The 72089-nt window shown below is 41.7% G+C and overlaps 1 protein-coding gene and 1 long non-coding RNA gene across 3 annotated transcripts; one reads left to right on the top strand and one right to left on the bottom strand.

The window, feature by feature from the left end:
• Positions 1-12826: 12826 nt before the first annotated feature.
• TPX2 (TPX2 microtubule nucleation factor) lies at positions 12827-68504 on the bottom strand. Of its 2 annotated transcripts, none has more exons than XM_029917131.1 (18): positions 68399-68504; positions 55917-56078; positions 53737-53859; positions 48691-48817; positions 41649-41777; positions 40659-40787; positions 39040-39161; positions 37753-37904; positions 35468-35636; positions 32352-32493; positions 31108-31324; positions 21226-21321; positions 20026-20202; positions 19484-19630; positions 16984-17095; positions 16121-16308; positions 14422-14551; positions 12827-13956 (listed from the first exon to the last, which is right to left on the bottom strand). In XM_029917131.1, the coding sequence occupies exons 1-17, from the start codon at positions 68442-68444 to the stop codon at positions 14441-14443; spliced, it is 2349 nt and encodes a 782-aa protein (XP_029772991.1). In that variant the 5' UTR covers positions 68445-68504; the 3' UTR covers positions 12827-13956; positions 14422-14440. The 2 variants fall into 2 exon arrangements, with proteins under 2 accessions (XP_029772991.1, XP_029772992.1); XM_029917132.1 differs by having other exon boundaries at positions 68394-68410.
• On the top strand, positions 27210-37901 carry LOC115273865. Its single transcript, XR_003900993.1, has 3 exons — positions 27210-27544; positions 35595-35733; positions 37821-37901. It is a non-coding gene; the product is annotated as an uncharacterized LOC115273865 (long non-coding RNA).
• Positions 68505-72089: the final 3585 nt, after the last annotated feature.

Raw genomic sequence — 72089 nt, 5'->3', positions numbered from 1 at the left:
GCTGCTGGAGTGTCTTTTCCAAGGATCCTCCTGGGGGCCACTCCCCGCCGAGGTGGGATGGGGAGACGTATGATCCAAAGAGCCTTCCATCATCCAGGGGCTGCCTGCCCAGAGCCTGTCTCTGAGGGGGACCTTGAAAACTGGCTTAGCTGAAGGTACTGGAAATAGCCCTGGAGTGGGCGTCTGGGTTCAGGTGCGCCCTGGGACGACCATCCTGTTCATGCCCCCTGTGCTCTCCCAGGTGGAGGAAGCCACCCCTGCCCGCAGAGGGAGGGAGGGGGGAGTGACTGGAGCAAGAAGCATGGCTCAGCAAGGGGGAAATCACGATCGAGGAGGCGGTGAACGACATGATGTGACCCTGTCTCCAAAATGGGAGGAGAGTTAAAGTCAGCAGAATCGCATACAGGATACGCCATCGCTGGGGCAAAGAGGGCGATCTCTAGACTAAGACACAGACTTCCACTGCATTCACGTAAGAATGCCTCTGAGGTGACAAGGAAGAAATGGGGGGATCGGGTGCCACATCCTTCCCTTTTCTTATCTGGACCGTGAAGTATGTGACTGGAATGCTATTCAAAATGAGTGATTTTTTTTTTAAGGAACAAATGTTGAGGTTGTTGGCAGACGCTAATCAAATCCAAAGTTGGAGCCCCTTCCCCTCCCTCGATGGCTTTTGCCCTTCCTGGCCCCCCTGTCCTCTGCGTCCCTCCGTGGAGGCCCCGGTGAAGGCCTGGGAAGCAGAAGTACTAACACCAGTACTCTTATGCAGATCCACTCATGTGATCCTCAGAACAGCCCAATGAGCTAGGTACTATAACAGACGGGGAAACTGAGGCACACTATCCAAAGCCATATAGCTCGTCAGGGACTGCATTCGGTTCTGAACGTAGGACCGCTCTCATTTCTTTTGAGGGCCTGCTGTTAGCTCTCTCCATGTTGTCTGGAAACCTCATCTTGGTAATAACTCTGTGGGGGCTGTCCATCCTATTTCCTAGAATAGAAGATGGGGATCAAGAGAGTAACTTGCCCAAAGTCACTCTGCAAGGAGTTGAGCCAGAAATGTCTTCCCTCAAAGCCCGGAGTCCTCTTTCTTCCCTAAAATTTCCTGGTCTGTGTCTTGCCCGCCTCTCCCTGCCAGGTATCCCCTTTGTGGTCTGACTGTCCTGAAGGTTGAAATGCTTCCTTTTAATGTTTTTTAATGTTTATTTATTTTTTTTAGAGAGAGAATGAAAGAGGTGCAGAGAGAGAGGGAGGGAGACACAGAATCCAAAGCAGCTCCCAGATCTGAGCTGTCAGCACAGAGCCCAATGTGGGGCTCGAACTCATGAACTGTGCGATCATGACCTAAGCTGAAGTTGGACGCTTAACCAACTGGGCCACCCAGGCGCCCCTGAAATGCTTCCTATCCACGTCTCTTATTGGGAGCCCCTGCACCCTGCTTGGCTGTTGCACAGCATGTTCTGGCTCAGCGTGAAATGTTGGACCCTGCTGCTCTGGCCTCCTTCAGCTCCAGGCTGATCCCACCACTGACGGTCTCCGGGAGCCTCCTGAGGGCAGGGGCTTTGTGGTGGTCACGTGTGTCCCCAGCACAAAGTGTATTTGCCAGCCGGTGTTTGGTGAGTAAGGGACTGACGAGCAGGGCTCTGGACTGGGTTTGTGGGATTACTGTGGTCTGCTGGGCCTTGCTGACATTCCCGTGTTATTAACTATGGTTGTCGGTACCGATCATTTACTGAGTTAGTGCACATTAAGGGCCGGGCCTGGCTCTGCCAAGGGCGTTATGCAGCTCACTGGATCCTCACAAAGGACTACAAGGGCCAAGGATTGGGTCATTTTAAAGGTGTGGAAGCTCGGGGAGCCTGGGTTGCTCAGTAGGTTAAGCATCTGACTCTTGGTTTCCGCTCAGGATCCTGAGCTCACGGTTCATGGTTTCGAGCCCCATGTCAGGCTCTGAGCTGACAGCACAGAGCCTGCCTGGGATTCTGTCTCCTCCTCTCTCTGCCCCTCCCCCCACTCATGCTGTCTCTGTCTCTCTCAAAATAAATAAATAATCTTAAAAAAAGAGTGCGGAAGCTGATGCCGAGAGAAGAGGCTCTTCCTAAAAGCCACAGCCATGCATAGCTGTACACTGGTAAGATTCGAATCCAGCACCACCTCCTGTTGAGACCAAAATCCAAGCTGGGACAACATAAAGGGGCTTTATTTGCTACATCTGTCACTGTTATGCTTCCCAAATTACTGGCCCTTCTTAAACTCTTACTAAGGGGTCCTACGAAGGGGTAAGCAGCTTCATGACAATAGATCCTACGGAGCAGTGGTTATGGAGCTCCGAGATTAGTCACTGAGGCTTGGGCAGCCGCGGTCACGTTTGAGCACCTTCCTCATAGGGAGAGGTGTAGAAAGCAATTAGAACAGTGCATGGGCGGGGGGGGGGGAGACATTCTAAGTGCCGTACAAATGCCAGCTCTTCTATCCCCATTCCACAGATGTGACAGGAGAACTGAGTCACAGGGCAAACTCACAGGGTTGGGTTTGAACCATCTCAGCCAAGGCTCAGCTAATAACCACTGGGCCCCATGCCTCTCCCAGGGTGGCTGGGAGCATTTAGGGGGCACCCGGTATGTAGAGTGCTTGGCACAGTACCGGCAGCACGATGGGCTTTTGGTAATGTTGTGGACGCCCCAGGGAGAGGGCTCAGCTGTCCCTGCAGGCTCCTCCACGGGCTCCTCCACGGTCCCTCCCGCTGGGATGAGAGGCTGGCCTGGTTCCGGGTCCACGGGATTGCCTGCCGCTCGCTCCTCAGCCCAGGGTTAAGCTCAGCTCGGCCAGCTGCTCCCTGGGAGTCCCCGGGCTTCTTCTCATTGCGCTCTTGGAGGCACAGGGGAGGGGCGCAGGGAAACCTCCCAGCCCAGCGGGGGGCTGCCAGAGACCCTGCCCACCCTTAAGAAGGGGCTTTCCCTGCCTGCACCAGCTGGGCAGCCACCCTCTCTGCCTCTACAGGGGCAGGGCAGGAAGTGGGGCAATGCCAGGACCAATTAAACCTGCCAGGGGAATTAAGGTCAGCAGGATGCAATTATGCCTGTTGGATTTAACAAGGCCAGAAGGAAGGTTTCTCCAGCCAGAGTTCACGGCTCCTTAGGCCTCTTGCCCTGGATGGCTCTGCATTCCAGAAGCCTGGGCTCCCAGGCTCACGCATCCCTGGGAGAATTACTTGGGAGTGGAGGGGTTAACTCCCCACCCCACCCCCCTGGGCACGGCTTCCCTGGCTCCTGGAAGGAAATTGACCCAGCCAAGAGGCTTTAAAAGGCCCTGCTCAGAGAAGACGTTTCCCAGCCTGACCCTCTCCCTGCCTGGCTGTGATGGAAAATCCAGGGAGTTGAGTAACCTTTCTGACTCCAAAGAGAGCGGCCAGTTCGCCTCCAACTTTCCTGTGGTCCTGACATGAAAGCCCCTGAGGGCTGTTCTCTCCTGCCCTCTCCCCCGTCGGGCCCCTAAGCCTGGGGCTGACATGAGTGCCCCTCGGGCCTCTGCGAGGGGTCTAGGTAAGGCTGCTGTCCTTACAGCTCCCTGTTCTTCCTTCTGAGGCTGGTAAGCAGAGTCTGTGGACACTCTGTGTGGGAGACTGAACAGAGATCCCTCTGGAAACTCAAACACACACTGATCCACCTCAAAGTCACAGCTTCATTGCTAAGGTTACCTACTGAAGGCTCTTCCCTGGGGCAAAGGCTAGAGTGGTCACTTTGGGGACACAGAGATGTCGAAGAATAGCTATAGAATCACCACGTAGTACGTTTTTGGTGAGAAATGATTACAAAAGTCATTCATAAAGTAGGATCCTTTTGTGTTGTTAAAAACGTTTATTAAGAAAATGGCAAAATGTCTGGAGGGATATTCATATATTTAATAGGTGTGGGAGTAGAGATGGTTTTTATTCTTGGGATTTTCCAATTTGTTTTTGAAGTGACCACTTGTGACTCTAAATAGATTAATAATTTGGCACGTATCAATATGGACACAGATTTCTACAGTTCAAGACAGAAAGTGGTAGGAGCTGTGTATGAGATAGAAAGACAACACGGAGGGGGCAGGGAAGACGTAGCTGAAGGCCCGGGCCCACAGGCTTTCAGTGCTCAGGCTAAAAGTTGGTTTTAAATGTTTTTTGTATTTAATTTATTTTTGATACAGAGAGAGACAGAGCATGAGAAGGGGAGGAGCAGAGAGGGGAGACACAGAACTGGAAGCAGGCTCCAGGCTCTGAGCTAGCTGTCAGCACAGAGCCCGACACGGGCCTCGAACCCACGAGCGTGAGATCTGACCTGAGCTGAAATCGGAGGCTCAACCGACTGAGCCACCCAGGCGCCCCTAAAAGTTGGTTTTAGATGAAGCCTCCTGAGCGGGGAGCCCCAGGACCATCTCTATAACCAGCATGCACAACCAGGTCTGAGAACCCCCAAGTCAGGGGGCATTGGCATAGCTGGCCAGTGTTTAGAAGCCTCTAGACCCTGTGGGCTGTGCTTCTCAGCGCTGATGCGAGTGGGAAGTGTCTGGAGACGCTCCTGAAGCCTGAGCCCCTCCTGAGTTCAGGTCGGTTAACTCCTAATATTGGGGAGGTGCAGCCAGAATGTCGGTGTCGTTTAAATCTCTCCAGAAGATTCTGATGTGCAGGCAGGGTTGAGAACACTGCTTTGAGGCTCTCCCAGGACAAGAACTTCACCTGGTTTCCTTGAAATGCCCTTACAAGTTGGGGTACAGGGGCCCCTGGGTGGCTCAGTTGGTTGAGCATCCCGACTGTTTACTTCGGCTCAGGGTCATGATCTCACGGTCATGAGATGGAGCCCTGTGTCGGGTTCCTCCATGCCAGACGTGGAGCCTGCTTGGGATTCTCTCTCTCCGTTTGTCTCTGCCCCTCCCATGCTTGCATGCGCACTCTCTCTCAAAATAAGTAAATAAGCTTCACACGTGGCAGGTGTTTCCTCCTGACTTGTATGCCCGGTGCACACTATCCCGGTAACTGAGGCTCTGGGGATCTAGACCCAGGTCCAGCTCAGGACAGGGATCACGTCAACTTTGTACCCCAAGGATCTAGTACAGAGTGGTGCCACTGATAGTAGCAATAGCCATGAACATTTATTGTATATTTGCCAAGTGCCATATTAACTTCTTTGATCTTCACAGCAACGTTAGGAAGTAGATACTACTGTCACTCCCATTTCCAAGAGGAAACTGAGGCACAGAGGAGTAATTTGCCCAAGGTATGAGAGACGGTGTTCCAGCGGCGCTGAAACGTAAACCCACGCCGTTCGGCTCCCGAGCCCGCATGATTCTTGACTACCCCTTCCCCCGAATGCCCACTGAAAACTGAGTTCGTGAGTGAGGGAAGAATACGTGGGCCATGCCATCAAGCCGGTAGCCCAGGGCCTGACGTTCGGCAGGTGCTCGGCGAGTGTTGAGGAGTAAATGCTCCCACTCTGGTGGGGCCCTGGGACAATGGGAAACCTTCACTTTCTCGCTCTCCCCCATCTCAGCCCAACTCTGCAGCGATAAACAGCAAAGCCCAAAATAGCCATGTAATGACGTCAGAGGAACAAGGTCATCTGAAAATTACCCAGGGCCACTGGACACCTCCCTATAGGATCAAGTAGCAGGAGGGTACCCCAGGCTGGTGCAGCTGTTCCAAGAACAGGAAACGTCCCAGGACCAGACTTGGAAGCACCACCTCAGGAAGGCAGGGCCAGTGGGGGTGGGGGACAATGCAGACACGGAAAAGAGTAGAAGCGAGACCCAGGTACGGAGTACAGACCTGGGAGTTGAAAGTAACCCAACTTTGCACAGGGAGCCACTCCCACCACACGATCCCAGGAAATGGCTCAAAAAGTGGGGAATGCATGTTCCGTCCCGTTGCACAGGATGGCTTCCCGGCCTACTATTATGCTATTTATAAAACTTGAGGTCCATTTGCTAAACTGGGTTCCCATAAGATCCAGGGGGTGCTTGGCAAGCCCTGAGCGACCGCTGTGGGAAGAGGGCTCTGCCTGGGAGGGTGAGGGGCTTCCAAACGAAGGATGGGGAGTGGGCGGGGGCAAAGCACCTCCCGGCAGCGGTCACTTGGCAGTTTGACCACCCTGGCCACCATTCCGTCCTGCCAAGGCTTGTGACTTAATTGACTGGCAGCTGCCACCTCCAGGACAGGAACCCAAGCATCCAGCACCATCTGAGAAGAGGCCTGCTGGGTGAGACCAAGGTGGGGGCACCCGGCTCCCTGCCTCTGGGGCGCTTAGCTGGAGGTTCCCGCTGCAAGTGCAAGAGCTGAGTGAGGGCTCCGGCCCGAGCTGCAACCTTCACAAGACACTTGCTCCCAGGTTCTAAGTTAAGTTGCTGGCCCTGGAGGGTGACAGAAACAATCTCTTCTTCACCCAGGGGGTCTGATCAAGTGTCACACAATTCCAAAAAGAGCCAGGAGCTCCTGAGAATGCCCATCCTCTACAGCCAGCTCCACTCAAGGGACGCAAGTGGGGCGGTGCAGAGGATACTGGAGGGCAGACAGACCTGGATCCAGACTCTGCCACCTACTAGCAGGGTGATCTTTGGGACAGTAACTTAAAACTTGGAGCCTCAGTTTCCTCATCTGTCAAAGGACTTGTTGGAAGGCCCTATGGACAAGCCTTTTGCTTTCCTTTATTCTGGTAATGAAGTCTTGGCTAAAGAGATAAATACCTACTCAACAAACGCAGCAGCTCTCCTGGGTCACATGAACAGATTTCACAAAGGTGACGCCCCAAGGAGCTCTGGGGGCGGGGGAGGGTGTTCTTGCCTTCCAAATGCCCTCTTGTTTGGCCTGGGCATGGAGGGTCATGGAAGAGAATGGCTGCTGGCTCCTCGGCCCGTAGGGACCTTTGAGTTGGGAAACCTGTTGTCAGGACCTACAGGTCTCTCTCCTGGCACAGGGGTCCTCACGCCTGGGAATGCCTCAGTCCCCCCCCAACCCCACCCACCCCGGGCCCCACTCCCAGAGCACCTGACTCAGGAGGTCTGCAGAAGCTAGAGGATTCACATGTCTAGTCCTGATGAGGCTGGTCTGCTGGTCCACAGACCACACCCTGAGGACCACTGTCCCCGGGAAAAGTCCCCCAGCCCAAGTTGCTGAGCTTCCGGCCTAATTCCCACCATTTTCACAAGGCCTCGGAGTACTAGAAGCATACTGTGGGTGAGGAAAATGCACAGACACTCAGATCCAGTTGTCCGTACAGCTAACGTTTCAAGGGGAGGGCGCTGCACAAAAGGGGAAGCTGTTTAGCAAAAGGCAGTGGGTCTGGGCAGCCCCTTGCCGCTCCCGTCTGACTGCTCTGTGCCGGGTTTTCTATTGCTGCAGTAGCAGATTACCGCGAGATAAAGGCTGAGCAAGTTAGAACCAGTGAGCCTACAGTGTGGACATCGACCTCCAGCCAGTAAGCGTGATTTCTACAGGCTCAGCTCAAACCCCTCTCCTTTCTTGCCTGCACAAACTTCCATGGAGGCTCTCTCTGAGAGATCTCCCTGCCCCTTACCTCACAGCTGCTAGCCCTGGCCTGTCAGGCCGTTAGCTCTGGGTAAACGGCAGGGGCTTCTAGCAACCCCTGGGGACACATATGCGCTGATAATTAATACTGAGCATATGACTCCAGCATGGTCACACGGAGTCACACTTGCCAACAGGGACGAATAAGTGCCCATGTGACAGTCACCATTGCTGCTCCGGGTGCCTTTGGGTCCTGTTAAAGCAGGGAGCAAACTGTCATCAGAAAAGCTGGGAGGAAAGCCTTTTCTAGAAACATCATTCTAACTTCTATGATGAGGAGATGGAGCCTAGAGAATTCAAATGACAGGCTCAAGGTCAGAAAGCCAGAAGCCACTTTCCCAAGTCCTAATCTAGGGCTTTTCCCACTAAATAGTCTTGTGTTCTTCCTGAACCCTGTGACAGTTATCCCCAAACAATCCAAGTTCCCTTGACCATGAACACTGTAAAAACCGAATTACGGTGGAGAGAGACAGAAGAGCAGCAAGGCAAGATCATCTGATTGACTGTGATGTCCTTAAAGTGCCTCTGACAATAGAAAAACCACTACTGGATATCCTCACATCTTGGAAAAGCCAAGGATGGGAGGGACTTCCTTGCGGTAGTCTGTAAGAATTCAGTGAACATTCTGTGCAGTCTTTAACCAGTTCCAAGGTCAAGAGAAACATCAGAAAATATGTGTGTGTGTCAGAGGACATTATTCAGGGATTAGTCCCCTGGAGTGATCTGGGCTAGATTTCCGCTTCCAGAACAACCCTTGGAAAGTCCTCAACAAGACAGCACTTAGGTCTCCAACATACTTCACTGAAGTTCAAATGGCAATTCAGGGGCAGGAGAGCTCACTAGAGGTGCCCTTTTGCAGTGATGGAGCAGGTGGCTACAGAAAAATATAAATATGAAAGTAGGCCTGGTTTGGTTAGGACAAACAGCCTGTTAATAATTCTGAAAATACTCAAGCTGAAAGAACCTTTACTGATCTTTCCAATTCAGTTTCCTCGTTTGACAGATGCGGAAACTGAAGTCCAGAGAAGGAGAGTGACTTGCTACAAGTCACCCAGCGTGCCAACGACAGAGAAGAGATTCCAGGCCCTGCTCCTACTCTTCCCCAAAAGGCAGGTCACAGCTCTGGGTGGAGTCAGGAAAGACAAAGGGTATTTTCCTTTCAAATCTGATCTTGCAGGCTTGGAGATAACAATCAACTTTGTAAGTCTGTCTGCAAATGCAGAGTTTTAAGACTTTAAAATAACATAAGGGGTTGTCTCCAGAAAGGCTTTGCCGAAGATCAGTAAACTTTTTCTCTGGGCAGGAGAGCCAATAACATTGATATCACCTCAGCCAATAAAGCTTTCAATTTTGCAAATGTGGATGGCAGAATAATGTCAGTAACTATGCTTTGGGGAGGGGTTTATGTTTCGTTTTAATATTTTAATTACACAGCTTGAAAACGGTTTGAAACAGCCATTTCAAGTTTAGAGACAGACACGATACATTGGAGGCACAAACAAACCTGTCCTATAAATAGTGTCTAGAAAAATCCTTTGCAAAACAAGCATTTTCAATGGGGAGAAACAAACTCAAAACAATATAACAGTAAGTGGCTGTTAAAATTGGCATTTACAAAGTATACAGTAATATGGAAATCTATTTGAGTTACTACTATGCTAAGTGAAAAACCAGTGCTCAAAGTGGGTGATAGATTTTTCTTCCTATTACCAGGTATTTTCTGGATGGAATATAATTAATAATAAACCCCACCCTAAAAACTGAAAAAGTAATTCTAAAACCCCTTCAAGATTTTTGCATAGAGCAAATTTAGTCCCTTTGTAGTCACAGAGTAGGTTATCTCTATGACATGGACTGGTGTGTGTGTGTGTGTGTGTGTGTGTGTGTGTGTGCGCACGCGCACCTGCGGGGGAGGATGCTGGTGTCAGGCTAGAGACCTTAACCCTTTTACCACCAAGCGAGCTTCAACAATGTTGCCCCAAACTGCTTCTCATACTGCACTTTAGGACCACAGGTTCCATCTTGTACCTTGACCCACTTGAAAACTAGATCTCCCACCGCTGCTCCTGAAAGAAAGCCTGGTAATGGCTTTGGTGCCAAAACAAGCCGAGCAACGGCACTTGGCTACGATTCTTAGCACATTCACACACCCTGGGATGTTCTGGGGGTACCAGTCCCACAACTACATGGGTCTCAGCACATCGGACAGGTCAGGTGTGTATTCCTCTCTGGCCAATAAAATTTTAAGGGAAAGGGAGAGGGTAATTGATGGCTTCAGGTCAAAGTTAGGCTGGTGAAATATTTCCTGACAAAAGCCAGCGTTTTCTAAGCCTTTTTCCCCACCCCTCCGACGATGGTTTCTCTGGGTGAAAAGTCAGCATCTGCCAAAACTCTTTCAGGAAGCTGATACCCTCAGCACAGAAGAGCCCTGCTTTGACCTGAGCCCCAGGTCTTACTCTCTTGCAAGAAAGAAAATAACTAATGCCATGAGACATGTCCAATGTCGGTAACCTTCTCTACAGCACTAGAAAACAGAGGGAGTATGCAAGAAGACAAAGGAACGAGGGAAAAGTATGTTTTGTCCCCAGGCTTCTCTTTTGTAGCAACCACACTGGCTTCAGCTGGATAACAAATTGTCCTGGAATTCTTGGCGTTGGTGCAAACATGTCAGCTCCCTGGTTACGCCTTCGTCACCACTCAAAGCCCCACACGCTTTAACCTTCCTGCTCTTTCCATAGGCCTGGGTCTGTCCCGTGTCCAGGAAACTTTATATGTTGTCTAAACTGAGCATGCCAGCAGGCTGCAAGGCGGATGGCAGCTCAGGACTCGGAACGTGGACTGACTCCTACCTGGATCCACACCACCGCGCTGTAGCTCAGCCTGCCTGTGCAGAAATAGGAGCCCAGCCACGTGGCTAACAGCTTTTTTAACTGCTACTCTCAGCAATGAGGAACTTCCCCAGCACACAAAACTCAGAAGGGAACTGAAAAGGAGGCAGTGTCAAGGTTTATCGAAGGGAACACACAGGTTTAAGCAGATACTCAAGCCAAAAAGCCCCCAGCTCAGCTAACCCGGAAGGAGGTAAAAGACCAGGCGTTGCTGACCTGTCCCGAGTCCTTGGGACCTCAGGTCGCTAGCCCAGGATATCATGCAGAGCATCTAGACCCCAGTACAGGTCAGCCTCCATGTCCCTAGATTCTCCTAAGAGGCTTCATGCTCCAGTCCAGAACACAAATGGGGAGAGCAAGGTACAGAGCGTAGAAAAGCAGGACTCGGTTTGTACAAAAATAAAAGGAGAGCGGAGACAGAAGTCTGTGTATGGTGCGGTCTCTGCAAAGGAGCGCGCCTGGCAGCACTATCTCCGAGGGAGCCGAGCAGCTGGGAGAGAAGGTGGAGAACTTTACCCTGCAGCTTTTGAATTCTGAACCGTGCAAATGTATAATGTTTCAAAGGACAAATTGTTTTTACAATTAAAAACAAATGCAGAATGCTATGATCTTCTTGTTATTAAAAAAAAAAAGAAAGAAAGAAAAATGCTCTAGAAATCCGTGTGGGTACATAAAAACATTCTGGAAGAATATGCAACTGTTACCAACGGGGTACTCTGGGGAAATGGGAGTAGGGAAATAAGGAGACTTGCATGGTTTATTTTACATGGTCTGTATTATTTTGTTTCCAAAAGACATACGACTTTGGCAATTTTTACTTAAAAAAAAAACAACATGTTTAAGAACTGCGATCTCACTTCCAAAAGGGGTGTCTAAACTCCCCCCGGTACTTGTGTTTCCCCCGTTATCTTGTGTTACAATGCCTTGTACACGGGTCTCACCGCCATCAAACTCTGGGGCCGCTGCAACTGCAGCCAGTCAAGCCCCACTTTCCAGGGACAAAACTCTATGGAAAAGAACCGGTAAGGAATAAAACAGCAGGCAAGATGGCAATCACACAAGGACAAAATGACCAACTGAAGAGTGAACAGTAATCTTACAAGTATGCTAATGAGCACAGGACTATAAGCAATGGGAAACCATGGCCAAGTCAAAACAACATTGACAGCAGAGTTCTTCCCAGAAATGGTGGGAATTCTAACAATCTGCCTGCGTGCATGAGCTAGGAGGTTTGCAAAATTGCCAAGCAAAGTGTGACAGCCAGATCTCTCAGTAAAACTCAGTAAATTCCTATCAGAGGACATGTTCTTTGTTTAGGAAAATCTCAGAATGACCTCTAAATGTCGAAAGGGAAGCTCCCTCTAGAATATGGGCTGAAGGGATAAAGAACCGGACTTTCTCTGTAAGAAAGAAGTGGAGATTGTGAGCTTTGGAGGAAACGCTAGGCTGCATTAGAAGTGAAGATCATGTGAGGCGGTCCAGAGAGAACTCAACACTCGGCAGACCGTGCTGAGAAGCAGCCAGCCACTGGGAAAACTGGGGAATTCTGGGAAGCAGGAGGCAATGGATGTCTGTGTCTCAACTTTAAGCTATTAGCTCTGAAGTACTATAATCCCACTCTGTTGCCTCTACGGATGCATTACTACCCCAAAATGGGTGTGTCTGGGCAAGACCATTCAGAATGGAGCATATGGGGTAGAAAGTTCCCCTAAGGTCCATAATTCTCAAAAACCCTCTTTCTGGATTTATTCTACCTGAAAAAAAACAAAAACAAAAAGTGGGCAGAATATATTAAAAAATTGATACCAGATAGAAATATATGAATGATAGTGAACTGTCAAAAAACTGCTGATACATGGGAGGGGAAAGCTACAGAGGACAGACAGACAGCGAGGGGACCAAGAGATGAATAGAAGGAGAAATACCCAAGTAACAGGTGACCAGAAAAAAGTGAAAGCCCTCCAGGAATCCACAAGAGATATGAGGACTGTGGTAGAGCTGGATTTCTCACAGGACAAAGGATGGAGAACTTGATCTCCGGGCCGATACCTGGGTGCCCTCCTCAACAGCCCTCTCTCATTCCACGTCCAATCTGTCAGCAAGTCTACAACTTCCAAGATACACTCAGAACCCAACCATTTCTCACCACCCCCACTGCCACCACCCTAGCCCAACCTCCTATTAGCGCTCGCCTTCTGGTTTCCAACCTCACATGCCCCCATCCCATCCCAGCCGACCTTCCTCACAGCAGAGAATCACTTACAATGTGATAGAAGACAGCTACTTGCTTCTGGCCTGTCTTCCTAGGAGGTAAGCTCCATGATGGCAAGTTCTATTTCTGTTCAATGCTGTATCCCCAGAGACTAAGCAGTCCCAAGGTATGTACAGTTAGCACCAAATAAATATTTATTAAATGAATTACATAAGTTGTTATAGACCTGAATACTAGACTTCCAGGAAATGAACAGAAGAAACTGTATTTTCCATCAGTCTGTGGACCTTCAGGAGGCTTAGGGATCTGCAAGTCATGTCTTGGCTTTGTCATCATTCATCCATAACCGACTCCACAATGGCCTGTTCATAACGCTCACTGAATGAATAAACAAAAGGAATATAAGATAGGTTCACTGTCTTTATGGTGCCTAGGACTGGCCTGGGGCAGAATATGCATGCTTTTATAGTCCTTAGCACAAGAGTAGATAACTAGTAGGGAGTAGAGTTCATAAATATCGTCAAGTCTAAAAGAAAATACACTACCTAACATGGACCTAGCGAACTCTGTGCCAGCTACAAAAAATAGAGATGACTAAGAAAATTTTAGGTATCTGGGTCTCTACTAGTTTGTGAACAAGAACAAGAAACTCGGCAGTCTAAGTGTTCTACTAGAGATACATCCAAGAAGCATTTGGGAGGCACAGAGAAGGAAGTGACCATCCTTACCTGAGGAGATCAGGTGGCCAGGGAAGGATTTATGAGGATTTTACTTGAGTCTTATCAGGAAGTTTACCAGATGAGAAAAGGCACATTTAGGGAAGAAGGCACAGGACCGTCTGAAGGCATAACACACAGGAGTGCCTTCCGCAGTGGTTCCTGGGAGGGAGTTAACAAAGTATAGAAGGACAGAAAAAAGTTCCAAAGCATTTTCCTAGAAGAACAGAGCCTGTGCTTTTAAAAGTTCCAAAGTTCCTGGACCCTCTTCCTCTCAAAGTACCCATTTCCCCAATAAGGTGCGACCTCCAAAGGGGCTTGACAGAATTAAAAACGTCAAGTAACAAAATCAGGGAGGGGAAGACAAACATATTTATTCTACTCCAGTTTATTGGAGGACCTCAAACGTGCACTGCACGGCATTCCCTGTTACTACCGGCACTGGCGAGGGCAGGACGCGCCGCGGCAGCAGCTCCGTCCCAAAGCGCGCCGCGGGCTGCTGCGAGGCTCCCCGTCAGTCCGCGCCGTCTTCTCTGCGGTTGTGTGAACGAGGCTTCTACCCTCGTGGTGACGGGCTCCGTAACACTAAATTCATTTCGTGCAGAGAAGAGGGAAGAATCTGATATACTCGTTGTTCCTCAGGTAAGTCATGACTTAAATCCTACCTTGGTATTTAACTATCTTTATTTTCTGATTAAAATAGAAAAAAAAGGGGGGGGGTGGTGGTGGGAAAGAAGCAATAGAAATTATATGGTGCTAATACAGAGACTTTAAAGTCTAATCAGAATTAAGACTCATATTAAAGGTCTACTGATGGTTGTTAGGAAGTAACTACAGGGAGTCAGTGAGACACACAGGAGTTGAGTCTCATTATTGGCTTCAATAATGTAGGAAAAAATTCTCAACAAAATTGGAGTCCACACTTGTCAGGTATGCTCTCTTGGGCGTGGGCAGGTAAAAGTCCAGAGAAATGGATTCCCTTCATGCCCCGTGACAAGGAAAGAAGGCTCCTGGCTTGATGAAAAGAGCAGCTCTGTGCCCAGGTGGTACCTGCAGCCCACAGCTGAGGCTAGCAGTGGAAGCGGGTGGAGAACTTGGGAGAAACGGGCACAGTCAGAGGCTGGTCACTTGACTTTACTTCCACACCCTGGTACTTGCGTATTGGATTTGCCTTGTGCACCTGCAGAGTAAGGAAAGATAAAGTTACCAGTGATAATAAGGATGTTAGAGAACTATGTTTAGAGTTGTTTTTATTTTTTCTTCTTGAGAAGATGTCTGTATAATCTTACAGATACAAGTCAAAGAGGGGGAGAAAAAAAAAGCAACATGGCCTAATGGAAAAGCACATGTGCTTTAGACCCCAAGTAAGTTTCTGCTCGAGTCCTGCTGGATTCCTCAGCTGGCGCCGCAGAACGCCAAGCCCACCTCCAGCTTGGCTGTCTATCACTTGGCTGTAACGGGGCTACACAACTACAGCACAGAAGAGACACACGTGAAGAATCTGCTAGGGTACAATCTTAAGCTTACTGAGTCTTAATATTGACCAAAACCATGGACAAAAACCAAACAAACCAATAACCAAGAAGGGTTGCGGGGAGAAGGTCCTCTATGACTCTGGATAGTCTAACAGCAATCCTGAATTAAGCCAGGTTAGTCGAGAGAACAGACTGAACTGTGCTTTAGGATGCGGACATCAGCCACACCGAGAATCGCTGGGACACCTCTATGACAGGCAAAAACACAAAGGCAGGACCAAGTGTTGAGAAAAAAATCAAAGAACTGGAAGAAAGACTGGTTTTGTGAGTATTTCTAGAGCAGGGACTGTGTTTTTCCATCCAATCAGCACATGGCAGCTTGGTTTTGCCAAGGAGCTAGTCCCGTTAATAATTTGTCCCTAGAGCCTTCCTGCAGCCACGGTCCTCTCTGCCAACAGCTGTATCAGCAGCTGGCCTGGCATTTTTAGGCAAAACCTCAACAACTTATATATTTCTATATTCTTCCTTTTATTAATCATTTGAAGCTCCATCTGAAACTGTCTTCTTCCTCGTTAATGCAGTGAAATACGGCTGGCTGCCTGCCCCTCCTAGCGAAAAAGTCCTGACTGTGAATTAAGTTTTCTTTCTGGATAACTTACTATCTAAATCATTATGTTAGTGTTAGCATGGAGGCTCACATGGACCAACACGTGCTCTAACCCTAAGGAATTTGAGTCCAGTATTAAGGGAAAAATGAAAATACAGTTGCCACATTATTCCCACATCTTTTCCTACCTATGTATTCTCGTCTAATTGTAAAACCACATTGGTTTTCTTAAGTCTAAAGGAAATAGTAAGTTAAATAAATAAAAGTCCTAGAAATGCATCATTGTGCACGTTATACCACATGCTATCCTCCTTATGAAGACCCTGGAGGGGTTCAGTATCAAGTATCAGTATCAAGAATAAATGCATTTTTTTAAGCAACTAGCACATTACAGCTCATGAACACTGTGAGTTTCGTAACCAACAAAGTCGGTTCCTAAAAAGGGCCAGAATTAGGGCTCAAACGCGATACGTGGATCACAACATGCACGTCCTTTGCACTGTTCACATCACAACTTAGTCACCATTCTTGGTTTGTGTGACTTCCTGCTTTCACTCTTCTTTTAGGTGGTCCTAGTAGGCCACCCTAGATTCTTTCTGGAACAAGGCAAGGTACAGATAAAACAGAGACAACTGTGGGTTAGTGAGTGCTCGTGCTGCCCAGTTACCAGTTCTTTCCGCAGCCTGGCCAGCTCCTCCCTCTGCTGCTCTTCCTCCTGGTGCCTGGCCTCCTCCAACTGCTGCACCTTCTGAGCTTCCACCTCAGCCATCCTCCTCTCCAGCTCCTGCCGCTCCTTGGCTCTCTTCTCGGTGGCCAGCTGAAACGGTTCCTGAACTAGAGAACCAGAAAGGCCCTCTGAGTACAGAAACAGAGAGAATATTGGTGCACAAGCAGAACCTGCATGAACTTAGCCTGCAAGGATGCAGCAAGTGGTACTGACATGCATGGCAACAGAAAGGCTAAGCTCTAGGGAAGCCCTGGTAGCAGAAAGGTGGAGTAAACCACCTATAAAAAGTCCTAGAATTTTAGCAGTTGGAAGAGCTCTTGGAAACCACTAGTTAGGAGAAAAGCAAGACCTATACAGATGAAATAGCTTGTTCAAAACTACACAGTGATTCTGGGACAGACAGAGGAGAATTGGATCTTCTGACACCCTACCCAGTGCAAAGGAATTAAAATGTTTTCTGTCTAAGGCTTGCTTCATGGTGAACTCCAGAAAGAAATTCTGGCCCTTCCTCCCTCATTGACTACTCTTTGGGGGAGTGAAGCCTGTAACTGCAGTTGAAAATGCCAGCTGCCTCTTCCCAGGCTCTTGTTCCATGAATCTGGCCCCAACACTTTCTGCGAACTCAATGCAGCTGCTGGGTTCCACAAAGACAAAAAACCTACTCTAAAAGGAGAACAACTAGATCCTCTAGAGGCAAATGCTTCTGGCTGACACAGCTGATACTGACGAAAGTGAATCCCAGCATCTTCCCTGGGAAGTCTGACAATTCTACCCTGATCCCCCAAGGATATATATAATACTACCAGCAAGGGATTTCTTCTCTTTCTTGGGGACAAAGGGCTCCTGGGAGATGACGGTGTTTGGACGAGCCTTGAAGCATGCTGCTTCTCTCTGCTGTTTCAGTTCTTCCTCCAGCTATGAGAAAGGAAGTCTATTAGATAAGCAACAACACAACTCTTCATGACTACGGCCTCAATGATTTAAGCATTAATGTTTCTAAACTGCTTCATCTAAATAAAGATTAGCAGTGACTTCATCTAAACCCCAGTTAAAATCCCCTTTATAGGGGTGCCTGGGTGGTTCAGTTGCTTGGGCATCTAACTTGTTGATTTTGGCTCAGGTCATGATCTCACAGTTCATGAGATCAAGCCCCGTGTCGGGTTCTGTGCTGGCAATGTGGAGCCTGTAAAAAAATAAACTTTAAAAACAAAAAATAACCCTTTACAATGAGTAGGTAAAACTAACAGCCTCTAAATCCAATGAGTATTAGAAAATATCTCTAAGGTACTTTTAAGGCCTATCTGAACATCACAAAAATAAACACGTGGATATTACATACCCTTGGATGTGATCACCTATATTCTCCCTTTCAACCTCCAAAAGAATCTAACTAGAATTTAATCAAGCCTCTAGATCTAACTACTCATTTATAGGAAATACAGAAGAGGGACACTTGTATGGCTCAGTCAGTTGAGTATCTGGCTCTTGATATCGACTCAGATCATGATCTCACAGTTCGTGGGATTGAGCCCCAAGTCAGGCTTTGCATTGACAGCAAGGAGCCTACTTGGGATTCTCTCCCTCTCTCTCTTTCCCTACCCCACCCCCCACAACATAAACAAACTAAAAAACAAAACAAAACAAAACAAAAAAAAACAAGATATAGGAACATATTAAATTCCATGGGAATGCAAGGACCAAAATCTGGATTGTGGAAAACTTAAAGGACAAACCACTTTATTCCACATGTAATATATAAGTAGAGGAGTGTATGGAGAAAAAGAGATTTAGAGATTCATCAAACAAATGCAACATGTAGACCTTATTTGGATACTGATTTGAACAATTCAACTGTCTAAAATAATTATGAGAGATCTCGGGTTATAAGAACACTATTTGTCACTACCAAGGGGTTACTGTTAATCTTTAAAAAAATATATTTATAAAGATACACACTGAAGTATACTTACTTGCTGTTTGTGAATGAAAATGAGGTGATACTAAAACTGGCTTCAAAGTAATTCTTTGTTGGTAGAAATACCCAGTGGAGAGGTAAGTAGGCAGAAACACAGAGGAAGTAAAATTCTCCATGTTTTGACCATTACAGAACCACATGACAGGTTCAGGGAAGATCATTATACTATTTTCTCTACTTTTGTGTATGTTTGAAAAACTTAAAAAAAAAAAGGTTTTATTATAGCAAATACCCCACACAGACATTTTGTGTCATGGTCCTTGAAAGAGAGATTCACTACTGCTTCCAAAACAACAGTCCTAAGTTTTCCTAGGGAACACCACCACCGAGGGACCTATGTGCAGTCATATAAGCAATCACATCTCTTGAGCTTCAAGAGGGGTGACTTCCTAAAAAGATTAGCCCAGAGCTCCTTTTGGACAGAGTCCAGGATATGTGATGATATAAAAACACTGACAAACTTAGGGATTCAGGGGAATTGTTTTCCAAACAGGGCAGAATTAGATCCCAATTAAAACAACCAACGATCTATTGTTTTTAATCACCTGTCATCTACAAAAAGCATACCATAGTAAGGACCTATTCTCACCAAACCGTTTCTTATCAAAGCACCAACAGAAAGGAGAGAACAGGTAATGAACAAGTCTAAGAGATGCAAGAGGTGAAATCTTAAACTCCTAATGCAAAAAAAGCCTGACGATTCTCACATTCCCCACATGATCACTCAGAGCAGAGATCAGCACACTTCAGCCTGCAGGCCAAATCTAGCTTGCAACTTCTTTTTGTACAGCCCTTGAGCTAACACTGGTTTTTATATTTTCAAAGGGTTGAAACAGATACAGATACACACACACACACACACACACACACACACACACACCCCATATGCAACCTACAAAATCTAAAATATTTACTATCTAAATTTGGGGGACCTAGGTGGCTCAGCTGGTTAATCGTCCAACTTCAGCTTAGGTCATGATCTCACAGTTCATGGGTTCAAGCCCCACTTCTGGCTCTGTGCTGACAGCTCAGAGCAAGGAGACTGCTTCAGATTCTGTGTCTCCCTCTTTTTCTGCTCCTCTGCCTCTGGTGCTCAGTCTGTCACTCTCAAATATAAATAAACATTACAAGAGTAGTAATAGTAGTAGTAGTAGTAATAATTTTTTACTATCTGGTCTTTTATAGAAAAAGACTACTGACCCCTGAGAGCCCCTGTAAAATAACCCAGGACGTTAGCTCCCAGATGAATTTCAATGCCATGGGTCTGCCTAGTCCAACCAACCAATAATGAAGCAATGAACATTTTGGCTGCTCTCCCTATCCCCCACCTGGTGCTTCCAAGTCTGGGCCTTCAGAGCACCTCTTCTGTCGGTCTCCAAGCAAAAAGGCTCAATCTGAGTTGTGTTCTTCACCTTCTTCTCTGGCAGGTTAACAGTGTCAAAATGAGGCAAAGGAAGTGCCTTGAACTTGGGCACCTAAAAGAAAAGAAAACATAAATAAGATTTAAAGTCCTAAGGTCTCTCTAGCTAGAAAGGAAGAGCTGCTCCAGAGTATTTGGATGAATCTGTAAAACAAGATAGGCCAGTTTTCAAAGCAGCATGGTATGAACAGCAGAAAGAGTAATGCGCTCAAAAGAAAATCTAGGCTATTCTCCCAATATTGCCAATAACTGGTAGCACAATCATGGGCCAGTCACTTAATCTCCTTGTGGCAGAAGGGTTATTAACACCTTGCCCCATTTATACTTCATAAGGTTCTTAGAGGGATCAAAGGAAGTCAGTGATTTTACAGTTAAAAGTACAACATAAAAGATTATCTCTGACAGATGAAAGAATAGTATTATGTTGGTTGCAGAAATAGAAACACCTACCTCCCCTTTCTGCAGTTCTTTTATTTTCTTCTCCTTCTGTAACTGACGTTCTTTGTCTCGAGAATCAAAAGAGAAAGGGCATATTTCCACAGTTCTTGCTTCTGGGATTTGGGGCTTAAAAGGCACCCCATAATGTGGCACAGGTTGAGCCCTTATCACGACCGGCTCCTCCTCTTCCTAAGGAAAAAACTAGTTTAGACACCAGCTCTCTCTCATCTCAGAATACAGACTCAGAAGACATTATAAGAGAGAAGGCATTAATTAAGGCAAGTCACTCAGCCTCCTAGGTTTCTGGGCTTCCTTTTCTATCAAAGAGGGATAATACCTAAGTTGCCTACCACTTTGCAGGGGTGAGACCAATGCGGAAACATTTGATGAAGGACTAACACAATTACACTTAAAGGATCTCACGTTTTTCAAAGGAAGGTTGTAAAAACGAAATGAGATCAAACAGTGCGAATAAAATGAAGAACAGAAGAGAGGTACTAACCAAGCATATACTTTGGCCTCTTCTTTGACTCAGCCTCCAGTCTCCACTAAAACATGTGACTGGGAGTTAATGGTTGCCAAACCCAGAATAGGACCAAGTAAGTTGTTTGGGTTCAAGCCGGTAACATAAGATTACTGTGTATTTTAGTTTCAAATGAACCTATAAAAAGGCTTATGCTTGAGATCTGCTATAAAATTACCCTAACTCTGGATATTTATAGATAAAATGGGAGATGTAACAAGAAACTAGCCTGATCAATGACAGTTTATGTATTCCAATTTCACAAACCATCACCACCCAGTAAGTAACCTTAGCAAGCCTTGGGTTGGTGGAGATCAGATAGGGCGGATGTAACTGCTTAGTGTGATTTTTAAAAGTCCCTCACTGAATGGTGACAATAGCTCAGGCAAAATAACATACAAGGCTTGGCGACTTTTGATCCAAGTTATGACAGGCTGATTTTCAATGCTATAGACATGGACAAGCCTCAAGTAAGTTGCAACCAGTTACTCCTAAGAGCCAGAAGATTCATACCCTTACCAACTGCTTTGCTCTAGAGGGGAGCAAAAAAGATGATCAGATGTTCATACCCACTGCTAAAGACAACTCCAGATAAAAGTGACTGCCTTTGAATTCTATTAAGTTTAAGAAAGAGGAACGCTTAGATGGATGATGCAGAAGGAAGAAAACCCCTCCACCCCGGGCGTCACCTCATCTTCTTTGGTGGGCATTCGGATCCTGTTCTTCAATGCAAAGGCTGGTGACTTGGGGACAGTGATCGGAAGCACTTTCTTTTCAGGAACACCCTGCAAGGAGTAAGCAATTCAGTTAGCCATCCCAGAACAATCTCTACTAGGCTGTGTGAGAAGATTAAATCCCTCTCTCACAGGGGGATTCACAGACCAGGAAATCAAAGGCTAGAGCGTCAGAAAGCTGCCGTCCATCCAACTGAGACAGAGGCATGGGGACACAGCAGCACTCCGAAGCTGGGTGGTCACACACACAAGGGCAGTAAATAACTGCATATGGCTGTGGTGCTATATTCAGTAAAAACAGAATTCACCAAAATCTTTTTTGCTTTTTATGAAAAACACTCACCACAACAAAAAACAAACTAATGCCAATATTTTACTGTTTCTCTCACTTTCTACACTCTGATCCCTCAAAAACAAAAATCAAAATAGACTTCCAAATGGATCTATGATCAGAATGAGACTGCTCATTTTCTTAGGCCTAGTCCTCATCCAACTCTACCATGAAAACTTATGTTCAAAAACATCAACCTCAGGGCACCTGGCTGGCTCAGTCAGTGGAGCATGCGACTTTTGATCCTGGGGCGGTGCCAGTCTAAGCACCATGATGGGTGCTGACATTACTTAAAAATAAAAGCTTTAAAAACCAAATCACAGGGGCGCCTGGGTGGCTCAGTTGGTTAAGCGTCCGGCTTCAGCTCAGGTCATGATCACAGATCATGGGTTGGAGCCCCGCGTCGGGCTCTGTGCTGACAGCTAGCTCAGAGCCTGGAGCCTGCTTCAGATTCTGTGTCTCCCTCTCTCTCTGACCCTCCCCTGCTCGTACTGTCTCTCTCTGTCTCTCAAAAATAAATAAAAAACATTTAAAAAACCCCAAAAACCAAAAACAACAAAATCATACTCAAAGGGCAAATGGGAAAAAGTATTGAGCACAAGAGCTAAACTTTCTTTTGCCAAATAAATAGACAAAGAACAAAAGTTCACAAAGATACACAAGAGACTCAATCTCAGTCCTGAAAAATCTAAATTAAAATAGGTTATTTTTACCTATAGACTGAGTCATATTTGAAAGACTGATTAATACCAGTGTTGGCATGTACGTAGAGAAGTGGACACTCACATTCAGTTGGGTAAGGGTCATAAATTGGTACAACCTTTGGGAATTAGCTAGTAAATTTTTTAAGATGGTCATACTATTTCACCCAATATTCCACCGCTAGTATTTGATCTCTAATTTTGTTTTTTGATATTATTCCAATATATTTTTTAAGAGAATAAAAAACTGCAAATAACTCAATTATTTATCAAGCAAAGATAGGTTAAATCCTTTTTTAAATTAGGGTGCCTGGGTGGCTTGGTTGGTTGAGCACCTGACTTTGGCTCAGGTCATGATCTCTCTGTTTGTCAGTCCTACCCCACATCAGGCTCTGTGCTGACAGCTTGGAGCCTGGAGCCTGTGTCTCCCTCTCTCTCAGCCCCTCCCCCACTCTGTCAATCTGTCTCTCAAAAACAAATATAAAAAATATTTTTAAAATTCTTTTTTAAATTGTGGTGTGGTCACACAAAATATTATACAGCCATGAAAAAGAACTAAATAAATCTTTATTACTGATAATATCACAGTGTTCATAATACTGAGATTATTTTTTGTTTTAAAAATATATATAAATAATTTAAGCATAAAACATAAAATCTGGAAAGAACAACTGTTAATTTACACATCTCTTTGAGAGTGGATTAAGAGAGGCAATGAATTTTCTATATTCCATAATCCTAATGCATTCAACTACTCTGAAGATTTTTCCCTTCAGGATTCCAAAACACTGCCAACATTTCAAATCCTTGCAGACTGAATTACATGTACCATACTGTGCACATCACTCAAAACATGTTTTAGAAAGTTGTTTCATAAGCATTTTCCAATTCTCATAGAATTTATACTCTATTGCAAATCTGGCAACTAATCCTAACTGTAAAATAGTATCTCTTGGTCTTTTTTTTTTAATGTTTATTTATTTTTGAGAGAGAGAGACAGAGCGTGAGCAGGGCAGAGGCAAAGACAGAGACAGAGGGAGACACAGAAACCAAAGCAGGCTCCAGGCTGAGCTGTTGGCACAGAGCCCGACATGGGCTTGAACCCATGAACTATGAGATCATGACCTGAGCTGAAGTCTGGCGCTTAACCGACTGAGCAACCCAGGAACCCCTCTTGGTCTTTTTAAAAAATGTTTATTATTTTTTAGAGAGCGGGAGAGAGTGCATGAGCAGCAAAGAGGCAAAGAGAGGGGGAAACAGGATTTCTCCATGCTGCAGAGAGCCTCATGTAGGTCTCAATCTCATGAACCATAAGATCATGACCCACGCCCCTCTCTTGGTCGTTTTTTTTTTTTTTAATGAAGTGTAGGACTAGATCAATTTAAAAAATAATCAAGGGGCACCTGGGTAGCTTAGTTGGTTAAGCGTCTGACTCTTGATTTCAGCTCAGGTTATAATCTCATGGTTGTGGAAGTGAGTTCCGTGTCAGGCTGTGCACTAAGCATGGAGTCTGCTTGGAATTCTCCTTCTCTCTCTCTCTCTGCACACCCCCCACTGCCGTTCACATGTGCCCATGATGCACGTACTCTCTCTCAAAATAAACTTTAACAAAAAGAAAAAGGAAAACAATGCTCTTTTAAAAAAGAAATCAAAACTGCAGCATTATTTACAACAGCCAAACCATGGAAGCAGCCCAAGTGTCCACTGATGATAAACGAATAAAAAAGATGTGATGCGGCACGCGCACGCACATACACACAAATATTATTACTCAGCCATAAAAAAGAATGAAATGTTGCCATTTGCAACAACGTGGATGGAGCTAGAGAGTATAACTCTAAGTGAAATCAATCAATCAGAGAAAGACAAATACCATCTGATTTCACTCATATGTGGAATTTAAAAAATAAAACAAACAAGCAAAGGAAAAGAGAGAGGGGCAAATCCAGAAAAAGACTTAACTATAGAGAACATACTGATGGCTGCCAGAGGGGAGGAAGGTGAGGAAATGGGGATTAACGAGTACACTTATCATGATGAAAAAATAAAATTAAAAAAAGTCAAAACCCTAAGCCATCCTCAATCACTTCTTGTTACATTCACATGTGTATGTTTCTCCCCCCCAGCCCCCCACCGCCCCGCCGCCCCGCCGCCCCGCCCTCTACTCTGCTTCCTCTCCACCGGCCACACCACCTACTGCCTGTGCCATCCACTCGCCCTGTAAGTCTTCCAGCTTCTCATTTCACTCCTCTAATCCATTTCTATATACAATCAGAAGTATTTGTCTAAGACACTGGATCACATAACCTCCTGAATTAAGGTTAATGGCTCCGATGCTACCTTTAACAAGCTCCCTGCCCTGAAGTGTAGGGCGCTTCACACCACAGCGCCCTGCCCGCCTCTCCAGCCCTCCTCTCCTCCCTCCCTAAAGATTGCCCTCCAACCACTAGAACAATAGGCCGTTGCCAAAATGTCAATGCTGGTTCTCTCAGCACCCGTGTGTTCTCTCCGGAACACCCCAGCTGCTGGGAAGCACCTAAGCTTTCTTTTCAAGCCTCCACTGAAGCACCCCCTCTTTTATAAAGGCTTTCCACAGATCTATTAGCAGAATCTAGGAACTGACCTCTCTCTTTCCTGTATAGGACTCTATGACCATACGTACAAAATTTCATAGCACTTGTGTGTTCCAATGTCCGTCTGCCAGCCTTTGAGAGTAGGGGCTGTTCCCTCATCAATCCCTAGTACCTAACAATGATCATGGCAGGTATAAGGCAGTCAGTAAAAGTTTGTTGAATAAATACAGTAAAAATGAAAACAGAATCTGTACCTTGGACTCCAAGACTCTTGGACTCTAATTTACAACCTGGGAAACGGACTTCTTAATCCCAACAATGCTGTAACTGCTCAAACCACGTTTGGAATGTCTTTCTTGGAAAGGTCTCCACAGCCAGTTTTTTGGCAATGCGAGGTATTCACCCAATCTTTTAAGCAAAACTTTCCAGCTCTATTAACTTGGACTATTTAGTTTTAGTGCCAAATTATTTAATAAGCTCCTAAAAGCAAATTAATCTTTAAAATATGAACATCTGCCATTGCTAAAGAGATCCAAAAGACTGTGAGCCACAAGCTTTAAGACAAGTGGCTTTTCCAAAACGCTTTGTACGGTATCAATCGCTGGAAAGAATGGATACACTGCCAAGGGGACCCCTGTGAAGAGAATGCTCGGTCTGCTGTGGAAGTTCTGTTTTCTAAAGAAAGCCGGGATCACTGGCACAGTGAAATCTCATTTGGTAGAATTGTAATCACAGTGACAAAAGTCTGTGAAATGGGTTTTCAAATAATATTTACCATAAAACAACAGCAAAAGCCTGTTGGTCTATACTGCCCTAGATAGGTGGCCACCAGCCTGTCCTACGTGAGCACACCCAGGGCATATGGGAGCAGGAAGAACGTGGAGCAAGGAGCCAAAGGGTGGTTCGAACCCAGCTCTGACTCCAATGTGCATAACCTGGGGCACATGAGATAGCCTTCTAGGCCTTGAGTTGGTTTTTTTTTTTCTTTTCATAAAATAAAGTATTAGAAATAAATACCTGAGAATTCATATAGTTCTAAAATAATCCCTCTTTTCCTCCTCCCACCATCCACCCAGCAGAGATATGTATTTTAAAAGAAGAGCAATGGAAATCTCTAACAAATAAACCTCCAAAAAGATATTTATGAGTGGGCTCAATCCTCATTAATTGGAGGAGAAGAAAAGGTGATTTGTGTATATCAACTCTGCAGCAACTACCCCCTCACCCCATCTCCACTGCAGTCAATGCCAACAGAGGGCCCATCAGAAACAAACAGATAATGGGCTTCTAAAAACAAGAGTCTTGTTTTGCTATTAAAAAAAATTTTTTTAACGTTTATTTATTTTGAGAGAGAGAGAGAGGGAGGGAGAGAGAGGAAGGGAGGGAGGGAGAGAGAGTGAACGAGTGAGCACATGCGCAAGCACAGGAGGAGCAGACAGGGAGAGAGAGAGAATCCCAAGCAGGCTCTGTTCTGTTAGCACAGAGCCTGATGTAGGGCTCAAACTCACAAAGCATTAATCATGACCTGAGCCAAAATCCAGAGTCAGAGGCTTAACCGACTGAACCACTCAGTTGCCCACTCAGGCGCCCCTTGTTTTACTATTTTGAGTTTTCCTAGCTATAAACTCCTTGAAGTCCTCACTGACATCCCCTTGCATGCTCCATAGAACCTCTAAGGAGTAATAATTGTTCGATGAACATACGTCAATTGAACTGTGAAAGCTTGGAGGATGTGTGCAGTGTTTTATCCCGTCTTTGAATTCCCAGTGTCTAACACAGCCTAGAACACAGGCTGGTGCATTTCAGCTAGTACTCTTACTCACTCAGTCATCCAACATCGGATGCTACCTGCAGGGGATACAAAAGTGAACAAGACAGATATACACAGTCCCTGTTCTCAGGGAGCTCACAATCTCGTGGAGGAAAGAGACAATGAAAAAGTAAAAAGATAGGTATTCCTGGATTTTCACAAGTGCTCTGAGGAAACCTGGCAGAATGTGGAGCTAAAGGGTAACAGGGGGAAGCTCCTAACAGGAAGCTCTGGGAAGGTCCTGTAAAGCGATGTGTGTTAGAAGTGGGCAATGTGAGTGGGCAGAAGGTGTGTTTAAGAAAAGCAGCCCAGGATTGGGGAGCAGGTGTTGGAGGGGAGCCCTTCTCCCTCTGGTAGGATATGCCCCCAAATGCCCTGCAACCAGAGCAGTTAGGAAATTACTATGAAGCAATAATATCTCAGGGAGTATGGGGGAAAGAAAAAGCCTGCTGGTCTCCCCAAGTCATCCCTAAAATATCGCTGCTAAAATTACTCCCTGGCCTCACCGACACCACATCCACCTCTGTGGTGTCCCGGCTCCCCACTAGAAGTCGGCACCAAGTTCACATTTCACACCCTTGAGCTCAAGGTTTTCATCACTCCAACTCTGCCCCAAGAGCCCTTGTTTCATGTCTGCCTCATGGCCCACTGCTGCCCAAGCCCATCTCTCATCAACCCCATTGTCTCCTTGCCACCTACCAACCACAAGTTTAAGAGCACAAGAAACACTGTAAGGACACACAAGAAGAGCTTCAGCACCAGAGGGGCAAGGATGAAGAACAACAGTGGCAAACAGACAAGATTTTGGGCTCTGGGAGGCAGGCTCTTCTGTTCTGCTATGAGAGTCCAGAACTAGAAGGTAAGGGACCTAATCTCAATTCTACCAGCAACTTTTTAAAATGGTCCTATGGGCAAGCCACATTCCCCTTTCAAAGCCTCCCTTTCTAAAAAATGAAGAGGGTAGGGGTGCCTGGGTGGCTCAGTCGGTTAAGCCTCTGACTTCGGCTCAGGTCAGATCTCACGTTCGTGGGTTCGAGCCCCACGTCAGGCTCTGTGCCGACAGCTAGCTCAGAACCTGGAGCCTGCTTCCGGTTCTGTGTCCTTCTCTCTCTGCCCCTTCCCCTCTCATGCTCTGTCTCTCTCTGTATCAAAAATAAATAAAACAAAAAAAAATAAAAAATAAAATAAATAAATAAATAAATAAAACATTAAAAAAAAATGAAGAGGGTAAAAGAATATACCTAATGTCTCCCATGCTTTGGTTCTCTAGAAACCAAGAGCTGAAGTGCAATCACTGGAAATTTTACAATGAAAAGCTGCAAATGGCCAGTGTTGAACTCAAAAACTAAAAACTAGTTTGCTAAAATAAATGATGGTAAGTTAGCATTCTGGGGTAGAATAATAAAAGTGTTCAAAAAGATGGTGGGTTCAAGTCCTGGCTCTGCCTACTAGACACCTCCTATTGTCTCTTCCTCATCTGGAAAATAGGAATAAAGATAAAACTTACCTCTTAAGAACTGTTGCAAGAAACAAATACAATAATCTACATAAAACACTCGGCATGAGGAAAGCATTCGAGAAAATGACAGTTATTACTATTAGCAACATAACTGCTTACTGCATGTCAGACACCAAGTTCTCCCTGGGGCTCTCTCTAATCTATGCTGCACATAACAAACCACAACTCCACGGGTGGGGCCCAGGAATCTGTTTATGTAATAAGATCCCCAGAGGATTCGGAGGACCAGCTGGATTTGGCAAACGCTTCCCTGGAGCATGCCACATCAATTCAGTTGCATCTTACTTACCTAGAGCTTTGCTGATATGTTTACCCAGAATTCTCAACAAGGCATCAACTAGTGCAAGGCTACTCTAAGATCTCGCTTAACTAAAACTTACTGAACTGTAGACACCCTTTCCCACATACCAGTTCACCCCAGCATGTCCAAAGTACAACAAACTACCAGCCCAATTTTTTAAATCAGCATTTAAAGCATTAAATTCAGGTAAGAGAGATTATTATGGAAGCGGATGTTAAGTGGGATGCAGACTATTTTTTTTAATAGTCACATATTTCTTAAGACCTTTCTATTTAAAAAGGTACCTTCTATTTTAATACAAGAGTACAGACCAAAAACCTAGAGACTATCCAGCTCTGCCACTGGCAAGTTTGTGATCTTGGGAAAGTTATTTAACTGTTATCTTTTCTAACTGTAAAATGGATTGATAATAGGACCTACATTGTTTACCTCATAAGGTTATTAGGAAAATTAAGTATTATATAAATTATGAGGATTAAGTTATTATACAAATTGAAGAGCTTAGAATAAAACTTGGCACATAATAAGCTTCATGTATTAGCTATTAATATTGTTATTCATGGCAAAAAGTACTGGTTTTCCATTTACACAGTGATATTTATGCTCCCTTTAAAATTACTTTAGGGCACCTGGGGAGCTCAGTTGGTTAAGCATCTGACTCTTGATTTCAGCTCAGGTCATGATCTCATGGTCTATGAGATTGAGCCCTGGTTGATCCCGCTGACAGCACAGAGCCTGCTTGGGATTTTCTCTCTCTCAGAAACGAATAAACATTGAAAAAAAAATTACTTTAAAAATGAGTCAATTTTAAGAATATATAAAGTCAATATTGGTAGATGAGATACAAAGATATAGTAAAAATCAAAAGAGTAGAAGTGAATTAAATAAAATCCAAAAATTTGTAGCAGTGGGAAACCAGGAGCTTAGAGAAAAAGATGTTACTAAAAGCAAGGTGCCAAATCCATGTTATAGAATCCTTGAAGAAGTAGCTTACCTTCTCTGGGCCTTGATTTTCTAATGTATAAAATAAAAACACTGAACCCTTCTGCTCCAGGATTTGAAGTTTGCATACAACCTACATTTCCCTTGTTACATTCAAAACATGTTCCTAAGTGGGTAACGACAAAGGACAAATGACAGCATAGGACTTGCGTGGGAAGGGGTTTCTTAGAAGCCTGTGTAACAGAATTTGGCCTAGAGTACTTGTGCATCAAAAGAAAGGGGAAAAGCATTGTGAATAGAAGAGGTCTCATATGCAGTAAGCTATAAGGGGTGGGAAGAGGATAAGAACTATTTCTAAGCATTATTATGCTTTCTTAAAGCCTGGAAAATATAACTTTGAATTGTTTCTGACTTAGTGCTAAGAAGAGTAAACAGGAACGCCTGGCTGGCTCAGTCAGTGGAACATGCGACTCTTGGTCCTGGGGTTGTGAGTTTGAGCCCTATGATGGGTATAGAGATTACTAAGAAATAAAATCTTAAAAAAAAAAATCTAAGTACACAAACCAAGGTAATAATATATTTTGGTGCAATTTCACTTGAAACCATGGTGACTCAAAAGGGCAAGCAAAAACAGAAAACAGAGTTCCTGGAACCTGGATATAAGTCAGGCCAAGGCAGGAAGAGGGTGTTTTCCTACCTGCACAGAAATAGACCTAAAAACCATCTCTGCACTTATGTAGATGAACCCTATTACTGATTCTTTGCAGCATCTCTTCCTAATTTTAATTTTTCCCTAAATGCTGACTATACGCCCACCATCACACCACAACCCACTTCTCTAATCTTGTTTCCAGTTGCTTCTCTTGATGTACTGTCCTTCTTTTCTCTAGCTTAACTGAGCCATGCACCTGCTTCCCAGGAGTTCCCCTGTGTCTTCTACTTTCAGACTTTTACGTTACTTCCACTGCCTGGAATGCATCTCTACCAAGTCCAAAACCTACCATACAATGGAGAGGCAATACAAGGAAGTCTTAAGATCATGAACTCTGGACGGAGCAGAGTGCCTGAGTTCTTATCCTTGCTCCACCATTCACTAGCTGAATAGCCTAGGAATGCCTCTCTCTGCCTCAACTGCCTCGTCTGAAACCAGTGATAATTACAGTCAATCACCTGAAGGCACTGTGGTTAAAATGAATGGATTAATACATGAAAGGGGCTTAGAGGAGTGTCTGGCACACAGTGAAAGTGTCAGCTATTATGACAGTGACAACACATGATGATGATGATGATGATGATGATGATGATGATGATGATGATGATGTGAAGGCTCAGGTCATATGCCCCCACCTCCACAAAGCATTCCCTGAATGTTCTGGCTGGAAGAAATCGTTATCTCCTTTGAGTTCCTATAGTACTGTTGTACTGTTAACTGTCACCTCTTAGAATACTTCTAATTTTATATTATTTACACATATGTTGTTTCCCTTACTTGACTTTAAGTTTCCTGAGAGCAAAATCCACCTGACTTGTCTCTTGTATCACCTACAGCTCCTAATACAATGCCCTGATCAAAGTATCTTCTCAAACATTCGTGAAGACGGGGATATTTGGTCACGAGCAGGATGTTCCTGCCAGCACGCAGGGCCTCAACCATTCTTACCACAACATCTTCCAAGATTTTAGTGGGGCAAGGTCTGGAATGAAATTCAAAGTGTTCATCCTCTGATTTCTTCTTTGACTCCCGCTCCTGGATTCTTTTCTCAATTTCCAAATCAAAGCCAATAGGCTGAGTGGGGGGCTTCACAGGTGGTTTCTTGGGCAAGATGGGCCCACCTTCGAGAATTCTGGGATCAAGTTCCCGTGCTTTGAATTTGTATCTGTAAGATAAGAGTTTAAATGACACCACCAAAAAAAATGTTTTTAATACAATAAAAATTACACAAACAACAAAACAGGTCTAAAACAGAAAAATAATTTTTATGATTTCCCAAGCACAGCACAATTTCGACTCTCTCCACAGCCATGATCTCTACCTCCAGAGCAAAGAATAAAGGAGCTGGTCCTAACATTCCGACCACTTTAAATATTGGGGTTTCTCTTGCCAGAGGAAGCTGCCCCTCCTCAAAAGAAGTAAAAAAAGAACAAAAGAAGGATTCAGGAGACAAACTCCAGTGCTAACTACACTATGTTCCAGGTTCCTCCACCAGTAATAGCTATAATGAGCCCTTGGGTAGCCATAAAGGGTGGGATCTACCTCATCTAAGTTCAACGGACACTCCTTAGTTGGCATCCTGAGTAAGTTCGCCTACCCCAATATCTGCATTCGTTTTTACCAAGTTATGTTCCAGGATATCTCCATATTCCCACTTCTCTCTCTTTTTTTTAAAAAGATTTTATTTTTAAGTAACCTCTATACCCAATGTGTAGCTCATTTTCACAACCCTGAGATCAAGAGTCACATGCTCTACCAACTAAGCCAGCAAGGTGCTATCCCTCTTCTAAATTTTTAATCATAGAGGCAGGGGACAGACCATTGAGCCTATAACTCAAATGCCATAAATTCCCATGGCAAGAAAAAAAACAACTATTCCCATTATAGAGCAGAAAAGAAAGCAGGCAAGGGTGCCTGGCTGACTCAATCAGTCAAAAGCATCTGACTCAGTTTTGGCTCAGGTCATGACTTCACAGTTCATGGATTCGAGCCCCACGTCAGGGTCTGCGCTGACAGCACGGAGCCTGCTTGGGATTCTCTCTCCCTCTCTGGCCCTCTCCTGCTTGTGCTCTCTCTCTCTCTCAAAATAAATAAATAAACCAAAATATATATATATATGAGCATGCATGTGTGTGAAAAGAAAGCAGTCACATTCTTGGAACTCTTCCTCAAATACTGCCTGTAGGACTTACTGTTGCAGTCTCTCAAGCTCCTCAGCCTCCTGATCCGCTGTGCTTTTGCAGGTCACCGGCCTTGTGCGCTGTTTGGTTTGCAGCACAGGAGTCTGCGGGTCTCTGGATATCTTGACCACGGCAGACTTGGAGGGTAACAGAGCTGTAAACCAAGATCACAGAGATTCAGCTAGCTCCCCAGACTGCCAGCAGATGACAAATCAGAGTGGCTGCCCTCCACACTCAGTTCAGCCCGTGTCAGTCAACCTGACACACATGCAGCCCCTTCTTTCCTGTCACTCTTTACTGAGGGGTGCGATGAAGGTAGTCTTTGGGGAAACTCTACTATCCTCTTTGGAACTTAAAATCCATTTGTGTCTGGTAGATTCCTTATCGCTGCACAGGCATGTACTGGCTCTCTATTGACAACACCAACTATTTTGCTTATTGCTGACACATAAGACTTTTGCTTATCCCAGCTTTAATAAGGCCTTTCTAAAGATCAAGTAATAATTCCCAATTTTGTGAATTTCCTAAAGGCATCTACATCAAAATCAAGACTGGTCATAGAAAGTCAAATAGAGAAAATAAAAAAACTATGTTAAAGCACCAATCTAAAGACCATCACAGACAATAATGATTTACCTGACCAGGGGCAACCTTGTCAATTTTCATAATTACATAGAGAGAATCCTCTAATTTAGATCTGGTCACATAACAGCAGGAGATACAAACCAAATGTATTAATTTTATAAATAAGCCAGCCTTCAAGTATATACATAACCATTATTTATAACTGTATAAAGGTTTAAATAAACATTGCAGGGAATACACCATCCACAAAAATGAACTCAAAATGGATTAAGGACCTAAACGTGAGACCTGAAATCATAAAAATCCTAGAAAAAAGCACAAACAGTCATTTCTCTGACATTGGTCATAGCAACATTTTTCTAAATATGTCTCCCAAAGCAAAGGAAATAAAAGCGAAAATAGATTATTGGACTACATCAAAGTAAAAAGCTTTTGTATGGCACAGAAACAACAAACCTAAGAGACAATCTATGAAGGGGAGAAGATACTTGCAAACAACATATCCAATTAAGGGTTAGTATCAAAATATATAAAGAACTTATACAGCTCAACACCAACCACCAAAAAACAAAACCACAAAACCCAGATAATCTAATTTAAAAATGGGCAGAAGACATGAACAGACATTTCTCCACTAGACATACAGATGGCCAAGGGACACATGAAAAGATGCTCACAGCACTCAACAGGAAAATGCAAATCAAAAAACTACAATGAGAGATCACCTTGCACCTGTCAGAATGGCTAAATCAAAAACACAAGAAACACAAGTGTTGACAAGGATGTGGAGAAAAGGGAACCCTTGGGCACTGCCGGTGGGAACACACACTGATGTAACCACTGTGGAAAACAGTAGAGAGGGTCCTCAAACAATCAAAAATATGATCCAGTAGTACCACTACTGGGTATTTTACCCAAAGAATATAAAAACACTAATTTGAAAAGATATATGCAGCCCTACGTTTAGTGTTGCATTATTTACAATAGACGAATTATGGAAGGAGCCCAAAGTGTCCACTAATAGATGAATGGGTATATACACACCGGAGTATTACTCAGCCATAAAAAAAGAATGAAATTTTGCCATTTGCAACAACATGGTTGGATCTAGAGAACATAATGCTAAGTGAAATAAATCAAAGACAAATACCATTTGATTTCATTCATATATGGAATTAAAAAAATAAAACAAAGGAAAAAAGAGACAACCCAAAAACTCGATTCTTAACTATAGAGAAAAAAAATGACGGTTACCCGAGGGGCAGTGGGGGGTGAAATAGGTGAAGGGGATTAAGAGTATACTTATCATGATGAGCACTAAGGAAAGTACAGGATTGCTGAACTATAGTAACACTATATGTTAGCCATACTGGAATTAAAAAATTTTTTCAATTGCAGAAAATATTTTTTTTTTCTATTTGCCAGGGCCAAGATTCTAAAAGCAGGGCATATCAAACTCTAAAAGTCATGAATTATTTAGAAAGTTATGTTTAACATTTATATTTCCATTAGGATAAAAAAAGACATTTCATTATTTTTCTAATCTAACCTTTTGACGAATGACCTCTGGAATATAATGACAATAGTAAGAAATGCTATACTTAAAGAAGCTTGCCTGGCCGCACTACACAATGCCAACGCAAGGGCATAAAACACGGAAATCTTCAAAGGCAAACCAACCAAATCCAGCTTTACCCAGGATGCAAGCCCTATGTTCTAGACAACTATTTTACACCACCTCCATTTCTCAAACTTCTCTACTTTCCTTCTTGCAGTAAGTATTTTCATAGAGACAAAAGCTAGGCGATTAGAATCCTCTCATGGGTTCATCCCAAACCTACAAATCTGCTGGCATTCGCACCCATTCCTCTCTTCCCCCAACCTGCCCTCAAAGAACACACACTCCACCTCGGCTACGTCCCCCTCCTCCACCTGCCGGTGCAGGGGTCCAGCACTGATTATCTCCTCTCTGCCCTGGGTCTTCAACTTCTGTCACCGCCAGGGACTTCTCCACATACAGAGGTGCTCTACCTAGCTCCCACATCTCTTGACACTTCTGTGTCTCTCTGCTTTCACTGCACTTACCATCATTTGTAGTGATCTGTTTGTTCCTCTCATGAATTAGAAGCTTGATGTTGAGCAGCACCAAGCCCATTTTGTTCACTGCTATACCCCCTACACTGCTACACCTAGTTTGTAGTGACAAAATTTGTTGAACAGTTGAACAAAAAGCACACAACACTGTATGAATGGAATGCTTCCATTTTCTATAGTTAAGTAGCTGTACCATGACGCCCTGACAAGTGGCAAAGGTTTAATTCCTGGCCAATGGTTGACCAGGAAGATCCAGGTGGCTGATGTATATAAGTAGACAGTTGGCCAGAGGGGGAAGTACAAAGATGCTCAACTATGCACCCGTCTGCATGTAGGCACATCATGTTATTTAGTTCAAAAGCTAGGATTTCAACCAAAGGCAAATTTGTGTAAGCAAATGGAATCCTAGGGGAGGCTCCAGCCACTTATAATATTGGTATGAAACTTACTATCATCCTTCTTGCTCCTCAAGTGATATCTGTTAGGGGTTCGTTTATGAAAGGCTTCAACCTGCTGTGCAAGGGGCACGTACGTAGAAGTTGTTTCATCAAATGTTCTTTTCTTCCCTTGGGACAGGTTGAACGGCTTAATAATGGTGCACCCCTTACTCACTCGAGCCTGGAAAGAAAGTTGTTCCCCAAATGAAGTGTTACAGAAGAGTTCAGATCTATCATAAGCCACATAACACAGAAGATCAAAAGAAAAAAGGCCTGTGGTAAAGCCATGATTATTATTTCTAAATTGGTCAGTCTTTGAGCAAAGATTAAAACTAATCTATTCTCACCTTTTTAAAAAGGGAGAAAAGGGGGTGGCACCTAAGTAGCTTAGCTGGTTAAGTGTCCAACTCTTGATTTCGACTCAGGTCATGATCTCATGGTTTGAGATTATGGGTTTGAGTCCCGTGTCAGGTTCTGCGCTGACAGCATGAGGCTGCTTGGGATTCTCTGTCTCCCTCGTTCTCTTCCCCTCTCCTGCTTACTTACCTGTGCATGCTCTCTCTCTCTCAAAAATAAACACTTAAAAAAAAAGGGGGAGAAAGAATCTAGGACTTAACAAATTATCTGTTCTGCAATAGTTAATAAGGTAATTTTTTTCCCAAGTACGTCAATCTTTTGAAGCCTGCAAGAAAAGTTTTCTGAGAATTAGAAGGAAAAAAAAGAGTTAAGCTGCAAAAGTATTCCCCTCATCCTTAATCCTATGAAGAAAAAACTGATTTGGGTTCTGGGTCTGGATCAGGTCAGGCAACTGCCTGAATCAGAACCTCTGCAGACATCCTCCCTGAAACTAAGTAATGAAGGAGCCTAGTCCTTGGATGATTAACTTTCATAAAATTAGTCTCTGACTGGAAACAAAACTCTTTAAGGACCTACATCTCAAAGGAAGAAGCCCAGCCCCAGGGTTTAAGACCGCAAAGGACTTCCAGTAACGAGGCTTACTACGAATGCAAGAAGAAATTCTTAGTATTTTTTAGGGATGCCGGTGGGGGGGTGGGGGGCAGTCAGTTAAGTGTCTGACTCTTGATCTTGTCTCAGGTCATGATCTCATGGTTCATCCCCCCATTGGGTTTTATACTGATGGTACACAGCCTGCTTGGGATTCTGTGTCTCTTGCTCTTTACCCTCCTCTGCTTGTGTACCCCGCCCTCCCAAATAAATAAAACTTAAAAAAATATTTTTTAGAATTTTAAAGTAGGATTCTTATCATTTTTGTTAGATTTGAGTGGTCTGCCCCAACCCCATTTCTTCCATAAACCCTGTCATATGTTGCACAAAACTTTGTGCAGGGCGCCTGGGTGGCTCAGTAGGTTAAGGGTCCGACTTCGGCTCAGGTCATGATCTCATAGTTCGTGGGTTTGAGCCCCGTGTCGGGCTCTGTGCTGACAGCTAGCTCAGAGCCTGGAGCCTGTCTTCAGATCCTGTGACTCCCTCTCTCTCTGACCCTCCCCTGCTCACGCTCTCTCTCAAAAATAAATAAAAAAACATAAAAGAAAAAACTTTGTAGACAGAAGATTTTGAAAAGAATTATGTAGTAGCACAAGCTGTAGCAAGCCGGTACCTACAATTTGCCACACATAGTCCTAAGTGCTTTATGTACATTCTTCTTTTTTCTTTAATCTTTTTTTAATGTTTATTTTTGAGAGAATCATAGAACGTGAGCAGGGGAGGGGCAGAAAGAGGGAGACACAGAAATTGAAACAAGTTCCTGGCTCTGAGCTGTCAGCACAGAGCCTGAAGCAGGACTCAAACTCATGACCCATGCAATCATGACCTGAGCTGAAGTCTGACACTTAACCCACTGAGCCACCCAGGCACCCCGTTTTCTTTTTTAAGTTTATTTCATTATTTTGAGAGACAGAGAGAGTGGGAGAGTGCATGTGTGCACAAGTGGGGTAAGGGCAGAGAGAGAGGGAAAGAATCTCAAGCGGGTTCCACGCTGTCACCGCAGAGCTTGGTGAGGGGCTTAGTCTCACAAAGGTGAGATCATGACCTGATCGAAGATCAAGAGTTGGATGCGTAACCGACTGAGCCACGTTCAGTTTTTACAGCTTCGTTAAGACACTTCCCAGAGAGACCAAATGACTTCTCCAAGATCACATAGCTAATGGGGCAAAGTGAGGATTTAGAGCTATCTTCACTCAAAAACATGCTTCTCTCAATTATAGTGACCACAAGTACTACAGCTGAAATCCTCCCTGAATTAGTAACAAGAATATCCAGTTAGCCCATCAACTTACAGGAGATGGAGGATGCTTTCGCAGTTCAGATGTAAAATTTACTTCCTTATATTCCTCTTGGTTCTTAGGATGCTGCTTGATTCGCTCGTCTGTGCGGAAGTGGAAGTCAACTGATTTGGTTACCTGGCTCACTGATTTCTTCACAGGTTGCCCTGAGTAAGAAGCAGAGTAAAACTTATTCATTGAGTACTATTGTTTTGAGGACCTTTGGTCAGATGCAAACTGCAAAGAGGTAGAACAGGAAAGAATCCCATCTCCTAGGTGTAGTCATAGCTCTGGAAACACACAGTGACTTGAATTTTTTTTTTTAATGTTTTTTTTTTTAATTTATTTTTGATACAGAGAGAGACAGAGCATGAGAGGGGGAGGGGCAGAGAGAGAAGGAGACACAGAACCGGAAGCAGGCTCCAGGCTCTGAGCTAGCTGTCAGCACAGAGCCTGACGCGGGGCTCGAACCCACGAACGTGAGATCTGACCTGAGCCGAAGCCGGAGGCTTAACCAACTGAGCCACCCAAGCGCCCCTTGAATATTTTTGATAGGAAAAGCTACGAATTGACTTTAAAAAAGCATATTTAACATCTAAGAGGGAAACCCTATAAACTCCAGGGATGCTTTTACAACCCGGTATTCAGGGCTTTATAGCGTTGACTCCACCAATAATAACTCTATGCCAGAGCAAAGCAGAACTTTGACCCCTTCCCTCCCTCAGTCCTACTTTTCCTCTGTAGCTACAACTGGATTTGCTCAGCTTTCTTTTCCTCTGTCTAGGATTAAAATGGGGACAACAATAGAAAACTGGCATGCCCATAGCTTTATCTTCTGTCTTAATCATAATCCCTTCTTTTTCTAATACAAAGAAAAAGAATTAGAAAGAAAAAAGAGAGAGGAATCAATTATCCTTGAAGAAATGAGGGAAGTTTTCATGGAAAAATGCCTCAAAGACAGGTGTGAGTTCTAGGTAGAGGCAGAGGGCAACAGTGCACTCTACCTTTTTTTTTTAAGTGACTTCTTTGCCCAAGTGGGGGCTTGAACTCATGATCCTGAGACCAAAAGTCGCAAGCTCTATCAACTCAGCCAGCCAGGCGCCCCAGTCTGGTGTATATAAAACGTTCTAGGGAAGAGTCATGGGGATATAAAGAGTATCCATGGCCAGCTTTCTAACAAACACATCTTTTTCTACTGGCTACTAACCAAGAAAGCCTTTCATCCTTTAGAGATTTTAAAAACCCTACCAAGATTACGAGAAGTGCCCCTCATAAATCAGACTCAACCAGAGCCAAGCTGACCTATTCCTGCAAGAGCAAGTTTCTTGAATTCTTCATTCTTTTTCCGCATTTCCACCACCTCTTGTTGCATTTTCATTCTCTTCTCCAACTCTTGCTCCTCAGTACTTTTTAGAATCTTCTGCCTAAAGGGCCAATCAGTAAAGGAGGTAAGAGAGGAGAGAAGAAAAGAGGCTCATGATTGAAAACAGCCTAAAGGGTATCACATAGACAAGACTTTTAACCTGTGATAAAATAACCATCAGAGCCAAAAAGGATTATCTGATAAATTGATATTGACTTAACTAGGTAACACTGTGGGGGGAAAAAAAAACAAGACGCACAAGTCATACCAAATATTTAAAAATTTTCAAAGACAGCTAAAATTGACTATAGAAGATAATACAAAAGACTCATAAATTTGACTATATAATGATTAGCTTTTAGGCCACACAAAAAAAGTAGGACTAAAATACCCGTAGATGGGGGAAATATTTGTAAGAAATATGACAAAAGACTAACACACATAAAATATACACTGTGAGGAGAGACTTAGGAGTGAAACCAACTAGAGTTCAAATCCCAACCACATTATTTCATTTTCTACCTATGTGCTCTTAGAAAAATATTTAATCCCTCTGAGCCTCAGTTTTCTCCACTGTAAAATGAGAAATATATTCATCCTCACAGAATATTTGGTGACTATTAAATTGGAAGTTTCCAAAGTACCTGACACATAGTACAAGTTCAATTTAGAGTAATCATTCTTAGCAATGAGACTATCACTAATACCACATATAGATAAGTAGAAAAGGAAATAGACAATTCACCCAAGAGAAAATCTGGAAAAGATGTTCACAATAACAGCAATAGGATCCTATCGGCAATCAAATAAAAATTAAAGTTGATGCCATCAACATTTAATCAATTAAATTTAAACAATTTTAAATGTAAAAAAACCAAATTCAATGTGGAGAGAGTTCACAGAAATAAAAATATTCAAAGCTGATAGCACAGTAAATTAATACCTTTATTTCAGAAGTAATATTGGCAATAAATATCAATAGCCATAAAACTAGTCATGCCCCTTGATTGAGGAATTTCTCTTTCCTCAGCCTGAAGAAATTACTCAAAGTCCCTACCAATAAAGATGTTCACTGAGTATTTGTAATAGTGAAAACTGGTAACTGCATTTTCAATAGGAAATGGTAAATATAGTTTGATAGAGTATTAACTATTAAAAAAAGATAAATGGGAAGATTTTATAGTAGTACAGGGGAAAAAATGAAATAGTCTTATGGCAAGCAAAGAAAATAAAACCCAAAGGTTGCTTATACACTAATTGCAAAAATACATTTTTATTTGCATAAAGACCCGAAGGGAGCTTGGCAAAATAGAAACTGTTCAATTTAGATAGTAAGAACCTTTTTAGTAACTTTTTCCTTTTATATTTCTTTAAATTTGCTATAATAGCATATTTTTCTCAATGTTTAAGCCTTGAGCATCCCCCAAGACATAAGATAATTCACCTCATCATAATTACAACTTTAATTCCCAAGCTCCATGTGCTCCAGACTACAGATGCACCCACTTATAATTTTATTCTATTTACTCTAAAGTTTAAATTCAGGAAAGAAGTGTACCTCGCAGGTGGTATACAAGACCAAGTATGTCTGCCTTTGGCTTTCTCTGGGGAAGACTCATGTTTTTCAGAACTATCTTGATGGGCACTGCTTTCTTCCTCTTCCTCTGGCTTCTTTTTTTGGTTAGAACTTGAGTTAAAAAGGACAAAAAAATTTTATCAATTCCCTGCTATACTCTCCTGCCCAAATCTATCACAAATGGCTTAAATCTTCTCTTTCATTAGGACAACAAGCATGTTCCAATCGCAAGATTCTTTCAATAGTGTCATTAGATCATATGTACCAATGGATAAAATGGGTAAACTCTGAGAACAACAGAAGTCAAGGTGAGAGTTGTTGATGATGGTTCAGAAGGGTGGGGAGAGATTCCAACTGCTCATCATCAAACGCACAAATGGCAGCTGCCTTCCCATTATCTATTCCGTGTACTTCCTTATGAACAGAATTCCAATTTTGTTTGGGGCAGCAATGCACAAAGGCTGTATTTGTTTGGACAGTTTCTCTTACACTAGGGGAGAATTCAAGTGATACATAGGCCGTCCTAACTGTGGTATAACTGAGATTTCTGGAACTTTTTCCCTTTTGTGATACGGGTGCTGCCCCTCTTCCTTTGTCACACTCTCCCTCTTCTCTTGAACATGGAAAGCATGCTAGATATATAGCAGCTGTCCTGTGACCATGAGGCAATGAGCACAAGGAAGAAGCTAAGAAACACAGAGCTTAAGTAACAAGTATAAAAAAAAAAAGCTAACACAGAGATGCTGCCCTGGTGCTGTTTGGTCACAGAACCAAAGGCAACAGCAAACTTCTGTGAAGCAAATAAATCACTATTCTTTAAACCACGTTAGCTGAATAGGCTATTGCTTACAGCAAAATGCATTCCTAACAAATAAAAACAAGAACAAGCACCATATACTGTGCTTGCTATTAACCATGGAAGCAAACAGGAGTAAAACCTATGCCAACCAACAAGAAGCTGTGGCTACTTACACTTTCATTTTTTTGGAGGGTGGAATTTCATTGATGATTAGAGGAGTAGCACATCTCTTAGCTTTCATTTTTACATGATGTTTTTCTTTCTGTTCCAAATCCTTTTGAGCAGAGAGTCTAGTAGATCTTCTATGATACAGGAATTGACAGAATTTATCCAAAATGAATGTATCTACTACAGTTATGCAATTGTGCTCCAGAAATGTGAAAGTATGCCAATGGCTACAAAGACTTTGTGTTCTTATTTCCATTCTAAAAACTTTTTGTTGTACTGATACCTTTTGAAATCTCATCATAAAATGTTGGTACTTAAATGCAGCTATCTCAAAAATAAATAAACATTAAAACTTCTTAAGCTAGAAAAAAAAGAAAACGCTGGCAGCAGCTGCTACCTTGACTTGTTTTATAGTAATCATTACTTTTTATTATTTTGCCACTTAAACATGCATTCCATAAATAAGGACATTAGTTTGGAAGGAAAACAAAACACAAAGAACAGCAACAAAAAACCCTTTAGAGGGGTGCCTGGGTGGTTCAGTTGGTTAAGCTCCCAACTTCCACTCAGGTCATGATCCCACAGCTTGTGAGTTCAAGCTCCACATTAGCCTCTGTGCTGACGGCTCAGAGCCTGGAGCCTGCTTCCGATTCTGTGTCCCCCTCTCTCTCTGCCTCTCCGCTGCTTGCACTCTGTCTCTCAAAAGTAATAAACACTTTAAAAAATTTAAAAAAATAAAAACAACAACTTTAGCTAGTATAATCAGACTCCTGCAAGTATTTTTTCTTCTGTTTAGTTTATTTCACTCAACATTGTATTTGTGAGATTCAAACACATTGATTCATGGAGCTTTAATTCACTGATTTTTTAATACTGCAGAATGGTCACTGTAGGAAGGTACGACTATTTATCCAGTCCACCGCACATGTGCACACGTTGCTATGGGATGTAGGTTGTAAGACTGTTAGGTCATAGGACACTGGTTATATCAATTAAAGTTGTTTTCCAAAGTGCCTGTACCAATCTATGCTTACATTGGTAAGTTCTTATAATGGTCTGCTTTGCTCCACATCCTCCTGAACACTTGGTATTGTCAGATGTTTTAGTTTTTCTGGTACGTAGTAAAACTCTGTTGTGGTTTTAATTTGCTTTTCTCTGATTCCCAGTGAGACTGAGCAACTTTTCACATGTTCACTGGCCATTTGGTTATCCTCTTTAATAAAGTACAAGTCTCTTGTTTGTTTTCCACTGGGTTGTCAATCCTTTCCTGATTGATTAGCAGAAATTCTTTATATACTATGAACATAATTCCTTTGTAGTTTTATGTGTCACAAATATCTTCTCCGACTTTGGGGGCTAGCTTTTTACTCTTTATGGTATCATTTGATTAGATAAACGTCTCAAATACATCAACATCCCTCCCCATTATGGTCGGTGCTTACCTGTGTGTATACTATTTTTAAAAATCCTTCCCTATTCCAAGGTCATGAAGATATTCTCCTATATTTCATTATATGAGCTTTAGCTTTCACATTTATATCTACAATTCTACCCAGAATCAACTGTTTTAGGGACACCTGGCTGGCTCAGTCAGAGAAGCATGCAACTCTCGATCTTGGGGTTGTGGGTTTGGGTCCCACACTGGGCATAAAGAAAAAAAGAATTGATTGCTTTATATGGAGAGGGGTAAGGACCAAGTTTCCTTCTGTTCTATCTGGATATCCACTAGCCAAGCATTGTTTATTAAAGGGGGAGGGGGAGCACTGTTTGCCCACAGGTCTGCAGTAACACCATTTTCATATATCATGTCCATACATGGGTACATGAAATTTCTATTTGATTTTGCTGATCTCATCAATCCTAGGGTAATACCATAAAGCTTGAATTATTGCAGCTTCGCAATAATATATGCCTTGCTACCTACTAGCACTTTAAACGTACCTGGCTATTCTTAGACCTTTGCATTTCTGAATAAATTTTAGCATCAATTTATCAATGTCCCCAGTGAAAACCACTAGGATTTTAACAAATATTCCATTGACTCTATAGATCAGTTAGGAAGAACTAATATCTTTCTAATAGTGATCTTCCAAACCATAAATATAACATGTCCTGCCATTTATTTAGATTTTGTTTAATTTCTCTCAATATTTTTTTTAAGTCCTAAACACTGTAAAGGCTTATTATTACATTTTCATGCTACTGCATAGAGGACCAATTTTAAAATCTTTATTACAGAGAATTTCAAGTATATTTTTAAAATTAGGAGAGGGGTGGGGCAACTGGGTGGCTCAGTTGGTTAAGCGTCCAGCTTCAGCTCAGGTCATGATCTCAAGGTTCATGGCTTTGAGCCCTGCATCGGGCTCTGAGCTGACAGATAGCTCAGAGCCTGGAGCCTGCTTCTAATTCTGTGTCTCCCTCTCTCTCTGCCCCCTCCCTGCTCATGCTGTCTATCTCACAAAAATAAATTTTAAAAAACATTTAAAAAAACTTTTTTTTTTTTTTAAACTAGGAGAGGGGTACCTGGGTGGCTTAGTTGGTTAAGTATCCAACTCTTGATTTCAGCTCTGGTAATGATCTCACAGTTCATGGGATTGAACCCATGTTGGGCTCTGCACTGAGAGTGTGTAGCCTGCTTGGGATTCTCTCTCTCTCTGCCCCTCCCCCATGCACACATGCTTTCTCTCTCTCTCTCTCTCTCTCTCTCTCAAAATAAATACTAAAAAAATAAAAATGAGAATAAAATGAACTAGTAAGTACTCATCATTCAGTTTCACAAATTATTAACTCACAGGCAATCATGTATCAATACTCCTTCCATCCATTCCACTGGATTTTGAAGCGAATCCTAACTAAATGTCTACCTTTCATCTACAAATATCTCATATTAATCTCTAAAAGAAAGTACTCATAAAAATTACATGGAGTAATGAAGAGCAAGTTTACTGAATTAAGGAATGAAGAAATGAATGTACTGAATGAATAATGAAGGGTGCATTATCACAGAATGTAGACAAAATACAAAACTACAACTATTTAAAGGCACTGGAAAGTGACCAAAAGCAGGGAGAAAACAGAGGCACCTTTATCCATGAAAAACAACAACCGCAAAGGGAAAAAATTAGAAGTTGGCAGCTTTTTTTTTTTTTTTGCCTGAGGTACTCCCCAAATGTAGCAGCTCTAACAGCAGAAAATTCCAGTCTCACTGGCTAGAGATAACAGAAGACAGAATTCAAGGCCAGTACAATACCTGGAAAGTTAAAGGAAACTCTTGACAGTGAAAGAGCTACAGAAAAAAGGTCACTCAAAATCTGAACAAAAACTCAGCACAAATTCCTGCCTGACTGCTAAACCATGCATGCTTGCATGGGGACCCGGGGAGCCCAGCAAAAAGGCAAGCAGAAACTGGTCAGGTGTCATCCTTAAAAACCACACCGTGTAAGACTCGTGAGTTTGCTGCTTTTTTTATAAGTGTATTCCCCACTGTGCATTTAGTAAGATGGCTCAAAGCTAACACCTTACTTGCTTGAGGTGTCAACAGACAAAACACTGGAGCTGGCAGAAATTTAGACAAAACCCCAGGAACAAGAGAGCCACAGAGAGGATGAACACTTAAACCTGAGTATAAATAAACTCTACTCAAAGTCTTGGCTGACTTCTAACCGTTGCAGGCCCGGGAGAGACTGCAGCAAACCAGACCAAAAAAGCAGCGGCTATGTATGCAAATATATGAACGGCCAATAATCACATGAAAAATATGGATTAACATTATTAGTCATCAGAAAAATGCAAATTAAAAACAATGAAATATCATTAAAAAGACCTACAATACCAAGTGTTGGCTAGGATACGGAGCAACTAAAACTCTCATATCGTACTTGTGGAAATGTAAATGGTACAGTCACTTTGGAAAACCTTCTGGTTGTTTCTTATAAACATACATTTAACATTATGGCCTAGCTATTGCACTCCTAAGTACTTAAGAGAAACATAGGTCCTCAAAACTACTCAAAGCAGCTCTATACACCCCCAAAATGGAAACCCAAATGCCCATCATCTGGTGAATGGATAAATAAATTGTGGCCTTTCCATTCAATAAAACTTACTATCAGCAGTAAAAAGGAACAAACTACTGGGGCGCCCGGGTGGCTCAGTGGGTTAAGCATCTGACTTTGGCTCGGGTCGTGATCTTACAGCTCATGGATTTGAGCCCCTCATCGGGTTCTGTGCTAACAGCTTGGAGCCTAGAGTCTGCTTCAGGTTCTGTGGCCCCCTCTCTCTGACCTTCCACTGCTCACTCTCTGTCTCTCTTAAAAGTAAATAAAAAATTCAAAAAGAAGAAAAAAAAGGAACAAACTACTAACATTCAATGACATGGGTGAATCTCAAAAGCACACACTAAGTGAAAGAAGTCAGTTATAAAGGAGTACCATAAATTCCATTTATAAAAATATCTAGAACAGGAAAAATTAATCTACAGTAACAGAAATTAAAACAGTTTTGCCTCTGTGTAGGAAGTAAGAGAAAGTAGTAAAAGCAATAAGAATTAACTACTAATGGTTAGGATGAGACAACTTTCCGAGGTGATGAAAATGTCCTATATATTTTGATTGTGGTGTTATGGTTGCACAGTGGTATGTATTTGTCAAAACTAATCAGTCCATATACCTAAGATCTGCACATTTTACTATATGCAAATTACCACCCAATAAAACTAGTTCACTTTTATCTTTTGAGATCACGACCTGAGCTGAACGCAAATGCTCAACAGATTGAGCCACCTAGGCACCCCAAAGCTAGTTAACTTTTAAAAATGGAACTGGGAATCATACAAATTAGAAAGGAAGAAGGCAAAACACATGAACACATGACCATTTTGGACCATTATTTAAATTCAACAATGATGTTATGAAGTCAAGAAAGAATTGCTGGGTGTCTTTAGGGAGAAATGAGTAGGGGATGAGATACCAAAAATTAAACCATGTATTTAATGGTAAAACAACACCTCCGTGGAAAAATTAGTATGACACACCAAGACCTTATTGACTCTTAACTATTCTGTGTCAAATAAGTTTTGGACATCTTTTGGCCTATCCATTGAAACCATGTGAAAATAAAATAGTACGGAATTTGTAAGATTATCTACACCTTCCTATTCCATCTGCCATTCCTTTCTAGATTAGGCAACTCTAGACTCATATGAATCTCAGATCTGAGATTAATGGCACTAATGTTTTACCTCTTATAATACATTTTCATAATGCAGTATCATTCACAAAGTACTATCACGTCCCATCTTATTTGGCCCTTTCTTACAAGAAGCCCAAAGGAGGGCGCCTGGGTGGCTCAGTCGGTTAAGCCTCCGACTTCGGCTCAGGTCAGATCTCACGTTCGTGGGTTCGAGCCCCGCGTCAGGCTCTGTGCCAGCTCAGAGCCTGGAGCCTGCTTCCAGTTCTGTGTCTCCTTCTCTCTCTGCCCCTCCCCCTCTCATGCTCTGTCTCTCTCAGTATCAAAAATAAATAAAACATTAAAAAAAAATTAAAAAAAAAAAAGAAGAAGAAGCCCAAAGGATATCATTATTCTCAGTAAACAAGGTTTGAGTGGTAGAGGTACCTGCCTTAAAAATAAAACAAAAAACCATTCAGATCTCTGAGAGTAGCTGGCTTCCTGTCACACCATCTCTTCCAAAAGGCATTCAGAATTCAGTCAGGACAAAAGACAATTTTAGCAAACATATACATATACAGAATGGAAAAATGAAGTCACTAACAGTTTCCAGGATTCTGAAGGAATCTATAGAATGCTAGGTCCCTTTTCTGTAGGCCTCACTTTACAATCTAAACATGGAACAAAAACCACCAAATCAGGGCACCTGGTGGCTCAGTTGGTTAAGCATCCGACTTTGGCTCAGGTCATGATCTCACAGTTTGTGAGTTCAAGCCCTGCATCGGGCTCTGTGCTGACAACTTGGAACCTGGAGCCTGCTTCGGATTCTGTCTCCCTCTCTCTCTGCCCCTCTCCTACCTGTGCTCTATCTGTCTCTTAAAAATAAATAAATGTAAAAAGAAAAAAATTTTTAAAAATCCCCACAGAATCAGTCAGTAGCAATCTCTTAAGACTCCTGTGATATATGCCTAGCTCGTTGAGATTTCATAGCATTCTTTTATTAAAATGGGCTTCTGTACAAAAAAAGTTTAGGATAAGCTTGTATGATACCAACTTCAAAAGGTAATACCTTTACACTAGTATGAGGCTTTGCAAATGGTAGTTTTATCACTTCTGAATAAAAATATTATAAATATTATTATCTGTATATAAATAACATTATCTGTCATTCCTCTTCCTTGAGGATATTCTAGGTAATATCAAAGTATAAAGCAATAAACAGTCTTACAATTTAAACTTTATGTGTGGGTGGTAATTATTTGATGTTGAGAGTTTAAAAAAATCTAACTTGAATAGTTAGTCTTCTGATTAATGCCATTTGAAGACAACTCATACTAAGACTGACAGCCCCCAAACATGGTATTTTTGTTACCAGAAAAAGGATACTGATGCAAATACAGTATTAAAAGACATTAACTGAAGTTCACCATGCCAAGACTGCAGCTTAACCCATCTATTCATCTGTCAAGCATTTAAACACTAAGTTTCTGCTCCTGCCAGACACTGTTAGGCACAGTAAGGGAACATAACACTTGCCGTTATGAAGTTAACTTACAATATATAAACAGGGAAAAAAAATCTGTCATATATCCACACAAATAAAGTGCAACCCATATTGATAGTGCAAATAGCAAGGGCTCTGGAACCAAACTAATCAGTCTGGATTTTGACTCTGAAATAAACTTTAAGCAACTTACTACCTCTAAGTGCTTATCAATAAATTAAGCATATTGCCTACAATTCATAAATGTTATGAAGATTAAATGCTGTAAAATAAAGAGCCTAGTATAGTATGAGACACATAGGAGGTACATTTACAGTAACTATTCTTTGAACATTATTAATATAAACACCACTCTGGAGCCCTAAAACAAGTCTTACCTCTGTGGCTGCACTGGAGTATTTTTTGACGTGTTTCCTTTGACTTCTAAGGAAGAATAAGCATTTGATGGAATGGACTGTTCCACCAAATTTTCTTTTTCTGCCTCTTTGTAGTAAGTGTTGTCAACTGTGAAAGAGCAAAAACTAGTCAGCACTCAAATTCCAAGGAAGTAAGCTGGATATGAGAGTATGTGTGTGTGTGTGCGTGTTTGTATGCGCACGCATGTATGATAACACAGAATTCTAGATTAAAAATTGTGTGTGTGTGTATAAAGCCCCTCTAAGCAGTGGAACCTTTAGTTTCAGTGAAATCTTATACAGAAGACCAATTTGTCAAATCTATTTTAGTTGAAGCAGAAACAAAGTATCCAGGGCCTATACTGGAAAGGGGAATAAGATATTTTATCATAAAGTATTCTGATGTTACCATGGCCATCATGAAGTAGAAACAAAAGAGTACTATAAGAACAAGGAAAAAAGAATACTCAAATAAAGGCTTCATGGAAGAAATAGCATTTTCTGGTATAGCTTATGAATTTACGAACTGAGCCTTGACAAAAGACAAAAAATTCAGATAACAGGGAAGAAAAGTCAGGCTATGAAAACTTTACATTTCATGCATTATTTATTCTAGAGAACAATCATTTGGCTCATGGCCTAAAGAAAATTTTTCCTGGAGGCGAGAAAAAGAAACAAAAAAATGATAATGCATTATGTCAAGGCTACAATATAGGCACTGACTCCATTTGAAAGCAGAGATGATTAAATTTTTTAAAAATCTAAGATAAAAAATTTAAGATAAAAATGTTATAGGGGTGCCTGGCCGGCTCAGTAGGTACAGCATGTGATTCTTGACCTCAGAGTTGTAGGTTTGAGTCCCATGTTGAGTGTAGAGATTACTTAAAGGTATAATCGTAAAAATACATATATATTCTGCCTACAAAAAAAATGCTCTTTAAAAACATAAAGATACACTACGCTAACACTAATCAAAAGAAGGCTGGAATGGCTATATTAGTATCAGACAAAGCAGATTTCAGAGCAAAGAATATCACCAGAGATAAAGACAATCATTTCAAAATGGTAAAAGGGTCAATTCCTCATGATGCCGTACAACTGAAATATTTATGTACCTAAAAACAAGAGTTTCAAAATACACAAAGCAGAAAGTACAAGGAGGAATAGGCAAATCCACAAACATAGTCTGAAATTTCAATCTCTCTTTCTAATTTATGGAACAAGTTGACAGAAAAATTGGTTTGATTTTTTTAAATCATATATGAGCAAATGTGCATGGCTGTATTCCAATAAAACTTCATTAACAAAAATATGTTGCAGTCAACTCATTAAGAGAATACAACAGTTACAAACATACATACATGGCACGTGTATATGAACATATACACACATACATACACACATGGGGACAAAGCCCCAAATATACGAAGGAAAAGCTGACAAAATTAAAGGGAAAAATAGACAAGTCAACAAAAATAGTTGAAGATTTCAATATCCATTTTCAATAATAGGTAGTACATTTAGAAGATCAATAAGGAAATAGAAGACTTAAGCAACAACATCAACCAACTTGACCCAAATGACATTTACGTAACTCTCCACCCAATGACAGCAGAATATACATTCTTTTGAAGTGCACACAGAACATGTACCAAGAGAGACCATATTCTGGACCGTGAAACAAGTCTCAATACAAACAGATCGAGTCACACAAGTATGTTCTTTAACCAAATGGAATAAAATCCCTCGAGAAATCAAGAACAGAGATTTCTGAAACTGCCACTCCCTGCCCTGTGTATTTGGAAATTAAATAACACACTTCTAAATAACACTTAGGTAACTTGGAGCTAGTAGATAAATCCTAGAGATTACAGTCAACAATAATTCATAGAGATTATAGTCAACAATACTGTATTATAAACTTCAAAGTTGCTAAGAGACAAGATCCTCATTGTTCTCTCTATTACAGAAAAGAAATAATTCTGTGATACGATAGAGATGTTAATCACATTGCAATATGTAAACATCTCAAATCAACACCTGAAACTTACACAATGTTGTATGTCAATTATACCTCAATTAAAAAAAAAACACATGGATCAAGAAGAGATCAATAAGAAATTAAAAGTATTTTGAATGGAATGAAAATGAATACAGAGCATACCAAAAATGTGGGATGCCACTAAAGCAGTACTTAGGGGGAAGTTTATAGCAGTGAACATGTTAAAAAAAAGAAGAAAAATTTCAAATCAATGACTTCAGCTGCCATCTAAGAAACTAAAAAAGAAAAAAAAAAGGAAGAGCATATTGAACTCAAAGTAGAAGAGAAGTAATAAAGATCAGAATGAAAATCAATGAAATAGAAAAAGCAATAGAAAAAAAAAAAAAACAATGAAACCAAAAGTTGGTTCTTTCAGAAAATCAGAAACACTAATAAATTTCTAGTCAGGCTGATTAGGAAAATAGAGACAACACAAATTATCAAGATCAGGAATGAAAGAGGTAATACCACAAAGAATCTATAAACATTAAAAGGATAATAAGGAAATATTATGAACAACTTCTTGCCTATACATTCAACAACTTAGATGAAATGGACAAATTATTTGAAATACAAACTACTAACACTCACTCAAGATGAGATACCTATATCTTTTAAAGAATTTGAATTTGTAGTTAAAAGCCTTTCTACAAAGAAAATTCCAGACCCAGATGGCTTCAATGGTGAATTCTACCAAATAAGTAAGACCTAATATCAATTCTATACAAATTTCTCCAAAAAATAAAAAAGGAAGTGAAGGGAATATTTAGAGTAAGGTATTTATCAAAACAAGGAAAGGTATCACAAAGAAAACTAAAGACTAATATCCCTCATGAAAAATATATACAGAAATTCTCAACAAAAATGTAGCAAACCGAACCTAAGAATGCATTAAAAATACCATCATGACCAATTGGAGTTCATCCCACAAATGCAAGGTTGGCTTAGTGTTGGAAAATCAGTGTAACTCAACATATTAACAGATCAAAAAAAGGAAAAATCTCATATAACCATCTCAATATAAGCAGAAAAAACATTTGACAAAATCTTGCATCCATTCCAAATAAAAATTATCAGCAAAATACAAATAGATGGGAATTTCCTCAGTCAGATTAAGGGTATTTATGAAAAAAACTACGGTTAATGTCATACTTAATGGTGAAAGCCTGAATGCAAACAACAGGAACAAGGCAAGCATATCTATTAACACGCACTCCTTTCCACTCCTTCCCACTCCTACCGACATGCTACCAAAGGTTCTAGCCAGTGCAATACACAAGAAAAAGAAATAAAAGGCATATCTGCAGATGATATGATCATCCCTGTAAAAATCTGATGGACTCTATTTTAAAAAACTACTAAAACTAGTGAGTTTAGAAGGTTGCAGGCTAAAAGATTAATATGTAAAAATTAATTGTATTCCTTTGTATTAGCAACACAAAAGAAAATTGAAATTGAGATATGAAAAGTGCTTTGAGAACACAAATAAGAGGAATCAGAGAAAAAAGGGTATTTGAGCTGGACCTTGAATGATGAGTAGGAACTTTTCAATTACATTAGGAGGCAGAGGAAGCAACTCTAAAGTAAAAATATGTAGTATGAAAGAACACAGACTCTGAGGGGCCTAAGGGGCATGCACGGAAGCAATGTGCATGGTTTTTGCCACATGACAGACCCAGCAGAAGTGTCTGGCTTTGGGGCACACTGTTGATGAAACAGTCTTGAACTGAAAGTGGTCCAGCCAAATTAGGTGACGTCACATACTCTTTCAATTCAAGAAGAGCACAAAGACCACCAAGGCAATAGAAAATCTGCTGTGCCTAATGAACTAATGTAATTAATTCACTTGAGGATACAGCACTCTGGCCACAGGCATTCCAAGCACGGCCAGTGAAACATGCCATACAGTTCTAACCCCTTCTGCAAGAAAGATGACGGATGCAAAAGCTCAGGGTCTTTGCCCTAATCCCAAATTCAATAGGTATCATCTGTACTCATGAGTTAATTATTTGAAAGTCATCCCAGCAGCTTAGACTTTGTAAACTACAAAAGTTAGCTAAAAATCAGCTATTTCCTGATATGGCTCCTCTAGTTAATGGTCTAATTGAAGCCAGTTTCAGATTTATGTGTTAAGAGTAATTTTCAAATGTTCTAAATTGATCATGGTATTGGTTGTACAACTACTCTATGACTTTATTATAAAAAAAAAAAAAAACACTGGTGGGGAGCCTCAGGGGCTCAGTTGTTTGAATATCTGACTTCAGCTCAGGTCATGATCTCTCTTTCGTGGGTTTGAGGCCCACATCAGGCTCTGTGCTGACAGCTCAGAGCCCAGAGCCTGCTTTGGATTCTGTGTCTCCCTCTCTCTCTGCCGCCCGCGCCCCCGCTTCCCCCAGCCTGCTTGTGCTGTTTCTCTCTGTCTCTTGAAAATTAAACATTAAAAATAAAATTTAAAAAATTAATGTATACTTTAGGTGATTTGTACATATGAACCATATCTAAATATGGCTGTTACTTCAAAAAAGAATAATTTTTAAGGATTTATGATCGCTTAAAAAATGTTTCTTTTGTTCTGATCAAATAGAAAATATTCTGCAGACTTAGTAACCACCAGTTTAAATGTCAATTATCTTGTAAAATCAGATACATGACTCAAAGAATTCTTATGCAGTGGCAAGCAGTACATTCTTCCCTCTTACTGCTTTGTTTCCCAGACAGACTTAGGTTAGGTTATGTTAAATCTTGTCATAAAAAGAAAAGTTATGTATCTGGCAATAAAAGTCTATTTTAGCTTTATGTTCCAAGAGATAAAAAAAAAAATGTAGTGCATCATTAGTGTCACATTCACCATGAAATAAAATTGGCCCATTTCACCAATAATAAACCAAAGGATACAGCATGTAGGTGATTCCCTCAGATCCCTCAGGCCCCTAACACATTCTCCAGCAGTCCACCAATGAGCTTTTCCCTAAAATGTTCTCTCTTACCCGATCTCAAAGGTGTGACGATAGCTTGCTGAAGACTAGGCTTCGTCAGAGGGGTTTTGCCCTGAAAAAGCCCTCCTATGCCATTCTTCCCAGGAAACTTATTCTCCAAATTGGCCTTCTCTTCTGTGAAATAAAGAGCATCATCATTTAAACAATCAGCAAGGAAGCAAAATAAATCAGTCCTGTGCACGTAAATGTAAGTACACTTCTAACTCATTTGGCAAGAACAAAGTTCTTGTGATCAAAACAAAAGGAGTACACATTATACATCAGAGATAGAGACTGTAAAAACTATCACTATAACACTGGCAACACTGAACAATGTACTACAGAAAAAGAGAAGTGCAGGCTCTGCATTGTGAATAGCCACTTATCTTTGTTTGATACACATTTAGGACCATACGGGCATGAACTGGCCTAGTCCATCACCAAAATACATCATGTACTTCTTAAAGAAAACTGTAGCTATTAAGACCTGCAGAAGGGACGTCTTATGGTCTATTTGAGTTGAGGTTCTCTTTCAGCTGGGGTGGTTAAGAAGTGAGGGTGTGAGGCTGGAACAGAGCTAGGCTCTCCCAAGGAATTTTACACTTTAGGCTCTCCTGTGCCCAAAAGTGAGGGCAAAGCAGTGAAACATCTGTTCTTCCCACTGCCTACCAACAAAGAGAAGCTTCAGGAATGTGATGAGCCCAAGCAAGAACACTGTGAATGTGCAATCTGACTGCAACTGTGTAAAAAGATATGATTATTTGGAAGAGAATTAGAAAATAATATATATTAGAACCAAGGTGGTTTTGAAAGAAGAGTGGGATTAATTTTTTTTTTCAAACTGTATTTACCAGCATCATTGTACTAACATTTCTTTTTTTTTTTAATGTTTTATTTATTTTTGATACACAGAGAGACAAAGCATGAGAGGGGGAGGGGCAGAGAGAGAAGGAGACACAGAACCAGAAGCAGGCTCCAGGCTCGGAGGTAGCTGTCAGCACAGAGCCCGATGCGGGGCTCGAACCCACAAACGTTGAGATCTGACTTGAGCCGAAGTCAGAGGCTCAACCGAATGAGACACCCAGGCACCCAGGCATCTAACATTTCTTATTTTGTTTCTAAAGAAACTTAGAGAGACAAGCCCAACCCTTTCTTGGGGTTTCAGTAACGCAGGGGCATGGGGAAGATCCTTATAGGGCAGCTGGTCCCCTTCACCCTTCCTCCACACCACTGCCAACAGACCCCTCCTCCAAAGGACACCATTAAAGGCCTTTTGCAAGAGAAGGGCATGTGCCACCACACTTGGACACTGCATTGTAGGTGATAAGTGCAGCTGCAATGGACTCATTTTTTTCTCCCATCACACTTTTTTTTTAATACAGAGGATGAGTATATGAGAAAGAATAAAATAAAGGGACCCTAGCAACTACTAGCCTGACATATCACTGGTCTCACCATTTTATTCCAAAGTAATATAAAAACATAACCACATCTTTATTTATTATTGGCCTGGTGTCGGGGTTTGTGTCAAATCATATGACTCAACATCAGGCAATCCCATTTCTGTTTGGGGATTGGGTTCTGAGTAGCATAATCCCTCCAGCTAAAAAGGAATTGGTGAGGGGAAGCAAAAAGGGAGGTAACTGTAGTTATAAAAAAGCAACACAAGAATGTCTATGACGTTAGTTACGACTGTTCAATATCTTGAGAGTGGGAGTAATTACACCGACCTACACAAGTGATAAAATTGCACAGAACTTACCACAGAAATGAATGTGAGTACAAGTGAAACTGGGGAAATCTGAGTAGGATGGTGGATTGGAGCAATGTCAGCGTTCTGACTCTAATACTAGATTCTGTGCCCAGTGAAAGTAGAGCAAGTTTTTATGTGGCTGGTATCATCATAGACATGCTTTGAGTTTCACTCAACTTTGTTTCATCTGGATTTTTCCATAGATCACTAAAGCTCAAATATTTACTATTCCTAACTGCAAAATAACACTGATAGCCCACTCCTAAAATACTGGGCATTTCAATTATTTCTAACCTATCATGGATGATAAAGTACCTTGGTGTAGAAGAGAATTTATATTTTAGTTGTTTTCTTGCAATTCCTAACTACTTTTTTGAAAGGTACTCAGAACAAAGTGGGCCACTAACCCTTAAAATGGCTAGAGAAAGCGGACACTTACCAAACCAAGAATCGATGTTTTGGGTATCTTCCTCATCATCCAAAGAGGTAAAATTGATGAAGTCCGTGGGAGCATCATAGGAATAAGAAGTTTTAACTTGTGACATTGTCCCCTGCCGTAGCACAGAAGAGCAGGTTTTCACTCTCCTCAACAGATCACCTTCTGATAAAAGAAATAGATAAAAACTTGGTTATGCATTAATCTAAGATACTGATTCCCCAGCAATTACTTTGAATTTACTACCACATTTGCAATTCTGAAAATGACTTGGACAAGATGCATTATTTTTCAAAACAAACTAAAATTTAACTTTCTTTTTTTTTTTTTAAGATTTTTTTTTAAAGCAATCTCTATACCCACCATGAGGCTCAAACTCACAACTCCAAGGGCAAGAGTTTCACACTATACCGACTAAGCCAGCCAGGTGCCCTAAAGTTAACTTTTCTTTTTGGGTAACTTGAAGATACTCCTGAAGATAAATATGTTGGAATTAGAAAGATGTCTACAATATGCCAGGCAAGCACTGTACTAGGTGTTTAAGATTCATTATTTTATTGTTCCTCAACCTACCATTTTCTCACCTCTAGCCTCTCCCACATCCAATTTACTGCTCTCTCTCTGCCCTGAATAACCCAATTTCTGAAACACATGATTAAAATTTACACCTACTAAAATCTTACTCATCATCTAAAGTTCAATTCAATTCTTTACAAACTCTTTCCCAATTTCCATCTATCATACTAATTGTTGCCTCTCCAAGGCCATAGTGCTTTACTATCAATTTTATATTAGTTAACTATGCAAATGCCTTTCCTAGTAGACTGTAAATTCCTGAACACAGGGACAGATTTTACATATACCTCATCCATCAAGGTGCTTAAAACAGTATCTTATACCTAGTGAAAGCGTAATACATTTTGCCAACTGCAGATTTTCCTGTAAATATTTCCTTTGAAATATTTTCACAGGCGCCTGCGTGACTCAGGTTAAGTGTCCGACTTTGGCTTACGTCATGGTCTCGTGGTTTGGGAGTTAGAGCCATGAGTTGGGCTCTGTGCGGACAGCTCAGAGCCTGGAGCCTGCTTCAGATTCTGTGTCTCCTTCTTTCTCTGCAACCTCCCCCACTCATACTCTGTCTCTGTCTCAAAAATAAACATTAAAAAATTAAAAGAAAAACACATAAAAGGAGGCATCTGGCTGGATCAGTCAGGAGAGCATGCTACTCTTGATCTTGTGGTTGTAGGTTTGAGCCCTACGTTGGGTATAGAGATTGCTAAAAATAAAGCTTAAAAAAATACATAAAGGGGCACCTGGGTGGCTCAGTTGGTTGAGCATCCGACTTCAGCTCAGGTCATGATCTCATGGTTCATGGGTTCGAGCCCCGCATTAGGCTCTGTGCTGAGAGCTAGCTCATGAGCCTGGAGCCTATCTTCAGATTCTGAGTCTCCCTCTCTCTCTGACCCTTCCCTGCTCTCACTCGCTCTCTCTCTCAAAAGTAAATAAAACATTAAAAAAATTTTTTTAAATACATAAAAGGCACAACATGCAAATTAAGTCAAAGGAAAAAGTCAAAGATGTGGGCCAATCCCTACTCTAGTATACAAAGTTATACACTGTCCCACAGAAACTTATGTAGGTTTAAAGTCAGCCCCACTCTGGCCATTTATGGTTACGAAAATATCTGGAAGTAGTCTGAAACAGTCTGAAGGACACACTCACTGGCAAATAATTTCCCTATGAAACCCAATGAGCCATTTGTCTTCATCCAGGGAACAACATGTACTTAAAAGTATTCTGGATCTTGGAAGAGAAGTAGATACCAGTAATCCCTTGCATACACATTTATTAAATTAAGTACCTGTCTTTAAGCCTTTTAATATAAAAATTCATACTCATTAAAGAAATTAGATTCCAAAAAAAGCTCTCACAAAAAATAATAATCTACAATACCACACTATTCCAGCCTGTTTCTCTCTCTCGCTCTCTCATTTTTCTATATATACATACATATATCTGAAATCTGCTTCACATATTGTGAGCATTTTCCATGTCAATATATATAGATATTTCATCAACTGACAGCCATACCATAATTTACTTATCCCCTATTTTTAGGCATTTTCCAAAATTTTCACTTTAAAGATACTACTAGAAGAATATCCTTATAGTTCAATTTCTGAATACAACCTTAATTATACCCTTAAGATAAATTCTTCAAAATGGAATTGCTGGCTCTTGATACAAACTGTGAAACTGTTCCTCAAAAGATCCATACCCACTTATATTACCAAACAGATATGCCAGTTCCCCAAACCGTCACCAATTCTGGGCACTGATAACCCTCAGCACGCATTGTCTTTATAGTATACAACTATACCGACACTCTGAGATAAATCATGAGATTAGTTACATCCAACTTTATTACTCAGTGGTTTGGCCAGTATTTCATTAGCTTCTCTCAGTGGGCTGGGGTAATTCAGAAGGTACTTGAGTGCTTGACAAACATTTGTTTTCATAATTATTTGGTTGACATAGTGACATCAATCCATACAGCAGAGAACTTCATCTTCCCGTGGTCTCTCCTATGAACTCAAAGCAGCCAGAACTCCACAGACACCTCTATAACAACGCCCCAGTTGTGATACTTGGTGTAGAAACATGATTATTTTGGAATCTGGAGGAATCTTAAATCTGATCTTTTGCAGGATTAATTATAGCAAAAAAGGCTCTTCCAAGATCAACACAACACAACTACTAATGATCATGGTAAAAACAGTTACCAAAGGTACTTATGCCAGGTACTCATGGCCAGGTGCCATGAAGTAGTAAATACATACTATTTCAAATACTCTCCAACAATCTGTAAAGTAGCAATTATTATTCCCATTCTAGAAGAGGAAGCTGAAGAGAGAATGATTTGCCCAATATCATACAGTACGTAAAGTCTGAATTAGATCTAAAACTGAGCTCCAAACTCCAATACAATGTTCTTTCCACATTGTTCCCCTCTCTCACCCTATGAATTAAAGAAGCATATTAACATAGTTACAGCCTCTATTTGCATAGAAAATAGTACTGCATTTCCAAGTAAATCCATTCTCTATAGTCTTTTGCCCTGAATAGAGGAATCTTTATTATTCTCAATCTAAAGTTTTTACTCTTCTCTTTCATTTTTCAATTTAACTCAATAAGTTATTTGTTAGCAGTCCACTCTTATTATGAACTCACTAGAAGCCTTAAGATGTGGGCTTAATAATACTGGAGCTCCTTTCTCATTAATACTTAAGGTTGAGGCTACTGTCTCATACAAAAAGTAGAAGATCTAGGGGCGCCTGGGTTGCTCAGTTGGTCAAGCGTCAGACTTCAGCTCAGGTCATGATCTCACAGTCTGTGAGTTCCAGTCCTGCATGGGGCGCTGTGCTGACAGCTTGGAGCCTGGAGCCTGCTTTGGATTCTGTGTCTCCTTCTGTCTACCCCTCCCTTGCTTGCACTAGGTCTCTCTGTCTCTGTCTCTCAAAAATGGACAAACACTAAAAAAAATATATATACATATATATATATACATATATATATTTAAGTAGAAGATCTAGTCTCAAACACAAAGGAATTTAAAATCTAGATAGGAGCTAAGGTTCCAGCACACTCAAAAAATAAGATACTATACAATATTTAAATTATATAGCGTAAACTCTAAATATAATTAGAAATTATTATCACTTAAGTCAAACTGATTAAATAGGTTTCATTGAACATCATCAAAACAATAGGCAGCACACTGTAACAAAAGTCACCAGCCTGAGCACCACCTTTGAAGCTTGGTGTGGCCATGAACAGTTCTGGCCAATGAGAACCGAAGTAGGAATCTGCTGAGGGAATCACAGGAAAACTTACTTTCCTTATACAGCCACAGCCCTTGTTCTTGCCCTTTCCCTACAACCCTTCTTCTTGCCTTAAAGGCAAACGTAATGGTTGGAGATATAGCAGCCATCATGTACACAAGGGGATGGCCAAGAAAGTAACACTGGCCCTGACACTGGTGAGCTACTGACCATTGATCAAATATCAACCTCCAGACAATACTCTTTTTGAATAAGCCATTATAGTCACATTTTCTGCCACTTATAGCCCAAAACAATCCCGACACAGAAGTTCAGAATTCTAGACCTGTCTGGCATTTGCTAGATGTACAGGACAACAGGCAAGTCACTGTATCTTTCTGCCTACTTACTTCCCATAAACATGAGAAGGGGTTTCAAGTACTATAAAATGCACTAGTGTGAGATATTATCACTGCCTCTCCTCTCCTTGACCGTGTCTATATTCAAAGGATCCTCACTGAAAAGATTCCCCAGTGACTGACAGTGGCTAAAATTCCCCTGCCACAAGGAAGTTTTCCTGTTCTTGTGAACAAACATGCTGGAAGACATGGGAAAATCTTGGATTCCCATGATCTTAACGCCTAACCCAGGTCACTGGGAACACTTCCCAGGCAGGAATGTAATGAAGACAAAGAAAGCCGGGGGAGGGAAGAGGCAGGAATGTAATATGCAACAACCCGACTTAGCTGCCTAAAACCATGATTCCACCAAAGCATGCCACTGAAAACCACCTGGAAAGTATTCAAGTTTAGCCCCTCACATTCTTTTTTCAATTACAGAGCTACATGGCTACCCTCTTTGGAGGGCAATGGCATGTGTCTTTTTGATAGATCTTGCCAAATGTAAAACTTTATCTTACAGATATGTACTTATGCACGTATAAGAAAGTGCACTATGGCATTGTTCATAAAAGCCAAAAAACTAAAAACGAAAATGCCGATAGAAGACTGGTTGAGTAAATTATGGCACAATCGTATAATAAAATATTAAGGAACCTTAATATTAGGTAACTTTGCATATGTAATAAATAATACGTACACAATGAGTTCCAAGGGCTATTAGGTGAGAAAAGTAAAATGTACAAGTGCATAGTCCCATTCATGTTAAAAAGAAGGAAAGGGATAATACTCATGTATACCTTTGTACATACATAGACTATTGTGGAAGGAGACACAGAAGTGTTAACAGTATTTGGGTCTGGGAAGTGAGCTAGGAGTTCTGGGTCAGGGAAGACTTCACTCTAGGAACTCTTTGAACGTGTTTTATTATGTAAATGAATTATCTTTTCAGTTTAAAGAACTGGTTATGAAGTATTTCTTTCCCCCTAAATTGGTGTTTACAGTCCATAAACCACTGTGCTCTCTGGGATTTTTATTAAGTACTCTTGGTAATCCAGCAATAATTGTTAAATCTACTGATTTCTAGAAATGAAGTTTCCCATTTACATGGTCTGAAACTGGCTACTAACTTCACTTATCCAAATGTTACACATTATTTCTTTTTTTTTAATGTTTCTTTATAAAAACAAAAGGCTCTTGGGCATTGACTTAATAAAAAGTATATACAGGGGCGCCTGAGTGGCTCAGTCGGTTAAGCTTCCAACTTCGACTCAGGTCATGATCTTAAGGTCCATGAGTTCAAGCCCAGTGTCAGCCGCTCTGTGCTGACAGCTCAGAGCTTGGAGCTTGCTTTGGATTCTGTCTCCCTCTCTCTCTAGGCCCCTCCCTGCTCGCATTGTTTCACTCTCTTTATCTCTCAAAAATAAACATTAAAAAAATTTTTTTTAAGTATACAAACTTGAAAAAAAGTTAAAAATAATAGCTAATGGGGCACCTCAGTAGCTCAGTCAGTTGAGCATCTACCTGACTCGTGATTTCAGCTCAGGTCATGATCTCAGTCGTGGGATCAAGCCCTGCCTGTGTCCAGGTCTGGGACTGAGCATGGAGCCTACTTAAGTAAGATTGACTCTGTCTCTCTCTCTCTGTTTCTCTCTCCCTCTACTGCTCATACTCCCTCTCCCTCTTTCAAAATAAACTTAAAATAATAATAATAGCTATTAATTACTGAGTACTTAAGACATGCCAGATACTCCTGGCAATGTTTTACATGTATTAACTCACTAAATCCTCACAAAAATCCTGTGAAGTAGATACTGTTATTATCTTCATTTTATAGATGAGGAAACTGAGGCAAGGAGAGATTTTACTATTTATACATGATCACACAGCTAAGAAATAGCAGAGCCATAAAGGATGTGTCCTTATCCACTACCTCTCCTATTAAATTTTTTTTCAGTAATCTCTATGCCCAATGTGGGCAATGCTTCTCCCACAAATAATAAACTTGAGATGTGAAATCTTCAAAATTAAAAAGCACAAGGTCTAGTGGGAAATGGAACAGGCCAGGGCCTTGGCCAACTGTTTAAATGAGAGAGACCCAGGCATGATGGGAACTGGATGCCTTCCTGCACCCCTTTATCAAGATTGAATTTCTGTCAACAGGTCCCACTGAAGGGAAAAAAAAAAAAAAGAAAAAGAAAAAAGGCACATGCGTCAACCACATTCTCCCAAACAAATCAGACTGCCAAGGAAGAGAGTCAGCATCACATTTCAAAATTATCTGAATCTACCACAGCTCTAGACTCCTGCAAAACTAGTAACAGTCTGAGTGAAGAAATAGCTCTTTCGGACCAATAATCATACAACAGAACTGAGGGAAAAGCCTCCCCCATATTATGAACCACTTAGCTTCCTTTTAGAACTGCCTGTTAAGTGCCACCATCTTATCATATAGCTCATTTTTGTTTCCAAAAAACAAAGACTAAACGTATACACATAATCTCTTCCCTTAAGAAACTCACATCTGAGTGGAGAATACCAACAATTATGATAGTGATCCTTAATATAACAGAGGAAAAGCCAAAGGCACATGGAAGTGCAGAGAAGGGGAACAGGAGGGTCAGAGAAGGGTCCCTGGTGAAAGTGACGCATGAATGATAGTGGTGAGCACAGCATAACCTACAGTGATGCTGAATCACTATGCTGTACACCTGAAACTGATGCAGCATTGTGTGTCAACTATACTCAAATCAAAACTTAAAAAAAAAAGAAAAGAAATGCACAAAGAACAACAGGAACAACAAGACAACAAGATACAGACAGACCTACAGAGTTCTACAAGTTAAGGAGTACTGATAAATATAGAGGGCAAACAAATGAGGGAAACACACACAACTGAGAAAGATGGCAAAAGAAGCAAAGTAATTTGTTTCCATATTTGCCTGAAATTAACCTCGATCATGTCCTGTCCCTCTTCACTCTCAAACCAAAAATAACTAGCCTTTGACAAGCTCTATAAATCAAAAAGCACAGGTTCAGGGGAGGTGGGAAGAACCTGCAAAAGGGTAAGTTCTAAGGAAAGCAGAACAGTGGACCAGCAGCTCCTATACGAAGCGAAGATTCTGGTGTGCCAGATGCTCTCAAGCACTTCACTCTCCAGTGTGGGAGCTGCATCGTTACCTACTCCTATTGGAAGAAAAATCAGGACTTAAACAACTGGTAACATGGTAAACATAGTAAGTCAAGACTTCATTAGAAGTGTAGTTAGTAAATGGTCCCATCCCAAATGGTGCCATCCCACCAGGGACACCCTCTCCTTCTTTCACAAGGGAAAAGAGATCCTGTTACCGTACCACAAGTTAAATAGAGTTGAGTTATTTTCATCTTACCTACATTTTTTTTTTGTACAAAAGGGATTAGCAGGAGTCGGTAAATGGCAACATAATCCAGCATGCAATTTTAACTGTTAATCAAAGTCACAAACTAAGTCTGAAGGAAGTTAATGGACTTTGTGTTTCCACATTTATGTTTGCTAACTTCTATGTTGAAATAGGATCTGTTTACAGAAACAGATCCATGAAGCTTCCAAAATTGGGTCAATTTAAAATCCAACGACAATCCCTCACTGTCCAAGCACTCAGAAGTCAGCACAGGACACATGGACACTTGTTGTAATTCATCATTGTCCAGAAACCTCAAGCAAATATATTTTTTATCATCTCTCTCCCAAAGTTTGAGTTATGGATTACAAACTCAGTTCTGCTTTATTTATCAGTAATACTCGATAAACCCTAATCTACTCTTATACAACTAATAGGACCTGGATAGAAATCAATGATGCCATTTACCTTCATGCCAAATAACAACACAGATCTCTGTAGACTACTAAAAGGAAATCTTTGCAGAATCTCCAGATGTTCTGCTGTTCCAACAGCAAGAAGCTGAAAGAGTTTCTAATGGTTGACAGTGGGGCTGCAGGAGGTTACAATCCTAACCAAAGCCCAATCACTCAGTCTTGTAAAGATTTACATCCTTCAAAGGGTATCCTTCTTGGGATGTAGATACACATGTACCCAAGAACCTCAAAAAGTGATGACCTATTGGATGTCAGGAAGTGAGGCAGACCATGACAGAAGAAGATTTTTAACTATAAATCTTTCTATATTATTTTTATTTTTGCACCATGTGAATGTATTACATATTTTAAATTTATAAATTTGTGCCTGTGTGAATATGCACTACTAAGGGAAAATGTATATCAGCACAATTCTCCTATGAGGCAATTTGTTATTATGTACCAAAGGCTTGAAAATATGTATTCTTTTGACCAATGATTTCACTTCATAAAATCCTGTGGTAGAACCATCTAGTGGACTACCACATAGCCATTTAAATTATGCTGTAGCAAATTTTATTGACATGAAAAAAATGTTCATAACCTAATTTAGTTGAAAAAAATAATGAAAGTTTTTACTGGATGGCTTTTTAAAACCAAATATAGACACAGAAAAAAAAATGGAAAGAAATCTATCAAAATGTTATCTATCAATAGTTGAGAGGTAAGATAGTGAATGATATTTACATCTTTTGCTTTTCCATATTAAATAAATTTTGTGGGGTGCCTGGGTAGCTCAGTCAGTTAAGCATCTGACTCTTGATTTCAGCTCAGGTCAGGACCTCATGGTTTGTGGGCCTAAGTCCTGGGTGAGGCTCTCCACTGACAGTGTGGAGCCTGCTTGGGATTCTCTCCCTCCCTCTCTCATTCTACCCCTCCTGACTTGCACTCACTCTCTTAAAATAAATAAACTTAGAACAAATAATAAATTTTCTCCAAAATATGTTACTTTTTAAGATACATTAAACATTTTTTTAAATGTTTATTCATTTTTGAGAGAGAGACTGAGCAGGGGAGGGACACAGAGAGAGAGAAAAACAGGATCCAAAGCAGGCTTCAGGCTCCGAGAGCTGTCAGCACAGAGCCTGACATAGGGCTTGAACCCATGAACCATGAGATCATGAGTTGAGCCAAAATCGGACACTTAACCAAGGCACCCAGACACCCCTACAGTTAAACACTTAAAAAAAAATTTTTTTTAATGTTTATTTGTTTTTTGAGAGAGAGATAGACAGACAGAACATGAGCGAGGCAGGGGCAGAGACAGATGGAGACAGAATCCGAAGCAGGCTCCAGGCTCTGAGCTGTCAGCACAGAACCTGACGCAGGGCAAGAGCTATGAGATCATGATCTGAGCTGAAGTCAGACACTTAACCACAGAGCCACTCAGGTGCCTCTAAAGTTAAACACTTTTGGTGCTAATAATGTTCCTCTTACTCCTTTTTAACATAACTCACTCATAGACTCAGCTTTACTTGTGGTTTAATCCATCAGTCAGTCCACCTGCCTATAGACTTGAGTTGGTATATACTCTTTTCACCTCTCTTCTGAAATCCTGAAGTCTAGCAAGTATTTGTTATTGAGGACCTGGAAGAAACAGAAAGGTGATATAACAGTTTCATGTTCTCTGTAGTAAAGACGGTTAACAGAGAATAGGAAAGGGCTGCATAACACCAGGGATAGCCAGCCACTCTCAAAACCAGATTGCTTCTGAGAGCTAAGGTCTAAATAGCATAAATCTATCCCAAATGCCAAACTTCTTTATTTTTTATTTAAAAAAATTTTTTAATGTTCATTTATTTTTGAGAGACAGAGATCATGAGCAGGGAAGGGGTAGAGAAAGAGGGAGACGCAGAACCTGAAACAGGCTCCAGCCTCTGAGCTGTCAGCACAGAGCCAGATGTGGAGCTCGAACTCAGGAACCTGAGCCAAAATCGGATGCTCAACCGACTGAGCCAGCCATGTGCCCCCAAATGCCAAACTTCTTACCTGTCATTTCAGCTTAAATTTTTTTAGTATACATCTGCTGTCTCATGGTGTCTTTGACACTTAAAACTACCTTTCCATATCTTGCAATTTAGGAACACTGACACCAAGGGGTAATAATGTGCACCTCTATCCTATTCAAACATCAGGACAAACAGTAGGCACACTTATAATATGGGGAATAAGAAAAATTTTACTACCTTTTTCCATTCAAAAAAGTAGAAAATGTATTTTTTGTACATCTCCAAAGTAACCTCCTTTCTCACTCATCTTTAATTGCTCACCAATCAAGTTTGTCTAAGCAAACAAACCCAGGCCTCCTCCCAGTTATCTCTACTTTTTGCACCAAGTACCTTAAACCTCTGATCGCTAAGTCTCTGTCTCAAATACAGATCTATTCACAGAATTGTATGGGCTGTTCAGTCTCCCAGCAGCCAATTCTGTCTCCTAACTTTACCCATTGCAAAGACAATTCAATTTGCCCAAGGGCATTGAGGTCTCTCGCCCCTTCTACCTTCCCCAGCAATTCAAAAAGGATTAGGGAAAAGACCCAGGAAAGGCTGAGGGAAAAAAATATATAGGGGGCATAGAAGAACCCAACATCTTCTGGCACCTAAACAAAAAATGAAGGACTTTCCCACATAATCCTGTCTCCTGGAGAAACCTTAATTGCAAATGCAGGATAAATTAACGTTATGAAGCTTGGAATACACAGACTTGAGCATTATTTAAATAATTTTAACGTTTAAACAAACTGAGCAACCTAGTTGAAGTCATCCAGCTTTTCATACCTGCAATTTTGTAGTCAACTTAGATAATGCCCTCCTGCCTATCCAATATGACAGATACTAAGTGGGCAATGTCTGTGCCCCACGGCCGGTCTAGTTCTTGTCTAACCACACTCCGAGACAAAAAGCCAGACTGTGTCCCCGCTGCTCCACAGAGACACGCCTGGCCGGTCATAAGCCTCTCGGATCTCCCTCGCCTCAACACTGCCAGGGCGCCTACAATACGTTATGGACTCTGATTCGGTCATGTCTTGTTCAGATTGTCCCATCGATCTGAATCAGTCTTTTGTCCTCAAGCATCCCAGAAAACCCATAGTACCTAAGGCCGATCTGAGCACACAGCTCACCCTCAAAAGTCAATTAATTAGCTAAGTGAGTGGGGAGCCACAATAACTTTTATCCCAAGAGTGGCATCTTAATAGTGAACTAACACACCACACCCATCAGTGCTACTCCAAGCAATCGAGGCTGATCTAGGGGTGGCTGAATAGGAGTTACAATACACTGAGGACACAACAGAATATCCTTATCATAGTAAACAGTTCAAATTCTGACATCCGATGAATGAGACAAATACAAAGCAAGGCCACAGGATGTCAAAAGAAGGTAAAACAGAAAGAACCTGGGAGTACACAAAGTGATGGCCTCAGAGCAAAATCCTAAACAGCACTGACTGGGGAAAGTTCTGGGTACTTAACTACTGGAAAACTGTATGTGAGACAAAGAAACCATACATCAAAAAAAAAAAAAAAGGCGGGGGGGGTACAATCCTACCATATTATAGTCTGGCTCGCATTTTTCCTTTCCCCTCCAATCTAAAAATGCTCTAGGACAGAACATTCGAAAGGTAAGAATACCTAGTGATTCGCTACAAAAGGGGGAGGGCTAAGCAGATACAGATAAAACAGGAGGAATTTTAAATCTCAAACAGAAAGACAACTCCAACTGGAATTAAACTGCCCCGCAATTATGTCCTCACACCATATCGATTACTTTTCCTTCTTACACAATACGTTTTAAATGTAGTTGCCTGCAACGCAATCTGTTTCCCTCCACCCAAGCTAGACTTGTTGAGGGCGGGGCTGCTGTTTCACCCATTTTCTTGAAGTCTACATTGTGGGCCTCAGTTTCCTCCTCTGTAAAGTGGGGTTAAGTACAGCGCCTGCTTCATTAGCTTGGGGGCGAAAATTAAGTGAGAAAACACACGCAGAGTGCTCAGTCCAGTGAATGCTTATTTCATCCCTTCGCGGTAACAATGGTCGTTACCGTTATCAGCCTACGATCTCCCACCAACCCTCCTTCACCCTATTCCCCACAGCCGGCCTCCGTCTCTACCTCCAGACACAGCCCGCCAGCCTCAGTCCGGACACACTTCACGGGAAAATCCTGTCCCCAAAACAGCGGTGGTCCAAGGACCAGCTCCCTCTCGGCCTGGCCAAGGCGGAGCCCGCAAACACCACTACCGCCTCAGAAATCCGGGCCAAGAGGTGTGGGCCGCACTACGGACTTATAGGCAACCTCCAGCCGTTCGAGAATCGGGGAGAAAGCCGCCTCGCACCCCCAGCTGCTCCCCGTTTCTCCTTAAGGCTCACCTCACCTCGGTCTGACAACCTAGCGCCCGGAACACCCGCTGCAGGACTCATTCAGTACCGTTGAAAATTTGAACCCAGGCTCTCTAGTCGAATGCACCAATCAGAGTGCCAGGAACGGGGAGTCCTAGCCTCTCGATTGGCCCACAGGAGCGCAAGGACGCCGGAAATCGTGATGAGGGACAAGCAAACAACCGGCCCGGGAGGCTCCTGGGAAATGTAGTCTCAAGCAACTAGGCGAGCCCTGTGAACAACTCTAATAAGGAAATTACTACAAAGCCCAGAATGCTCGACTCCAATTTAATTCGGGAGAGGTGGTACCAACTGGGGAGATGAAGAGTCGCTTCAGGTAACGGAACGGCGCGCACCTGGACCTCCCCAAAACTTTAGCGGAAGAAAATTATTTATTATTCTCCCTATAGTAGCGCATGGTGCCTTGAATGTTTGTAGAAATTCTCTTCGTTCTAATATAGAGTCCCCTGTATACAACATAGACTCGCCCACAGCTTCTCTGCCAAGGAGAGGAGTATCTCAGTCTTTATTAAGCCCATCTCCTGATATTACTGGCTTAAACCCGGGGTTGATGATTGCTTGGTCCTTCCCTTTTAATTCCATTTACGTCCCTGGCTTTGTCATCCTGCTATTACAAAAGAGAAAACAAAAGGCTCAGAGAAGTTGAGTGAATGTGTCTAAAATCAATAAATGGAGGTGGAATTTGAATTAAGGATGTCTGGTCCTAAACATCATCAATCATCTGTTAGAAAATAATAGCAGCGACAAGGGGGGAAAGATCGCTGTAATAAAAACAACAACATTCAAGAAAATAAGCCTAAGACCATTCTCTGAAAATTAAAACCTGTGAAACTTGGTTGAATAACTATAAAAATATGTAAAAATTACACACTTTGTTAGTGGATGGGGAGACCCAACATGGTAAAACTGTTAATTTTCCATATGAAGGGTTCAAGGCAATTCCAATGAAATTCCCAATATAAAACGTTTTGTCACGGAACTTGCCAAGTTGATTCTAAAATTCATATAGAATAGGAAAGCACAGGAAGTGGCATCTCAATTTTGAAAATTAATGATGGGGAACATTGACATACTAGCTCTCATAAATATTAAAGTATTTTTAAATTATAGTAATTTTTAAAGTATGGCTGATTGATTCCATGGGGTTACAGTTGGCAAAATCCAGACAGGAACACATTACAGGACAAAAATGGCATTTCTTCAAAACATAAGCTGCAAGAGTGGTTTGTTTTTGTTTTAATACTCCTTATTTTTAGGGTTACATATAGAAAGAGTAAGGGTGAAATGACTCTAGAATTTGCTTCAAAATGATTGGGAGTATGCAAGGGAGGAATGTAGGTAGGAGTATAGATTAAACAAGGTTAGCCACAAATTGATGAGTATTGAAGCTGAATGACAGGTTCGTGTACATATGTTCAGATAAATATAATTGTTTGAAGGTTTTTCTTAAAGTTTATTTATTTTGAGAGAGGCAGTGTGCAAGTAGGGGAGGGACAGAGAGAGAGTATCTTAAGCAGGCTCTGCAATGTCAGTTGGCAGAGCCTGATGCGAACTATGAGATCATAACCTGAGCCCAAATCAAGAGTCAGATGCTTAACCAACTGAGCCACCCAGGCACCCCTGTGTTTGAAATTTTCTACAATGTTTTTTAAAGTAGGATAGTGTGGGGAGCCTGGGTGGCTCAGTTGGTCAAGCAGCCGACTTTGGCTCAGGTCATGATCTCATGGTTCGTGGGTTCGAGCCCCGGGTCAGGCTCTGTGCTAGCTCAGAGCCTGGAGTCTGTCTTCAGATCCTTCTCTCTCTGACCCTCCCCTGCTCATGCTGTCTCTCTCTCTCTCTCTCAAAAAAAAAAGTAGGATAGTGCTATAGGAATTTTTTTTAACAACAGAAAAAAGTCAGTAGGAGAGTTTACGAATCCAGAAAGCCACCTGGGTGGCTCACTTGGTTAAGTGTCCAGCTTTGGCTCTAGTCATGATCTCATAGTTGGTGAGTTTGAGCCCTGCATCAGACAGCTCAGAGCCTGGAGCTTGCTAAGGATTTTGTGTCTCCCTCTCTCTCTGCCCTTCCCATTCTCTCTCTCTCTCTCTCTCTCTCTCTCTCTCTCTCTCTCTCTCAAAAATAAACAAAAATAAACAAACATTGGGGCGCCTGGGTGGTTCAGTCAGTTAAGCATCCAGCTTCAGCTCGGGTCATGATCTCATGGTTCGTGGGTTTGAGCCCCGCATCAACCTCTGTGCTGACAGCTAACTCAGAGCCTGGAGCCTGCTTCAGATTCTGTGTCTCCCTCTCTCTCTGACCCTCCCCTGCTTGTGCTGTCTTCTCTGTCTCTCAAAAATAAATAAAAAACATTTTAGAAAATTAAAATAAATAAATAAACATTAAAAAAAGAATCCAGAAACAGACCCATGTATATCAGAATTTGGTAAATCCTAACTAGAATTTCAAATCAGATGGAAACAAACTAATAATAGAATTAGGACATTTGCTTTTCATTTGGGGAAAATATTATGTTAAGTTTTTATCCCAGACCATTTACAAAACTGAATTTCAGATGAATTTTCAAAAACCTTAAAGATATGAAAAAAGTTTAAATGTTTATATCTTATAAGAATATATTTTTGACGTTGGGGTAGGAAATTTTTAAGTAAGACAAAGGGATAAACTGAGACATAAAGGTAAAGACTGATCAAATCAACATTTAAAAATTCTGTTTGACGAAAGGAAAATAAGAAAGACTGAGAGATGGAATATTTCCAACACAGAGTACAAAGAATTAGAACTCAATATATAAGTAAAAAATCTCCTATGAATCAGTGAGAAAAGGACCGAATTCAATAGGAAAAAAATAAGGAAAATGGGCAGTTCTTAGAAGAAGAAACAAAATTGGCCATTAAAGATAATGCAAAGGGACATTCCCTCTACTTGTTAGATGGGTTGCTGCCCGATCCATGAATCCCTGAATAAAGTAGTTAGATCTTCAAATTAAAAAGAAAGAAAGAAAGAAGGAAGGAAGGAAGGAAGGAAGGAAGGAAGGAAGGAAGGAAAAGAAAAGAAAGAAAAGACATGCAAAGGTGGTTGGCCTCAGCTAGTAACACTGAAATTTAAAATAAATTTTAATTTAATTTAAGCAAGAAAGTACTACTTTTCACCCATATCAAACATGTATGCCCTGTGACCTAGAACTTCTATTTCTAGGTTTGGTTCCAAGAGATACTCATCTACTTTCACATAGAGGGACAGATGCACAGTTACTACAGCATGAATTAAACACCTACCATGTGTCAGTCACTGTACTAAATGTGAGGACAGAGTAGTGAAAAGACAGACAAAATCTCTGTCCTTGGGAACCTGACATTCTACTGGAGAAGATAGACCCTAAACAAATAAATGTAGTATATTAGGAGACGGTAAGTGCAAAGCCTTTTACTCTCCAGGCCCCAAGGAGTGGATGGCAATGACAGGAGGAAGGCAGGAGCTGGACAGAGACAAAGGAAGGACAGGGTCTGCCTACACTGTGGCCGCCCACTTTCAGCAGGCACATCACCCAACTACTAGGGACCTGCAGGGCCACGGAGTAGCCAAGCCCAGGCTGGGGTGGAGGTAAAGGTGGCTCGCTTCCCATGAGGAGAGCAGGGGCATCAGAGCTGTGCTGGGTCCGGGGCCTAC

Source organism: Suricata suricatta, chromosome 12 (genome assembly GCF_006229205.1).
Source record: "Suricata suricatta isolate VVHF042 chromosome 12, meerkat_22Aug2017_6uvM2_HiC, whole genome shotgun sequence".
In the NCBI taxonomy this organism is placed as follows: Eukaryota; Metazoa; Chordata; class Mammalia; order Carnivora; family Herpestidae; genus Suricata; species Suricata suricatta.
This window is presented reverse-complemented; position numbering and strand designations above follow the sequence as displayed.

Excerpts from the sequence above, each read along its gene's own strand:
- TPX2 (XM_029917131.1), bottom strand. The coding sequence starts at position 68,444 with ATGAGTCCTGCAGCGGGTGTTCCGGGCGCTAGGTTGTCAGACCGAG. Across the intron at positions 56,079-68,398 it reads CGCTAGGTTGTCAGACCGAG|AAGGTGATCTGTTGAGGAGA; the intron begins GTGAGGTGAGCC and ends TTCTTTTATCAG. Across the intron at positions 53,860-55,916 it reads AAACATCGATTCTTGGTTTG|AAGAGAAGGCCAATTTGGAG; the intron begins GTAAGTGTCCGC and ends TTTATTTCACAG.